This window comes from Bufo gargarizans, chromosome 9, assembly GCF_014858855.1.
Source record: "Bufo gargarizans isolate SCDJY-AF-19 chromosome 9, ASM1485885v1, whole genome shotgun sequence".
Classification (NCBI taxonomy): Eukaryota; Metazoa; Chordata; class Amphibia; order Anura; family Bufonidae; genus Bufo; species Bufo gargarizans.
Genome location: NC_058088.1, coordinates 27,703,154 through 27,775,242, shown reverse-complemented (window position 1 = coordinate 27,775,242; position 72,089 = coordinate 27,703,154). Strand labels below are relative to the sequence as shown.

The 72,089-nt window shown below is 47.4% G+C and overlaps 2 protein-coding genes across 2 annotated transcripts; both read left to right on the top strand.

The window, feature by feature from the left end:
- The first annotated feature begins 19,670 nt into the window (after window positions 1-19,670).
- On the top strand, window positions 19,671-20,315 carry LOC122919745 (nanos homolog 1-like). The gene has a single exon (XM_044268929.1). The coding sequence runs from the start codon at window positions 19,671-19,673 to the stop codon at window positions 20,313-20,315; it is 645 nt and encodes a 214-aa protein (XP_044124864.1).
- Window positions 20,316-44,621: 24,306 nt separating this feature from the next.
- On the top strand, window positions 44,622-70,301 carry CCDC61 (coiled-coil domain containing 61). Its single transcript, XM_044306030.1, has 14 exons — window positions 44,622-44,707; window positions 46,961-47,117; window positions 48,750-48,832; window positions 48,919-49,079; window positions 49,396-49,548; window positions 49,655-49,865; window positions 52,407-52,489; window positions 52,568-52,761; window positions 55,877-55,955; window positions 61,025-61,083; window positions 65,079-65,154; window positions 65,280-65,349; window positions 65,441-65,513; window positions 67,585-70,301. The coding sequence occupies exons 2-14, from the start codon at window positions 46,970-46,972 to the stop codon at window positions 67,677-67,679; spliced, it is 1,485 nt and encodes a 494-aa protein (XP_044161965.1). The 5' UTR covers window positions 44,622-44,707; window positions 46,961-46,969; the 3' UTR covers window positions 67,680-70,301.
- Window positions 70,302-72,089: the final 1,788 nt, after the last annotated feature.

Below are 72,089 nucleotides of genomic sequence, written 5' to 3'. Positions count from 1 at the left end.
GCATGAACACGGAAACTCACGGAAAGGCTTTTGTGTGTTTCTGTGTCCGTGCCTCTGTTCCACAAAAGATAGGACATATCATAGGTACGGTGGCCCTACGGTCATGTGAATGGGGCGTGAACAGAAGGGTACCAACAATTTTGTCCACATGTGTACAAACTTGCCACAACCCCTTCAAAGCCCAGTTATCTCTGCCACCTTCATGGTACAGCATCAAAATCCACAGATTTACTGCAGATTTAACCCTATGTTAAATCACCAAAGCGTGAAATTAACATGCTGTGGATATAATACTCGCAGGGGCGGATTGGCCATAGACCCTACAGGGAAATTTCCCGGTGGGCCGATGCCTAGGAGGGCCACTCAAGCCCTCCTCACAGCCGCAAGCTGGGTACATAATGATCTGATTCTCTCCTATGCACCTGGCCAGCAGCTGCAGGTGCCCTCCTGAATTCAACTGTATTGAGATCTTCAGGGCAGCAGTACAGTTCAATACTGTGGCACAGGTGGCGGTATTTTGTGCTGCACTGTGGTATTTGGTTCAGCTGGGGCAGTATATTAATCTGCACTATGATATTGCTGGCCTGACTAATTATGTTGCCTTGCCTTCTGTCAATTTGGACCCACCTGCAACATAGGGCCACTTCTATTTTTTTTCCAGGGCCACTTTTAGTTTCCAATCCGCCTCTTAATACTCGCACTAAAGGTCAATACACACTAAGGCCTCATGCACACTAACGGATTTTCATTCCGTGTCCGTTCCGTTTCTTTTGCGGACCGTATATGGAACCAATCATTTCAATGGGTCCGAAAAAAAACTGAAGCTACTCCGTGTGTTTTCCGTTTCCATATGTCCGTATTTCCGTTCCGCAAACAAAATAGAACATGTCCTATTATTGTTCGCATTACGGACAAGGATAGGACTGTTCTATTAGTGGCCAGCTGTTCTATTCTGCAAAATACGGAATGCACACGGATGTCATCCGTATTTTTTTGCGGACCGCAAAATACATACGGTCATGTGCATGAGCCCTAATGATTATTTTCACAGCAGGCAGATAAGATATGTTTACAGGGCTATTCAAGGGTTTCATTATTGATGACCTAAGGAGGGTGCGGTGCGGTGCTCCATTTAAGGCCTAGTTCACACGACCGTATGGCTTTTATTGTTTTTTGCGGTCCGTTTTTCACGGATCCGTTGTTCCGTTTTTGAGTTCCGTTGTGTTTCCTCTTCCTTTCCGTTTTTCCGTATGCCATGTACAGTATACAGTAATTACATAGAAAAAATTGGGCTGGCCATAACATTTTCAATAGATGGTTCAGAAAAAAACGGAACGGAAACGGAAGACATACGGATGCATTTCCGTATGTGTTCCGTTTTTTTTGCGGACCCATTGACTTGAATGGAGCCATGACACGTGATTTACGGCCAAATATAGGACAAGCTCTATCTTTCAATGGAACGGAAATACGGAAACGGAATGCATACGGAACACATTCCGTTTTTTTTGCGAAACCATTGAAATGAATGGTTCCGTATACGGAACACAAAAAAACGGCCCGTACACTCGCAAAAAAAAAACGTTCGTGTGAACTAGGCCTAATCCCGCAGAGTCTTCCTAGGCCAGTGACATAACTTTCATCGGTCACAAGGCCTAAGAGCTGCTCAGTCCCAGTCAAGTGAATGGGGCTGAGCTGCGATACCCAGCACAGCCGCTTTCCAATGGACGGCGCTGTGCTTGGTGAAATGCGAGGGGGTCGCTGCCTCTTCAGACAGCTGATCAGCTGGGTAACCGGGAGTCGGACATCCACCGATCAGATACTGATGACCTATTCTGAAAATAGGTCCTTAGCATAATAACCCTGAAAAATCCCTCTAGGCTTTATTCACATTTCCGTGTCTGTTTCACATCCGTGAAAAAAATCAGTCTGTGTTACATCTGTAAAGCATGCGTGTTTGGTCTGCATGTCCGATTTTTGTACTCCATGTGTCATCCGTTTTCTACGGTCAATGCTCAGCTGAAAGTTCATTTCCAGATCATCTCCCATTAGTGGTCAGTGAAAAACAGACGCAACACAGATGCCACACGGATAGCATAGGAGATTCTATGGAAAATAATGTTCAGCAGAGCAACGTCTGTGAATTACGGATGACACACGGATGGTAAAAATGGACACATAGACCAACCACGAATCTTTCAAGGACATCTTCACAGATTAAACTTTTTTCCCGGATATTGCACTCACACAGAAATGTGGACGAGGCCTTATAGTCGTGAAAATCACGGATGGCGTACGTCTTGCATCTGTTTTTCACTGACGACTAATAGGAGATGCTCTGGAAATTAACTTTCAGCTGACCAGTGACCGTGGAAAACGGATGACCCTCGGAGTGCAAAAAACGGACACACGGACCAAACAAGGATACTTCACGGATGTATCATGAACTGATTTTTCTACGTGAAATGGACACGGAAATGTGAACGAAGCCTTAAAGGTACGTCCATACCTGACTGAAATGCTGTGGATTTGCTGTTGCAGATTTCCAGCAGAAGCTTGTACAGTACCTGCAAAGTGTTTGATCTTTTAGCAATTCTCACCCACACGCTGCGGAAACAAGTGCCTTTTGGTTCAGATTTTAAATCTGCAGCATGCCAAGTTCTGCTGTGGATTTCCATTGCCAGTCAGTGGCATAGCGTGGGGGGGCCGCTAAATTTCAGGGGGCGCCAGCAGGGCCGCACCGTCAATTAGGCAAAGTGAGGCGATCGCCCCAGGCAGCGCGGCCCTGGTGACAAGTGGGGGGCGGCGGCAGGGTACAGGGAGATGAGCACTTCCATTGTGGAAGCACTCATCTCCATAGTCATCTGTACACCAATACAGATGGATGCTGCGGGGCAGGGGAGAGGCGTCTCCCTTCCCCGTTCCTATGATAGGCTGTAGGCCAATGCAGGCGGCGCAATGACGTCATTGCACCGCCTGAGCCATACAGTGCGGGACACAGGCCAGAAGAGTCCTGCATAGCATTGCTGCCAGCCTGATGGAGGTAAGTATAAGTGTTTAATTTTGTATATGGTACAATACTTGTTACTGGCACATGATTGGGGGGCACTTGTTACTGGCACATGATTGGGGGGGGCATCTATGAGGGCACTTCTTACTTGCACATGATTGGGGGGCCTCTATGGGGGCACATTTTACTGGCACATTATTAGGTGGCACTGTGGGGGCATCTATGGGGGCACTTCTTACTGGCACATTATTGGGGGCACTATGGGGGAATCTACTGAGACCACAAAGAAGGGGTATTTTATATAGGGGGCACTATGGGGGAAGGGGGTAGAGGAACACTATGGGGGCTTCTACTGAGGCAACAAAGAAGGGATATTTTATATGGGGGGGCTCTGTATAGGGGCATTTTATACTGGGACACATTATGGTGGGTACTATGGGCTCATCTATGGGGGGCACTGAGAAGGGGTATTTTATACTTGCAAATTATGGGGGACACTGAGGGCATCTACTGGGGCACTATACATGGGGCATTTTATACTGGTACATTATGGGGGCACTAGGAGGAAGGGAGAGAGGAGCACTATGGGGCATTTACTGGGGGCACTATATAGGGGTATTTTATACTGGCACATTAGGGGGGCACTATGGGGACATTAGCTCAACTGGGGGCATTAAAAGGGTATATTTTTTTGCACTGGCACACATTATAAGGGGGCATTTTTTTACTGTCACATTATAAGGAGAATTATTACTACTGGAGGGCATTATGATGGGCTTTATTACTACTGGGGGTCTATGGGGAACATGATTACTAGTATGGGCACTATGCGAGCATTATTACTTCTGGGGCACAGTGGGGACATGTTGGGGGCACTGTAGAAGCACTATTACTACCATGTGTGCTCTAGCAGAGAATTATTACTATTGGCAGGACTTTTGGGAGCACTATTACTGTGGGGGCACCTTGGCACAGTATCAGCTTACCACAATTATTTTTGGGGGACGTTATGTTTACACTATTAGTGTCAGGGGCAGTATTTGCTGGGTGCAGTGATTTTAGGGTACTGTGTGCCAATAATTATTGAAAGGCACTATCTGCATGGTACTACTATTATCAGGGGGTTTATCTGTTTCTGCAGCATAGTATTGGGGAGCACAGCAGCACAGTATTGGGGTTGGTAGGATGATGGAAAAGTAGTAAACTAAGATTTTTTTTTTGTCTAACTGCAGAGACGAGAAATGGCTGAAAAATGGTGGTCTGGTCTGGTCTGAAGGAGAAGATGAGGAAAGAGAACATCTACATGAAGGAGACGTCACTGGATGTATTACCCTGTATGTTCTGTAGTGATGGGAGGGTGGATGAGAATTTGGCCCATACTGCCTCAGCCCGGCCCCAGACTTCAGGTCACACTGTGCATGTTCTGAATTCTGGGGCCTCACACCCATCTACTACATTATCTGTACTCAGAGTTATCACTGTGTTATCTGTGGTGTTACATAGGACTGCAAGTATCTACTACATTATCTGTAAAAAGGGACATGGCCACAGGTTCACGCCAATGCTGTGAATTACAGAAATCTGCTACAAAAATACAAACAGAAATGCTGAAGATTTTCTGCTATAAAAGTCACGTGTGGACAACCCCTTAAAGGAAATCTGTAACCGAGATTCAAGACTAATAACTACAGTAATACGTGAGTGGCACTGCAGATAAAGAGTCCAGAATACTATTTTTTATTTTCCTACTGCAAATTGCGGAACGCACACGGGCGGCATCCGAGTTTTGCGGATCCGCAATTTGCAGACTGGTCATGTGCAAGAGCCCTTATGCAGAGATGGTCATTATAGCAAACAACAAGCTGATTTCAAGATATTTTAGGATGTTTTCTCTGCAAAACACTTTCCATGTGCCTCCTCCCCCAAACAAAAATCTAATATGTAACAACTGGACAAAGGCAGACGTCTGGCTACTGCACACCTGTGGCTCTTGCCCAAAACCCCCACCTCCATAGTCCCCAAAACCAATGCTAAACTGCAATAAATCTCACCATGCTTCTAATGATCAAATTCTTGGTCACCTAGAGAAAGATCACAGATATGTTGATGCACGTAGAACTATAGAGTGAATAAAAGGGGTTGTTTTTAGAAATTTTTTAGCAAATCACCTGCGCCACCCCTGTCCGCAGGTTGTGTGTGGTATTGCAGCGCGGTCTGATGCACTTGAATAGAGACAAGCCGAAGTACCAGACACAACGCATGGACAGGTGTCGCACTGTTTCTGAAAGATAGAAGCCATAACTTTGTGGGTGAAATTTATCAAAACTGGTGTAAGGGCAAACTGACTTAGGGCTCATTCAGTTTTTTTTACAGATCCGTATGCGGAATCATTCACTTAAATGGAGTTAAAAAAAAAACAAAAACGGAAATTACTCCGTGTGCATTCCAAGTCCATATGTCCATTCCACAAAAAAAATAGAACATGTCCTATTCCTGTCAGTTTTGCGGACAAGGACAGGCATTGTTACAATGGATCTGCGAATCAGTGTTTTGTCAACCGCAAAATACATACGACCGTGTGCATGAGCCCTTAGGCTAGGGCTATATGACGACATTTTGTCGCACCCGTGTCGGGCAACAATTTTTATAATGATAGTCTATGGTGTCGCACTGCGTAGTGCTTCCGTAGTGTTCCGTTTCGTGGTTCCGCATCGCACCGTTCCGCATCTCCGGATTTGCGGACCTATTGAAATGAATGGGTCCGCATCCGTGATGCGGAATGCCCACGGAACGCGACCCGTGTATTGCAGATCCGCAAATGCGGCCGGCAATACGGGCACAGGCTTCACATGGTCGTGTGAATAAGCCCTTAGGGAGAGTTCACATCTCAGAAGAACGGAAAATGAAACAGTGATGTGAACCCAGCCTAACCCATCAATGGCGTTTAACTTATATACAATCACGATACTCCACTAACACACAGAACTCCCCCGTTATCATCAGTGGGGCTTCCAGCGGCTGTCCCCTCACCCAATATATATATTTTTTGGCATGGCCGGAAAAAAACTGAAATTTAAACCCCCCACCAATCCCAAGAAACGGGGTCCCAAGTGCCGCCGAACTGCTCCATTCTCTTCCTGTGATAGCTGGGGGTCCCAGTGAATGTTTCTTGTAGACGAACAAGTCCTTCAGATGTAAATGCAGTGTGAATGGAGCCTTAAACTTGCCAAACATAGATTAATACGGTGTAGAACTGCCCCTTTCATATTAAAGTCAGGGAGAATGTTAAAACAGCGACAGAATTTATACTCCCTGGTTCAAACCTCCTTTGCTCCAGCGCCACTGCTCTGATCCTCCCTGCCGCTGCCGATACACGTGACTACTGCAGGCAATCACTCACCTGAGAGGGATACGCCACTGCAGAGGCCAGTGATCGGCTGGTGCAGTCACCTGTAGTATATACACAAAACACTGCTGCAGCCATGTAAAGAAAGCCTGGTCAGTAGAATCGGCACAGCAGTGCTGGAGTGGAGAGGGGTCTGAACCTATTTTTTTGCAGAACGGCCATGCGGACGTACGGAAACGGAATGCACACTGAGTCATTTCCATTTTTTTGCAGATCCATTGAAGTGAATGATTCAGCCAGATCCCTATACCTAGTGCGCACGCGCGGGATCTGGCTGAAGCGAGCGGACGTTAGAGAGGCGGCGATGAACTGAGGTCGGCGGATCTAATGAAAGGGAGGGCGGCGATTTCACTTCAGAAGGCGGCGCTGGGCACCTAAACGAAATGGCTGCAGCCGGGCACCCTTCACCATGAGACGTCCCCTTGGACACATTTTGAAGTGAGCGACAGGTGATATAAACCTGTTTTTTATGATTATAGAGCCACAGGCGCATTTGATAAAGTCACTTTAGGATTCAGTGTATTACTAGGGACATCGCCATATGTTTAGGTTATAGGCCTCATTTCTGATGACAGAATCCCTTTAAAGGCCAGATGGGGTATAGCTATGCAGAGCTGGGCACATATCCTGTGCATAGACAGACTGTGCCCCTCTTCAATTGAAGTCTATGCCACCAGCTCAAGGCACCCGACTGCAACCCTGTTCCAATTAGCAAAAGGAGGCAAATACTGTGAGCTCTATTAATGCAGCCCATAGGACCCCCAAACAGGGACATTTTAGCATTTCTATAAGGAGGTGGGGCTTCTGCACTTCATATAATGTCCCAAGAACTGAGGCATTAGATAGGAAGCTGGTCACAAATGCTAAGTGCAGAAATCCATTGGGAGCCGATGATGATGGGTTTTGACACATCAGTGAAGGCTAGCTATAAGGGACAGCACTACACATGGCTGCCTGAACAAGGCTAGCTACAGCAAAGGTAAGAGATAAAGACATACTATAGCAGGGGTCGGCAACCTCCGGCACTCCGGGTGTTGTGAAACTACATCTCCCATCATGCTCACTTGCTTGGCTGTTCTCTGAACGCCCACAGAAGTGAAAGGAGCATGCTAGGAGTTGTAGTTTCACAACAGCTGGAGTGCCGAAGGTTGCTGATCCCTGTACTATAGGAAGATGTGCATCTATAGATATAATATATATATACCCTTTGGGCTTTTAGTCTTTGTAATTTACTATAAGAACTCATAGAAGGTTCAGTCACAATGCATTTGAATTAAAAGCGAAGGCTAAGGGTACGGCCAGACGGTCAGGTAACCAAAATCAAGAGAGGATCCTAAAAGGAGACAAAGTCCAAAGGACAGATACGACGGCGCCTCTTTTTTTAATTCACTCCTAGCTTTGGCTTCCAAAACTGCATCAAGAAATCTGACCGCGTGGCCGTGCCTTAATATTGTGTCTCATGTCCTGTTGTAAGGTTTGGCATGGCAGGTGCAGTCAACCATATGACGTCTAGTATCAGCAGAAGTACTGCAGGCAGAGGTGATGTGTGGACATGGACAACTTACCGATACAAGACCATCTCCTGGGTCTGGGCAGCCTTCCACATGTCCTGCAGAGCCTCCGGGTTCTCCTACTAGGATTAGGTGCCTGAGTTGTTTGACTCCTAGGACACATCTTTCAGCAACTGTCTGAAATACAAAGAAAATTTATCCATACTGTTGTAGAATGCATGTATTTAGGAGTCATTAAAATGGTGCAAATTGCTTGGCGTTTTAGACTTTTCTCTTACTCTTGCCACCTATGCCAGGCATCTACAGACTAAGGCCGAATGCACACGGCCGTTTTTCTGTTTTTCGGCTGTGAAAAAACGGCCGTGTGCATTCGGCCTAAGGCTACATGCACACGAACGTTGTTTGTTTCCATGTCCGTTCCGTTTTTTTGGCAGATAGGATGCGGACCCATTAATTTCAATGGATCCGCAAAAAACGCAGACAGCACACCATGTGCTGTCCGCATCCGTATGTCCGTTCCATTGCCCCGCAAAAAAAAAATTGGGCTTGTCCTATATTTTTTTAGTTTGCGGACAAGGATAGTCATTATTACAATGGATCCGCAAAAAAAAAAAATTTGCAAAATAAACTGATGCCATACGGAATGTCATCAGTTTTTGGGCGGATCCGCTATTTGCAGACCGCAAAACACATACGGTCGTGTGCATGTAGCCTAAATAACATGAGTGGCATGCTCCAATATTCCATAAAAAAATGGCAGTGGGTCACTCCAGCTACAACTAGGCATATCTCAGCCATATATATTAAATATATGTGCCCTCTTCATGAATGCATCAGATGATAGACCTATATATCAGCATAACACTTGCCAGTATCAATAACTAGGTCCCAGTAAACCAAGATAAGGCTTCCATTATGCTAATACAATCGGCTGCACCTGTTCTCATCGTATCTGGTTGTATGATCTCTAAAATAGCCAAGACAGATCCGGCACTAAAACCACTGTAAGGCCCCTTGCAGACAAGCGTGTCTGGATTAGGTCCGGATGCGTTGCGGATGCGTTCAGTGAAATTCCATTCAGTTTAGGCCTCCTGCGGTCCGCAAAAACCGGAAGCCGCCCGTGTGCCTTCCGCAATTTGCCGAACGAAACGGGCGGCCCATTGTAGGAATGCCTATTCTTGTCCGCAAAACGGACAAGAATAGGACAGGTTATATTTTTTTTTGCAGCGCTACGGAGTGCTGTCCGCATCTTTTGGGGCCCATTGAAGTGAAAGGGTCCGCACCCGAACTGCCAAAACTGCGGCTCGGATGCGGACCCGAACAACGGTCGTGTGCATCAGGCCTTTGTTTGCGATCGCGTTCAGTTGTTCAGTTTTTATCGAGCGGGTGCAATGTGATTTAATATGTTTTGCCCGTGCGTGATAAAAAACAGAATGTTTACAAACAACATCTCTTAGCAACCATCCGTGAAAATGCATCGCATCCGCACTTGCTTGCGGATGCGATTTTCACGCAGCCCCATTCACTTCTATGGGGCCAGTGTTGCGTGAAAATTGCAAAATATAGAAATATTTTCACACAACGCACAAGTGATGCGTGAAAACCAAAGCTCATGTGCACAGCCCCATTGAAATGAACGGGTCCGGATTCCGTGCGGGAGCAGTGTGTTCGCATCACTCACTTGTGTGAAAGGGGCCTAAGTCAATGGGCGCGGGATCCGTTTTCTTTTGTGTCCAAGAAAACGTATCTGGCACCGTGGACTTACATTGTGTTTCATGCCGGATCCGTCTTGCTCCACATCCCTTGATGCACTCAAAAACGCTGTTTGCAGGGTTTTTCTGTCAGGCCTGGGAATACAACTAAGCAAAACGAAACGCATTCTGGTGCACTCTGTTCTGTTCAGTTTTGTCCCCATTAACAATGAATGGGGGCAAAACTGAAGCGTTTTCCTCCGGTGCTGAGATCCCATGACGGATCTTTTTACTACAAAATCACAGTGAAATAAAGTTGTCACCGTGATTTTGTAGTAAAAAGGTCACAGAGAGGTACAGAGCATTATCAATCATGTTAATGCTCCGTGTCTCTGCTGTCCGGAGCGGGGCTTGGCACTCTTTCACGCAGCGGACTAGCCGCACGGCACCCGCTCTTGTGGAAGAGCCCTAATCCTTCAGTGTTTCTTCACACGGGTGAAAAACACATACAATCCGGACGGAGAAAAACACACGCACTCTACGCAATCGCTGATTCAACTTGCCTGCAAAACCATCAGTTTTTCCCTGAACAGATCCTGACAAAGGGCTCATGCACACGACCAATGTATTTTATGGTCCGCAAAATACGGATCCACAGAAAAAACGGATGACATCCGTGTGACATCTGTGTTACATCCATTTATTTATTGTTTTGCAGATCCATTGTAACAATTCCTGTCCTTGTCCGCAAAACGGACAAGAATAGGACATGTTCTATTTTTTGGCAGAACAGACTTGCAGACATACGGATACGGAGTCATTTTGCAGCCCCATTGAAATGAACTGTTCCGCATATGGGCCACAAAAAAAGAAAAAGACAGACAAAAAATAAGTTAATGTGCATGAGCCCAAAAATATGTACCACTGATGTGAACGAGGCCTTAAGGCCTCATGGACACGAAGGTATTTTCTTTCCGCGTCCATCCCGTTTTTTTTCTCATTAAATATTTTTTTTAAGTTTTCATTATAACAGATGTAATTCAAGCTCTGTGGTACATACATAAAGTCGAGTATCAGGAGGGCATACCCGATGCACTAAGCATAAAACATAGTGGTCCACACAACCTCGTGGAACCAAACATTAAATACAATAAGAACAAAATAAAAAGTTAGAAGAAAAAGAAAAAAAAAAGGAGCATGAAAAGAGAAAAGAGGAGGGGAGGAAAGGATTGAGGGAGGGGAAGAGTAGGGAAGGACTTGCACCTGGAGGATGTGGAGTTTACAATTGTGTGTTTCAGAAGGTTTCCGAGGAATGAAACATGTCCCACGGGTCCCAGGTCTTCAGGTATAGGGAGACGTCGAAGGGTGTCACGCTTATAAGGTCTTCCATTCTCTGGTATTGAGCAATCTCTTCAACCCATTTCTCCAGAGTGGGAGGAGAGGTGGATTTCCAATGTCGTGGAATTACCGCCTTCGCCGCCTGAATCATGTACTTCAGAAGGGAGTTCTTGTAGGCAGGGATGTTCAGGTCAAGCACTAATAATGAAAGAGCTTCAGGGGCATTCTGGATGGGAAAGCCCGTTACAGCCCCAATTATCCTGTGTACAAGGTTCCAGAAGGGGCGTAATAAGGAGCAATGCCTCCAAATATGAATCATCATGCCCTCCTCCGTCTGACACCTCCAGCATTGATCCAAAACTGTGGGGAACCATTTATGGAGCAATGTAGGTACTCTGTGCCACCAGGATAGGACGTTATAGCTCGTTTCTTGAACCTTAGTGGAGATCAGTGCTTTGTGTGATAGAAGGAAAAATCTATTCCATTGGGAAGAGGCGAGTTGGATATCCAAGTCCTGTTCCCAGGTCCGGCAGAACGGAGATGGGCAGGAAGAGCGTCGGCTCACCAGTAGTTTGTATATAGTGGATATGTTCCTGAAGACTGCCGAGGGGGAGATGCACATTTGTTCGAACGCAGACAGGGTTCGGGATAGTGTGTGGGTTTTACACAAGGAGGAATGGAAATGCTTGAGTTGTATATACCCCCCCCCCCCCTATCCTTGGAACGGGTCAGCATTTCCCATTTAATTTGTGGCTTACCCAGTGCCCACACAAATTGCGTGAAACATCGGCGTATATGGGCCCAGAATGTGGACAGGATACGGAACCATTCACTTCAATGGGTCCGCAACGTGTGCATTCCGTTTCCGTATTTCTGTTCCGCAAAATAATAGAACATGTCCTATTATTATCCGCATTAAGGACAAGGATAGTACTGTTCTATGAAGGGCCAGCTGTTCCTTTCTGCAAAATACGGAATGCACACGGATGTCATCCATATTTTTTGCGGATCCGTTTTTTGCAGACCGCAAAATACATACGGTCGTGTGCATGGGGCCTAAAGGTGAGTGACTTTAAATAGGAGATTTCATATTATGGTAACAGTGAACTGCAAAGAGCTGTCCATATTGTGAGAATCGAACTGACCAGTATGGATATTCTTAAAATAAATTTCTGGTGAAAAATGAAAATTTCCCACTGTAATTATTTTTGGGAAATTCTGTTAGAATACGGGTATATGTAGCAGAAAATCAGCAGCAGATGTGGCCAAAATCCTCCAACACCCAAAATGGGCTGATTACATTGGAATTGCAGCAGGTCTTTAGCTGCTTTCAGCCATTGCATTGCAAAGCTTCAAAGCCGAGGGTAAAACTCACTGCATAAACTGACACGCTGCAGTCAGTTTATGATGCAGTTTTCTTCCTGCAGCATGTGGATGAGATTTAAAAATTCTCATCCACTTTGCTGGTTCCACATGCATTTCTCAGCATCATTTATGCCACATGTGGCCATACCCTTAGGCCTCATGCACACAAACGTATTTTCTTTCTGTGTCTGTTCCGTTTTTTTTTTGCGGACTGAATGCGAAACCATTTATTTCAATGGGTCCGCCCAAAAAAAAGGGAAGGTACTCTGTGTGCATTCCGTTTCCATATGTCCGTATTTCCGTTCCAGAAAAAAATAGAACATGTCCTATTATTTTCTGCATTACAGACAAGGATAGTACTAATCTATTAGGGGCCAGCTGTTCCATTCCGTAAAACACGGAATGCACACGGACGTCATCCATATTTTGGTCGTATGCATGAGGCCTAAAGCTGCTGACAAAGCATAATTTCAGGGTATGGTAACAATGCTGAATCTCAATCTTCTCACATAGGTCCAGCAGTGTCACAACTATGGTGATGAGGCAAGCAACTATGGCATTTCAAGTAGAACAACAATGCAATTGTGGCCTTTCAAAGGGCATGTGGGCAGGGAAAGGTACACAGGCAGAGGGAATTTGTCAAGTCCTGCACCCTAGAATTCTGTCTTCGAAATTTTATAAAATATGGCTTTTCCACTTTTTGGGTTAATTTGAGCAAACATTTTACAACATTTTACATTACACCACTCACTTCACTTCTGAAAAATGAGTGGGAAAGCAGACATGTTTGGACTGCCAAGCTTATTTAAGCTAGATTTATCAACTGGCTTTCAAAAAAAAAAGTTGCATAAAATATCGTAATCTTATTCCTGTAAAGAGGTGTCCCAGAAAGTGGAGTAACATCTCAAGAAGGAGGTGTTAGATCTAAAGATGCACCCACTTTATCAAACACTGTGCTGTGGCACACATCACAGCATTGCAAGGTCCCGGAAAACAGACTCTAAAAATTCCACAAAAAAATATATCTACCCCTTTGCGGGTTTTTTTTGCCAAGAAAAATAATCTACGGATGTGATAATCTGGTAAAACTGCTTCCAGTCTCTACATAAAACCTTACCAGTGTAAGGTCCCTTTCACACGAGCGTGATTTCCGCGCGGGTGCAGTGCGTGACGTGAACGCATAGCACCCGCACTGAATCCTGACCCATTCATTTCAATGGGGCTGTGTACATGAGCGTTTTTTTCCCCGCATCACTTCTGCAATGCTTTGAAATCGCAGCATGTTCTATATTCTGCGTTTGTAACGCAGGACAGGCCCCATAGAAGTGAATGGGGCTGCGTGAAAAACGCATTGCATCCGCAAGCAAGTGCGATGCGTTTTTCACTGATGGTTGCTAAGAGACGTTGTTTGTAAACATTCCGTTTTTTTATCACGCGCGTGAAAAACGCATCAAAACGCATTGCACCCGCGCGGAAAAAACTGAACAACTAAACGCAATTGCAGACAAAACTGACTTGTTTTAGTGCCAAAATCGCAGCATTTTCACTGAACGCACCCTGAACGCATCCGGATCAAATCCGTCACGCCCGTGTGAAACCAGCCTACGGCCTCATGCACACGACCGTTGTTTTGCGGCTCAGGTGCGGACCCTTTTACTTCAATGGGGCCGCAAAAGATGTGGACAACACTCCATGTGCTGTCCGCATCCGTTGCTCTGTTACGTAGCCCCGGAAAAGAAATATAACATGTCCTATTCTTGTCCGTTTGGCGGACAAGAATAGGTAGTTATATTAATGGGTGTCCGCGCCGTTCCACAAATTGCAGAACGCACACGGATGCCATCCGTGTTTTTCTAGATCCGTAATTTGCGGACCGCAAAACACACGGTCGTGTGCATGAGGCCTAACTCACTACATAAAACTATAGAAGACAGGGCCTCACCTGGATGACCCGAGAGACCTGAAGTTGGCTACAATATTGGCTTTGGTCTAGACAGCAGCAAAGTTGTGAGAAGTCTAGACAAAACAAACACAGTATCTTCTTGGTGTATTAGATCCAGACGAGGTGACACGGTGGGTCATTTCCATCCTCCTAAGGGTCTGTTCACATGACATTTTGGTCCTATGTAAAAGACAAAAAAAAAGAACAAAAAAAGTCAGGTAAACGATTTTTGACAAGGAAAGTCTATTAGCGCCATTGCAACCCACTGGCCCCTTTCAGACGATCGAGTTCCACGCATCGAACTCGTAGTGTGAGTAAGCGCAGCTCCCGTCCTGACCTCTTAGCACTGACAGGGTCGCATAGCATTATATTGATTTATGATGCTATGTAACCCTTTAGGGCTCACGCACACGGTTCACTTGAATGGGTCCACAAACTACGGAGTGCTTCCGTGGTGTTCCTCTCTGTGCCTCCGCAGCACAAAAAAATAGAACATGCTCTATTTTTTTGCGCTGCGGACGGATCAGGGACCTATTCAAGTTGAATAGGTCTGGATCCGTCTGCGGAATCTGCACGGATGTAGCCCATGCATTGGCAACCGCAAACTGTGGTCCCCAATGCACGGAACGGCCGACCAACGGCCGCATGCATGAGCCCTTACAGTTCTGTAATGTATTGGATAACACTGGCAGCATTTGTGTCAGTGTTATACAATCCATTACGGACCTCTATGGGTTACATAGCATCATAAATCAATATAACGCTACGTAACCCCGTCAGTGCTGGGAGGTCAGAATGGGAGCTACCGCATACTCACAATTCGAGTCCGATGCGTGGAACTCCCTTGCGTTTATCTGTACACAACCCCTGCTGTTGGGGACATGGGTTACTAAAGGTGTTGGCCACTTTGTTACATGTTATGCTTACTTACATATATTCTGTGGCTGCTTCTGTTATCCTGTGGCGTTTAGCATCCCTGTCTTTTATTTGGCCTTTTTTTTGGCCGGGGCTGCTGCTCCTGTATATAGTGTCTGTGCACTGTTTTGTCAGCGCTGGCCCATCTTATAGACATCATTAAAAATGGTTCCTGTCCTAACCTCACGGCTATGTGCGCTCCGCTTATATGCTCTAAGGCGCAGACTCCATGTCCGGAGTGCTGCACCTGCGCTGTTGAAGTTTTTCATGCTGCAGATGTCCCCCTACTATCTAACTATCTTGCCCGGTTTCAGACAGGAGTGCACACACTGGCATTCGGTGCTTCAGTATAGGCCATATAGACTTAATGGAATGGAGTCCACCTCTATTAGCAGGACATGAGAGCCACTAGTATAAGGCCACTCTTGCTCTGGCTGACTCGACTCTGGCCATTTATCAATATTAATACCACATTTCCCCAACGACAGGGGTAGTGTACAGATAGACGCAAGGTCTCTTGGTAATGTAAGCAAGGAGTACAGAGGCTCGATGCGTAAAGTTGGTCATACACATTCAATAGGTGTCGGGCGAACACTTATCTCTCCCGTCTGCCCCATACACATACATGTTCGGCCGAATGTGTCCTTGTAGGTTATGGGGAGAACACTGCTGCCAAACTATTAATTTTGCTTGATCCTTGTCTCCTCTGACATCATGTCGAGGGAGACTTGTAAGCTCCCCACACTTAAGTGTGTCGACAGCACCTGCCATTCTCGGTGTGTTCATCAGGCAAATAGTATAGCGAGCTTAACATTCAACTGGTCTTATTTGGGGTTATCTTGATGCAACCTGATCTCTACTGTTTCATGGGTGTACACACACCACATAGCAATTTAGATGGACAGTTTTCAGGTCTTATCCTGGACACTTGTTGGCACTGGAGAGTTGTATAATTTCTGATTTTAGAGGGCGAATTTTCATAGTGGCCAACAGTCCTTGGAAAGGGCAGGGCCAATCACAAAGGGGACGGGGTTTATTGCAAATCCAAAATGGGCTGTTTATGAGAGTTTCTTGGATGGTTTGGGGTGGGCATGGGGTGTGGCTGGGGAGTCCAGGGTTGGGCAGTCCCGGGATCAGGGTTTAAATGTCCTGAGATATGCTGGCAACTACACATTTCTTTTAGCATTATAACCACTGCATATACTGCACATTGCTGGCCTCTGCTGTGCTTACCAGACCTCTTATCAGATGGGGTTGGGGTTATGGATCAAAAAGATGAACCAGGTAAGAAAATCTTCAGATCAGGTTTTGAACAAGGGTGGGGTGAGTGAGTGAGATGACAGCAGGTCTGGCATGGTTATGTGGCTGGTTCTTATAAGGGGGCTGACCCAATATCAGTTGGGTGCTGGTGTGGCCTGGCAGGCGAAGTGTGAGAGGATGATGGTGCAATTTAGGCCAAGCTCCTCGAATTGTATGTCTTTTTATGAGGTACAAAATAAAATGGGTCGTATTGGCCACATTGTTTTTGCCAAACCATATGTGTAAGGCTAGTTTCACACTAGCGTTCGGCTATCCGCTCGTGAGCTCCGTTTGAAGGGGCTCACGAGCGGACCCGAACGCTTCCGTCCAGCCCTGATGCAGTCTGAATGGATGCGGATCCGCTCAGACTGCATCAGTCTGGCGGCGTTCAGCCTCCGCTCCGCTCAGCAGGCGGACACCTGAACGCTGCTTGCAGCGTTCCGGTGTCCGCCTGGCCGTGCGGAGGCGTGCGGATCCGTCCAGACTTACAATGTAAGTCAATGGGGACGGATCCGTTTGAAGATGCCACAATATGGCTCAATCTTCAAGCGGATCCGTCCCCCATTGACTTTCAATGTAAAAGTCTGGACGGATCCGCTCAGGCTAATTTCACACTTAGCTTTTTTTTGCCAATATATTGCAGATGGATCCGTTCTGAACGGAGCCTCCGTCTGCATTAATATGAGCGGATCCGTTCAGAACGGATCCGATCGAACGCTAGTGTGAAAGTAGCCTTACTGTATGTTATTTTCTGAGGGGCTTGGTTAAGCATGTGTGCTCCTTCTTGGAAGTTTCATCTTTCCAAACAGCAGATAATGGGAACGATGCAAAAAGAACATTGGATAGATGATTTGTGTACACTTACATAATGGATGTGCAATATTCGCAGAGTAATATGATTAATTTCTGGTGTAAAAAGGTGAAGAGAGGACAGGACGTGGAATGTGAGACATGTCTCAGCCTCGTAAAGGCAAAACACTGTACTGCATAAGCAAACTCTTTGGCAATCCCTGGTGTGCTTCATCTGTTAGATAAAACGCTAGATACTTTGACTTGACATCGGCAAAGAGGATATTTCTGATCAGAATAATCTGAGAATTCATGCACGCAATCATGAAATGTCAGACATTTTTCATCACATTTTAGGGACCATCTACAGATCACTGCAAAACTGGCAAGCTTATCCAGATGTTATGTAACATGTAGGGCCAGCTTAATGCCAGTTTTTTTTATATGAAGCCAGGGCAGTTTTCGAGTCTGTGTCCTGTGTTAATTGGTACCTAGAAATTAACAGCAGATCCATTAAGTCCTGTAGATTGTAAGGTGCAGCCTCCGTTCATGGGTCTTGTTTTTTCAGCATATTCCAAGTAAACTCAATCAGATTAAGATCTGGGGAATTTAAAGGCAAGATCCACACCTTTACAATGCACCTCAAACAACTCGTGAACAATTTTTGCACCATGGCCAGGCAATATCCTGCTGAAAGAGGCCACTACCATTAAGCAATACTGCTGTTATGATGGGTGTTTTTGCTCTGTAACTATGTTTAGGTAGTTGGTAGATGTCAAAATACGCAGACGAGACACATTATTATGACCACCAGCTAATATCCATAGTAACCACTGTATGCAACGAGGACAGCAGCTAGGTGGGCAGGGAAGTGTCTCAACAAGATCCTGGTAGACTATCACAGGTATCTGGAGCCATGCTGACTGCATCCCACAGATTCTGGAAGGTGCGTGGAGAAGGATCCACAGAGTGAACACAATGATTAAGGTGGTCCCACATGTGTTCAATTGGGCTCAAGCCTGGGGAATTAGGGGGCCAGGGAAGTACTTGGAAGTTTTGTTCATGCTCTTCCAAGCAATGTTGGACATTTCTAGAAGTGTCTTATTGTCTTGCTCGGAGATCCCATACACCCCAGGGAAGACAATCAGCATGCCTGGGTATATGTAATATGCAAGGATGGATTGCCTTCCACATGGATAAGTGGGCCCAGAGAATGCCATGAAAACATTCCCCAAACCATATCGCTGCCCCCACCAGCTTTTGTTCTACCAGCAATGGTTCAGGGTGTTTGTGATGTTTCTCGCCTGACACGCCAACGTCCATCCGTTTGATGAATCACAAAATGTGACTCGTCAGAGAAGACAACCCTTTGCCAATCACCAGAGGTCCAATTCCAATATGGCATTGAAAAATTGAAGCCTTTTCTGCCGATGCAACTTTGTTAGCAGAGGTACAGTGGCCGTCCGTCTGCTCCGGAGCCTCATACACAGTAGGGTTTGCTGAACTGTTGTTTTAAACACAAGTCTGGTAGCACCCTGTTCATTTTGGTGGTGAGTGATCCACTGCAGCATGTCGGTCTTCCCTTGTACACCTTCGCAGTCGAAGTTCACCTCTCACACCAAAGGCACATGGTGCTCCACAGTTTCCACGTCGCTTATTCACAATGGTACCATTCGTCCACTTACGATACACTTTCACTACAGCAGCACGAGAACAGTTCACAAACTAAGCAGTGTCATAAATACTGCCACCCTTAGCCGGAAAGCCAATAATAATCCCTTTTAGCAACTCTGATAAATTGCCCCTTCTACCCAAGACAGCAACAAGGGATACGTGTGTAAACAGCCTATCACACCTTATATACCCACCAAGCCAGCTCACGACATGTGACTTTCTTCATGAGCTACAAGCTGCCGACGTCGAAAGTGGCCATAATAATGTCACTAGACTGTGTGATATCCGTATGAAGTCCGGGACACAAGGGTTCCCAGCTAAGCATTGCCCAGGGCATCACACTGCCTCCGCTAGCTTGTCTTTTTCCCACAGTGCATCCCGGTGCCATCTCTTCTTCAGGCAAGCAACGCACCACACTGTGCTGTCCACATGAAGTAAAAGAATATGTGGTTTATCAGACCAGGCCACCTGTTTTGTTTCTCCTGGTTCCTTTCTCATGCTCACATGTCCATTGTACATGCCTTTGGCACGTACGACCGGTCTGTGGCTATGCTGCCCCATATGCAGTCAGTTGCGATGCACTGTATAGTGCGATACCTTTCTATCATAGCCAACATTAACTTTTTTCCTACAAGACCTAGGAATACTTTGGGTAGGAAGAGGTTTATGCTTGGGTGGGGACTTATGCTGAATCCCACCCACTAAACCCTGGGAGATATATATAGCTGAGATGCATCATGACACAAACCTGTACATGAGCATCACCATGGAGTTTAATCCTTGGAGAGACTACTTTCAGCTGGCCTCACTTGTCCAAAAGATGGCACGCATGGAAATTGCCAAACCACCGCCTGTTGAAGCGCTCCTGATAAACTCTCCTAAAGAAGGCCAGGCTAACGGGGAAGACTCTCTAACTTGCCTGATACCTATTAAGGATGAACATACAGACATCTTTAAGCTGCCTGACTCCTTCTCTAAAGATGGACTTAACTCATTGCACAACTTAAAATTGAACAAGCATCTTGCCTATCAATACCAAGCCAAAACTCTTGATGACATCTTTCAGACTGAAATACGCAAGCCAATCAAACCCTCCCAAGTTCCTGTCTTATCATCCGCTAAACGTCAAGCTCGTTCACGTGTGAGTGCCATGTGTCATTTCTGTAAACACAACGGGGAGTCACGCCATGTTTACTGTGGCCACAACCTGAAGGATGAGCAGGGTAAAATCATCTGCCCCATTCTCAGAATGTATACCTGTTCACTGTGTGGGGCAACTGGAGAATCCTCCCACACCAGGAAGTACTGCCCCATCAACAAGAAAAAGAAAATCTCCCCACAAACGCTGAACGCAACTCTGCTGGGCACCGGATGAAACGCTAAGTTGAAGAACAAGCAATTGGCAATCCTTATGTTTTAAAGAAGCCAGAGTTCTGCTTTTTACCTCTACGGACAGTTTTTCGAAGACAGAGATTTGTAAACAGGACAGACTTTCATTTCATTTTTTTGTACAGGAGATACCTATTGTTTTATTTCATCAGTGTGGTGTATAACGAGAAAAACCTTAAAATCTGAGTTGACTGTACCTGGACCATGAAGAGAAGTCATCTTTATGTTTATAGAAACGGACTTAGATTTGTGAGGGTTGCATGTTCTGGAATTTGGGAAACAAAAGAGTAAAATGTAAAAGTTCTATAAGTTATACTGGCTTCTTTTGTTGGTTTTTGGAAAACCAGATCAATAAAAGCAATTTCTTTACAAATGTTTTTCTTTTTCTTTGTAGTTTTAAGTACAAGTCATATATAAGTACTATTCACAGTCATATATATATAACTATTTAGGGTAAAGCAAATCCAAGTAGCCAGGGAGACAATGGTGAAGATTTATCAAAACTGGTGTAAAGGAAAACTGGTTTAGCCCCTTTGAAAAATGAAATGTGGAATTGGATAACTTTCTAGGGGCAACTAAGCCGGTTCTACTTTACACCAGTTTTGATAAATCTCCCCCAAAGTGCCTCGAAATTCCTTTTGGGCTCCTAAATTTATAGGCTTTTTTTCTATTGATATCTATGAGAAGCTTCTTGTTCCAGTGTCACAAAAAAAAAATTCAAGTGTGCTCCAGGTGGTCTAACTGGGTTCAATGGTATAACTGGCATTATCATATTATTATATAACAAGTATAGAATTAAATCAAACAGTGGAATCTTTTATATACTATATATTAATAAGGTGTTATCTAATCCCTAAGGATTGGATTGGATTGGTGTTATCCAATCCCTACAATGACCCCCAGAATGCCCGGGTCCCTCCTCTATCTTGGCCTAATACTGACCGCTCCCCCCGTCGCCGGATGTTTTGAGATGTTTTGTTTCAGATGCAGCGGCGGCCGTGCAGGTATCTGGAGGGACGCCAGTGCCGGGGAGCAGGTAAGTATGCTCCGGAGGAGGGTCCCGGGCATTCCAGGGGACACTATAGGGATTGCATAACTGGTGTCAAATAATAATTATAATAAACTTTATTTATATAGCTCCAACATATAGTGCTTTACAATCAGGGGGTTTATGTACAAACATAGCAACAAACAAGTCAACAATTAAAGCAAGAGGAGTGGGGGCCCTGCTAGCAAGAGCTTACAATCTAAGAGGAGAGCAGGTGACACAAAAGGAGATTTTTGTATAACTTACCAGTAAAATCTCTTTCTTGCTCTTCATTGGGGGACACAGAAACCGTGGGTATAGCTATGTCCTCTAGGAGGCGTTGACACTAGTAAAAGCTGTTAGCTCCTCCCCTGGTAGCTATACCCTCTCCAGCCTGGAGAGAGAGCTTCAGTTTGTGAGAAGCAGTAGGAGAAGCAAGCCAACAAAGAAAAAACATGGAACACCAACCATGCCAAAAGACCCAAAGGGGTTCTAACCAGCAACCGCCACAACTGTGGCCGAACAACAATACTGGGTGGGTGCTGTGTCCCCCAATGAAGAGCGAGAAAGATATTTTACTGGTAAGTTATACCGTTGCATAAGAATGCACCTATAAAAATTTTGTGAATGTGTGTAAGGAGGACCGGTAGCCGCGTTACACAACCGCGCAGCCGAAGCGCGATGCCTCAAAGCCCAAGAAGCGCCCCCCGCTCAGTGGAGCGACCCGAGACACCTAAGGGCGGAACCCCGCACCGGGTGCGGAATGGTACAGCATTTGCAGACCGAATCCAACGTGCAATTGCCACCTTAAGGCCGCCAATCCTTTGCGTGGAACCTCCGGATGACAAAGAAAAAGGGGATTCCGTACGCCGGAAGGGACTGGAGGCTGCCAATAATGATCAGAGCCCTGACGTCAATGACGTAACTCCCTTCCCTAGGGAGTGAAGGAGAGGTACAGTGAAGAAAGGACAATTTCTACATTGATGTGGAAGCCAGAGACCAGGACCACCCTCAGGAGAAAAAAAAAAGGGATGGACTGGAGAACCGCCTTATCCTTGTGAAGACCCAGGAAAGGTTCTCTGCAAGAGAGCACCCCCAACTCGAACACCCGTCTGATGGATGTGAGAGCCACAAGAAAAAACTACCTTCTAGGACAGGAGCCGGAGCGATATCTCCCCAAGGGCTCAAAAGGGAGAAGACTGGAACGCTGAGAGAACTATATTCAGATCCCAAGGCGATAAAGGACGGTACGGAGGAACCACATGTGCCACTCCCTGAAGGAACGTTTCCATGGGCACCAGGGGAACCAGAGGACGCTGGAAGCTGCCCCAGGATGAAAGCGCCAACACCTGACCCATCAAGAAAACTAAGAGCTAAACGAAAGTCCAACCCTGATTGTAGAAAGGATAGGACCGTGGAGAGAGAAAAATAAACTGAGTGATGGAATGTCCCGGCTTTCACAGAAGCCCAGGATCACAGAAGCCCACAGAAGACCGCCAGATCCTATAATAGATCCTGGGCGGTGCAGGCTTCCAAGCCTGAATCATCGTGCGGATGACGTCCGCCGAAAAAAACTTCCTCCACCTTAGGAAGACAGTTTTAATAGCAAGACCGGACCATGAAATAAGGTCGTCTCTGAGGGCAGTGACAAGGGACATCTCCTAGAAGGAGAACAAGATCGACGTACCACGCGCGACAGGGCCAACCCGGAGCGACTAGGATTTGTCAGAATGCCAGGGGAACAATAGGCTAGGTCCAAGCCCATTTTCAATCTGAGACTGGTGCTATACAGAAGTAGCCAAGGATTTCAGTTTTAGAAGAGTCCATCAACTGACGAAAAACTGAACAGACAGAACCCAAGCATGTAGTGGTACGCAATACCGCTCCCACAGTAGTAGCCAGCGCTCGCCCTGTCAGCGCAAAAAACAGAGGGAAGCCTGACTATCCGTAGAAGCCAGGTACCATACTGCCCCAGTTTAAGTAGAGCAACCTTAAAGACTCTACCTGGAACGACGCTGAAAGGAGCAACTGCAGCGACCACGAACTCGAGCATTAGAGAAAGTCTGCACCTGTGGAGGAGAACACGCCGTAGCTGCTACCAGAGTGCCAGCATAACCACTTTCCCAGAGAAGGAGTGGTGGATAGAGAATACAGTCAGTAAAGCACTTGACTTGCTGGATCGTACACACCATATATGTGTAATGGTGTACGCACTACTACTGATGCGGACAATATCATGACCGACTGGAACAAGGAAGACCCATGGAGATGGGAGTCTCTAGGATACAAGTGATGCTAGTAAACCCCCTGTGCCGTATCTGAAGATATTCAGTTATTCCCCCGCTAATGGATTACTTGCGAAAGGGGGTAAGGCAGGCAGGTAGCCTATGGGAGGATAGCGCGATAGTCGGACCGTATCCAATGGTGGTGCAATTACCCTACCTATGGAAGGTGGAATGCGTACAGAGTACTTAAGCCAGTGGTAGGGAAAATACCCCACCTAAGAAGAGGGGTTAATGCCCACGGCGAGAACTAGTGCATATGGCGAGTCCTGTATCCTGTGGTAGTGCAATTAGCACCTAAATAAGGGGGTAATGCATACAGCACACCTTGTAACCAGTGATAATGTCATCCCGCCACCTGTGGAAGGAGCTAATGAATATGGCAGGTACTGAACCCAATGGAGATGCAATTCCGCAACCTACAGAAGGGGGAATGTATACGTCCGGCACTGAAATCAGTGTTATTGCACCTAGTCCACCCATGACAGGGGACAATGTATAAGGTCAGTACTGTATCCTAAAGTAGTGCAATTACTCTGCCTAAGGAAGGGGGTAATGCCTACGACAAGTGCTGCTGGCCACCGTAGACGCAATCTTAGGGGATTGCTTCGGATTCATGTCAGGGTCTGAATCACTGATTTCCCCCCCCCCCCCCCCCCCCTCGGACGGACCCGCTCCTGTGAGAGAGGTGAGAGAGGGTGCGCCTGAGCAAGAACTGTGGAGGAAGAGAGTGGGTGTGGAGATATTCGAGGAGAAGATGACCTGCTGTGGTCCGCTAGCATGCAGGTCTGCCCTTCAGAACCTCACCCCTGGCAGATGCGGACTGCGCAGGTGGGGGCTTAGCAACCAAACTACCCAGGGGGTGGAATGGGAACAGAGGTCCTGTATAAAATTGCGCCGGCTAAGAATCATCAACCAAACGACCCGGAAAGATGGATTGGGAACAGGGGTCCTGTATAAAATTGCGCCGGCGGAGAATTATCAACCAAACGACCCCAAAGGGCGGATTGGGAAGTTCCAGTTGTCTCCCACTGGAATTGCGCAGGTGGGGAATTATTAACCAAACGACCCAGGAGGGTGGACTGGGAATGTCAGAGGTCCCTTATTGAAAACGCTGGTGGAGAATTATCAACCAAACGACCCCGGAGGGTGGATTGGGACCAGAGGTTCTCCGCTGTATTGAGCAGGTGGCGAATTATCAACCAAACGGACCCGGAGGACGGATTGGGATTCGGCAGTGGTCCGTCACTGGATTGCACGCATTGGGAACTATGTGAGGTCCCCCTTTACCCGAGATAGGGCACGGGCCCAGTGTGGGACCACACAGAACGGGTGGCCCTGCGTCTGAGGAGGGGGACCCGTATGGACACACATTTCCTTTATTATTATTATTATTATTATTTTATTTTTTATATATATTTTTTTTAAATAGGAAGACGGCAGGAAGGGGTTAAATCCTCCACTCATGTACCGTGTACCTAGGGGAAGAACCCCAGATAATCATGCCGGTAGGTGATCATGAAGGGTTAAAACAGTCTCAACTTCTCAAGACCGGCCAGCAGTTGACTGGGGGAGGGGGAGAAGGGCGGGAAGAAATTTGCGCCCCCCCCCCTGGACGAAGGCTGCAATCCAAGCAAGCCACCGCACGGCTTTTCAGAAAGTGCTGAAAGTATGAGGCGTCCGCGATTGTTTTTCTCTCATTAACCCTGACGGGGTCGGAATATGGAGCTGGGGGAGCGGTGGCTGAGAGTTGCAGCCCCGATTTCTCCATATTAACCCCCTATTAGCGCCCCGATTCCTCCTTCATATTAACCCCCTATTAGCCGTCCACCGGCCTAGGGGGCAGTGAGCGGGACTGTCATAGGGGTCTTAAGAGATAATAAGGGCCCCTGGCAGCTTGTGCCTGCTGTGTCCCCCTAGTTAACCCTGAGGGCAGGAGAACACTATGCCGAGAGGGAGACGGGTGAAGGGCACTAGGGGAGAACCATACCAAGAGGGAGGGAGGGGGAAGGGGTTAATACTTACCTAGTCCCGTGTACTCACCTCATCTTCTGTCCAGCCTCCATCTGCACCCCTCCTCTGGTCCAGCAGGGTCACCCCTTCAGCTACTGGCACCGTAGTGGCAGGATGCTGGAAAGGGGGGCTTGGATGGGTGACCCCTTGGCCGGCGGGATGCAGGGGAGCGAGGCTGCCCTGGTCCACCTTGTCTTCTGTGGGGGAGTCAGCAGTGCGGGTGACCGGCACTGGTGCAACTCGACCCCGGGAGAACAGGGAGGCGAGGCGTCCACTGTTGTCCCATCTGAAAAAGAAGGAAAAAAATTAACTAAAATAAAAAATCTTCAGGGAGGTCTTATTGACACTAGAAAAAACTGAAGCTCTCTCTCCAGGCTGGAGGGGGTATAGCTGCCAGGGGAGGAGCTAATAGCTTTTACTAGTGTCAACGCCTCCTAGAGGACATAGCTATACCCACGGTTTCTGTGTCCCCCAATGAATATGGGCGAGAAAAGGTAACAAGTGTCATGAACCAGAGGGTGTGAACCTACTGTGTCACGTGTCCTACCTCCTCTAAGGGCGTTGTCTAAGTGAACCACTCGATCTTCACAGTACCCCTGATTGTGGGGATAGACTTTCCAGAGGGGAACACCAGGTCGCTACCTCTTGAGGAGGATTGGCACACGAGGCAGCTGATCCAGGTGGACCAGGAGGTACCTGGGCAAGGTACCAGAGGTACAGGTGTTGTCAGCAGGCTGAGTCGTAATCAAGAGCAACAGTGCAGGACCGAAGGATGAGACAGAGGCGAAGTCAAACAGGCAACAGGTCAGGGCAGGCGGCACAGGTACAAGTCAGGCAATCCATGTCGGCAACAGGAGAGTCAAGGCAAGCAGGCAGGGATCAAACAAGTAGCAAAGTCCAGGAATACAAGTACGAGTCAGGAACACAGGAATGCAAGCAGATATCAGGAACCTTAACAAGACACAAGGACCTTGACACTGAGGAATCTGGGAAAGGGGCTGAGCCACTTATATATGTGCAGGAGGGCTAGGATTGGTCAGCGAAGTCACATGATCCAACCCATAAAGCACAGGAAGTGACGTGTGCCGGCCCTTAGGGAAATGCTGCAGAAAACAAGCAGCAAGCATGCTGTGGCCAGGGCTGAAAGGAAACACTGGCAGCAGATCACCGCTGAACGCGGCGCCCAGGACCGAGGCGGTAAGCAAGGGCACATCGGCGCACAGCAGCCGCTGTTACGACAAGTGCTTGATTTGGGCAATGGTCCGGCCATCTCGACACAATAGGGGAGTAGATATAAAGCTGCATGAGCCCATCACCAGCAAATATCTGCAGTGCCTCTGAGTCTATGAGGTGTGGTGGATAGTGTTTAATGAAGGATCACGTTCAGAAGAATGATGTTGAAGGGGGTGAATGAAAGTTAGGGGATGTGGGATGTTATAGGTCAGCCTAAAAAGATGTGTTTTTAGAAAGCTCCTAAAATGGTGGAGGTTGTGAATCAACCTAATTACTTGTGGTAGAGCATTCCAGAGAACTGGTGCAGCTCGGGAGAATTCTTGGAGACAGGACTGAGTTTCGGATTATGGTGTGTGTTAATGATAAATCACTTGTAGAATGTAGAGCAGAGGTACGGTGGTAGAAAGAATAAGGGAAGAGATGTAGAGGATGCAGTACTGTAATAAGGAAAGGGGGAGTTTAGTAAAGGGAATACCGATTAGAAATGAGTTTTAGTAATCAAGTCAAGAATGGTTTAGGGCAACAATGAAAGTTTTTTTTGTTTCCAGAGTAAGATTCTAGGGGCAGATTCTAGAGATGTTTTTGAGGTACAGGCAACATGAGTGGGCAAGCAACTGAATAAAGAGGGTGAAGGAAGGATCAGGGTCAAACATAACTTCCGAGACAGCGGGCGTGCTGCCCAGGAGTTATGATACTACCACACGCTGAGAGGGAGATATCAGGTTTAGGTAGGTTAGTAGATGGTGAAAACACATGAAGTTCAGTTTTTGAAAGATTCAGTTGCAGATAGAGAGAGGACATGATGTTGGAGACTGCAGATAAACAGTCACTGGTGATCTGTAGTAATGCAGGAGTGATGTCACGGAATGAAGTGTATAATTGGGTGTCATCATCATAGAGAAGATATTGAAGCATTGACACTGCTTATCTGTTTAATTGGGCTGTGTAGAGAGAAATGAGGCGAGGTGGTACAATTGGTCTGGCGCCTAGAAGAGCAGATTGGCATCCATGAGAGCTGACAAAGGATTACTCTTGCACCTAGAAGAGTTGAGGAGGGATTGTTTTGGCGCCTAGGAAACCAGATGTAGAAGTGGACTGGCTCTCATAAGAGCTGAGGAAAGAATGCTCTGGCACCTAGGAGAGCTGATGAAGAATTTATCAAGCATTAGGTGCTAAGTAAGGATTGGTCTGGCACCCACTATAGTTCATGAAGGATGGATTGGGCACCCAGTAAAGCTAATGATGGACTGGTTTGCCACCTAGGCAAATGATCAGGAACCTTATGAATTATTTATTCAGCATCTAGGAGAGATGAAGAATGAGATGTCAGACTACTAGGAGAGCAGGTGAAGGAGCGGACAGGCACCCATGAGAGCTGTGAACGATTATTCTGGCACCTAGTGTCACGGAAGGTGTACAGAAAACTAGAAGACACAAAATGAAGATCCGACTGACTGGATCCGAAACTAAGGAACCAGAGGGTAAGCCCTGTAACAGACCTGGCTCACTCCCTTACTGCTCAGCCTATGCAAAAATCTCTATGGTAGATGATTGCATACCCTCGTTCCTCGACTGTATGACACCTGAACACCCTATAATAGTGAGGGGACACGACCACCGGCTCCCTACACTTAATACGGAGGGAGTCAGGGTCACCTAGGATCCAGCAAACAGGAAAACACAAATGAATGAACAAACTTATCTGTAGAAGACTCAATAGTAGCATCCAGCATGCACACACTCCAGGAAGTTGTATAAACCGCAATGTGATGCAGTATGGGAAGGGATTTAAAGGGATGCAATCAGTGCAACTACATGACAGCTGAGAGAGGCTAACGAGATGAGAAAACGAAAGCAAAACAAAAGGAACCTCAAGCAGGAGGTTCTGAAGAACGTCTGTCAGCGCTTATCAGATGTCTGGTGGTGACAGTACCTCTCCTTCTACGAGTGGACTCCGGACACTCAGAGCCCACCTTCTCAGGATGGGACCTATGGAAAGCCCTGATGAGACGAGTGGCCTTAATGTCCGTCACTGGGACCCACATCCTCTCCTCAGGACCATAACCCTCCTAATGAACGAGGTACTGGAGAGAACCGCTGACAACACGAGAATCCACAATCTTAGAGACTTGAAATTCAAGATTACCATCAACCACAATCGGAGGAGGAGGCAAAGACGAGGGTACAATGGGTTGGACATAAGGTTTTAATAAGGACTTACGAAAAACATTATGGATCTTCCAAGTCTGAGGAAGATCAAGACGGTAGGCAAAAGGATTGATGATGGACAAGATTTTGTAAGGCCCAATAAACGTAGGACCCAACTTCCAGGAGGGAACCTTCAATTTTTATATTCTTAGTAGACAACCACACCAGATCACCAACATTCAGGTCCGGACCAGACACACGTCTCTTATCCGCCACACGCTTATATCTCTCACTCATGCTCTTTAGATTATCCTGAATCTTTTGCCAAATAGATGACAAAGACGAGGAGAATCTGTCCTCATCAGGTAAACCAGAAGACTCCTCTCCAGAGAATGTCCCAAACTGTGGATGAAACCCATATGCACCAAAAAATGGTGACTTATCAGAGGACTCCTGACGACGATTATTTAAAGCAAACTCAGCAAGGGACAAAAAAGAACACCAATCCTCCTGATTCTCCGCCACAAAACAGCGCAGATAGGTCTCCAGATTCTGATTGACGCGCTCTGTCTGGCCATTCGACTGCGGGTGGAAAGCAGAAGAGAATGACAACCGAACCCCCAAGCGAGAACAGAAAGCCTTCCAGAATCTGGAAACAAACTGCGTGCCCCTATCAGAGACTATGTCTGAAGGAATACCATGCAATTTGACAATGTGATCAATAAATGCCTGCGCTAGTGTCTTAGCATTGGGCAAGCCAGGAAAAGGAATGAAATGCACCATTTTGCTAAAACGGTCCACCACCACCAGAATCACAGTCTTCCCAGAGGAACGAGGCAGGTCCGTAATGAAGTCCATGGACAGATGCGTCCAAGGACGGGAAGGAATGGGTAACGGAAGGAGAGGACCTGGTGGCCGTGAATGAGGGACTTTGGCACGAGCGCAGGTCTCGCAGGCCTCCACAAAACCCTCAACCGACTTACGAAGCGCCGGCCACCAGAATCTCCGAGCGATGAGATCCACTGTGGCTCTTGCCCCCGGGTGCCCAGCAAAGACAGTATCGTGGTGCTCCTTAAAAAGCGAGAGGCACAAACAACCTCCCAGGAGGACAAAGATCAGGAGCCTCTGACTGGGCTACCTGAACCTCTGCCTCCAATTCAGGATAAAGAGCAGAGACCACCACACCTTCAGCCAAAATGGGATCCGGGTCTTCAAAGTTCCCACCTCCCGGAAAACAACGTGACAGGGCATCCGCCTTCACATTCTTAACCCCAGGGCGGAACGTGACAACAAAATTAAACCTTGAAAAGAACAAAGACCATCTGGCCTGTCTCGGGTTCAGACGCTTGGCTGACTCCACGTAGGCCAGATTCTTATGGTCGGTAAACACAGTAATAGGGTGTCTGGCTCCCTCTAGCCAATGGCGCCATTCCTCAAAAGCTAACTTGATGGCCAACAACTCCCTATCTCCCACATCGTAATTTCTCTCTGCGGAGGAGAGTTTCTTCGAGAAAAAGGCACACGGTCGCCATTTGGCAGGAGAGGGACCCTGAGACAAGACCGCACCCACACCCACCTCAGAAGTGTCCACCTCAACTATGAAGGACAGAGAAATATCAGGTTGTACCATGGGCGCGGAAGCAAAACTCTCCTTGATACTAGAAAAGGCCTTACGCGCCTCTACCGACCAGGAGGAAAAATCTACCCCCTTTCTAGTCATATCAGTGAGTGGTTTAACAACAGATGAATAATTCAAAATAAACTTCCTATAATTATTGGAAAAACCCAAAAAACGCATCAGCGCCTTCTGATTCTCAGGAAGCTCCCACTCAAGCACAGCGCGGACCTTCTCGGGGTCCATGCGAAAACCAGAAGCGGAGAGAAGAAACCCCAGAAATTGAATTTCTGGAACCACAAACACACATTTTTCCAGTTTAGCGTACAATTTATTCTCCCGCAGGATGAGCAAGACCTGACGTAGGTGGTCCTTATGAGTTTTGAAATCAGTATCAAAAATCGAAATGCTGTTCACAAAATGCTGAAAGACGGCTGGAGCATTCATCAAACCAAAAGGCATAACCAAATTCTCAAAATGGCCCTCAGGGGTATTGAAGGCCGTCTTCCATTCGTCTCCTTCTCTGACCCTGACCAGGTTGTATGCCCCTCTTAGATCCAACTTGGAAAAAACTTTAGCCCCAACAATCTGTTTCAACAGGTCCGGGATCAGAGGAAGCGGATAAGGGTCACGAATTGTGATACTGTTCAGCTCCCTGAAATCCAGACATGGTCTTAAAGAACCATCTTTTTTCTTAACAAAGAAAAAACCAGCGGCAACAGGTGACTTCGAGGGTCGTATGTGTCCCTTTCTCAGACTCTCAGAGATATAAGCACGCATAGCGACCCTTTCAGTTTGGGAGAGATTGTATAAACGAGATTTAGGCAGCTTGGCGCCTGGGGTGAGATTAATAGGGCAATCGTACTCCCTGTGAGGGGGCAAGTCCTGAACACCACTCTCAGAAAACACATCCGAAAATTTAGAGAGAAAAGATGGTACAGTCTAAGGCTACTTTCACACTTGCGTTCGGAGCGGATCCGTCTGGTTTCTGCACAGACGGATCCGCTCCTATAATGCAAACGCTTAGATCCGTTCAGAACGGATCCGTTTGCACTACCATGAACAAAAAAAAAAAAAAAAAAAATTTTTTATTTTTTTTGTTCATGATAGTGCTAACGGATCCGTTTTGACTTTACATTGAAAGTCAATGGGGGACGGATCCGTTTGAAAATTGAGCCATACTGTGTCAACTTCAAACGGATCCGTCCCCATTGACTTACATTGTAACTCTGGACGGATCCGTTTGCCTCCGCACGGCCAGGCGGACACCCGAACGGTGCAAGCAGCGTTCAGGTGTCCGCCTGCTGAGCGGAGCGGAGGACAAACGCTGCCAGACTGATGCATTCTGAGCGGATCCCTATCCACTCAGAATGCATTAGGGCTGGACGGATCCGTTCAGGGCCGCTTGTGAGAGCCTTCAAACGGAACTCACAAGCGGAGCCCCGAACGCAAGTGTGAAAGTAGCCTTAGGCTACTTTCACACTTGCGTTCGGGGCTCCGCTTGTGAGTTCCGTTTGAAGGCTCTCACAAGCGGCCCTGAACGGATCCGTCCAGCCCTAATGCATTCTGAGTGGATAGGGATCCGCTCAGAATGCATCAGTCTGGCAGCGTTTGTCCTCCGCTCCGCTCAGCAGGCGGACACCTGAACGCTGCTTGCACCGTTCGGGTGTCCGCCTGGCCGTGCGGAGGCAAACGGATCCGTCCAGAGTTACAATGTAAGTCAATGGGGACGGATCCGTTTGAAGTTGACACAGTATGGCTCAATTTTCAAACGGATCCGTCCCCCATTGACTTTCAATGTAAAGTCAAAACGGATCCGTTTGCACTATCATGAACAAAAAAAATAAAAAATTTTTTTTTTTTTTTTTTTTGTTCATGGTAGTGCAAACGGATCCGTTCTGAACGGATCTAAGCGTTTGCATTATAGGAGCGGATCCGTCTGTGCAGAAACCAGACGGATCCGCTCCGAACGCAAGTGTGAAAGTAGCCTTAGTAGAAACCTCAGAAACAGATGTCGTGAGGCAATTCTGTCTGCAAAAGTCACTCCAACCATTTATTTGCCTCGCTTGCCAATCAATGGTGGGGTTATGTTTAGTGAGCCAGGGTAGCCCCAACACTGGAGGAGTAGGCAACCCGCTTAAGAACGAAACATGACACATCCTCAACATGAGTATCACTCACAATCAAACGGATATTGTGAACTATGCCCTTTAACGATTTCTGAGAAAGTGGAACGGAATCAATAGCAAAAACAGGTATATCCTTTCCCAAAGTGCATACCTGGAAACCATGTGTTATAGCAAATTAATTATCAATGAGATTGACAGCTGCTCCACTATCTACAAAAATCTCACAAAAAATGTTCTTGCTCTCTAGCGCCACCCTGGCAGGTAGGACAAAACGGGAACTACAAGCAAACGGAAAACCTTCAATTTCCGCATCAATCTTGCCAATAGTAACAGATGGAACGTTTTTAGAGGATTTTTTTCTTTTTGTTTCTTTATTACTCTAAAAAAACTGCCTGAATCTCCTAGAGGGACAAACATTTGCCAAATGATTTATACCTCCACCCGGCTCCCTACACTTAATACGGAGGGAGTCAGGGTTACCTAGGATCCAGCAAACAGGAAAACACAAATGAATGAACAAACTTATCTGTAGAAGACTCAGTAGTAGCATCCAGCATGCACACACTCCAGGAAGTTGTATAAACCGCAAAGTGATGCAGTATGGGAAGGGATTTAAAGGGATGCAATCAGTGCAACTACATGACAGCTGAGAGAGGCTAACGAGATGAGAAAACGAAAGCAAAACAAAAGGAACCTCAAGCAGGAGGTTCTGAAGAATGTCTGTCAGAGCTTCTCAGATGTCTGGTGGTGACACCTAGGAGAAATGAGGAATAATTGGTCTGGTGCCTAAGATAGCTGATGTCTGGAAAGCTGTGGAATGGTTACTCTGGAACCTAGCGGAGCTGAGGAAGGACTGGTAACGCACCTACAAGACCTGAGGAAGGACTAGTCCGGCACCTAGTAGAGCTGAGGTGGCCTTGGCACCCAACACATCTTTGGAGGCATTGGTCTCCTGCAAAAGAGAGGTAAGGACGGATATGTCTGGCGCCTAGGTTAGCTAAGAAAGGATTGGTCTGACACTTCAGAGAGCTGAGTAAGAATTGGTTTGGCACCTGGGAATGCAGATGCAAGAGTGAGAGGCATAATATGGCACTGTGACATGCATTAAGTTGTAAATGGACACTTGCTGGTTGATTTTACTTATATTACCTTCCTTACACAAATTCCATATTAATTAGAGCAGTTCTGCTTTTATTATTTCATTCAACTATACTGCTGAGAGCCAATGTTGTGGTTGCCACACAAGATTCCACAGCGCCCACAACCCGCGCTGTTCTCATCTTCCCTAATTTCACAGGTGGTTGGCTTTTTATTTGCAGGCTACATCCTGACAATAGCACAATTTGCTGATGCAAAACGGTTCTACCACAATGATTGACTTACTTCCTTTCCCTGAACTGGAGCTAGCTTGACTTGATGTTACGGCTTTTTTTTATCACATCTCGGGAAAGATTCCTGAAGAAGCAGAAAATAGAAGAAAAAATATTGAAAAGCATGACCTGCCCATAGTAGTGGGCAGCTATAAACAGAAGCAAAGTGTACTTAAAGCAACAAATAATAAAATTCTACCTGCACAGACATGAGAGCTGCATGGTACACTGGCACCATCCCGCAGATATAGTATACAGGTGACCACGGTGAGCTAACCACAGGCTTATGCAGGGTTTCTCATCAGTTGGGGGCTGTACAAAAGGCTGTACGACAAGGTACCCGCTCAGGCAGACTTGGGCAGCCATGAAGATTTGGAGGAACCACTCTAAATGAGCAGGCGCTGCTGGCTCTTTGTGGGAGGGCAGCCAAAGCAGACATGTTCGGGGGGCAGGTGTGCCTTAGCACAATGTTTGAGGTGCCACAATCTGTGGAGAGAAAAACTGTATATCTGAATGGTCAGTATGACGTGGTTTCTCCACATATTTCTTCACAATGGTTCTTCTCAGACACGTTCTGTAGCATCATTTTCTAAAAAGACAGTGTAAAGTAACAAACCAGTTACTCACTTACCTGCCCAAGCTTCCCACAAGCAAACCGTCCTACACCTATTCTATATTCCTATTCACTAAAATGCCCCCCTCTATTGTTCTTTGTCCCACCCCTCTAAATATTTACCTGCTCCAAGACATGTGGACGGCATCCTCCTCCTTGACTGATCACCAGTATTTAGTTAGGACCTTTCTTATAACTCCACACAAGGATTCACCACACTAGTCGCATATAGTGCTCGTTTCAGGTGGTCTCTTTCATTTTAAAGGGGATTTCTAATGGGTCTTCTCACCCACATGGCTGCATTCAGGTGATGATTGCATTGGTCGAGCATGAACTTTGCTGTTTCATTCAAAGTATATGGCACTGCAGCATGGGATTGTACTGCAAAACATTTAAGGCATTCTGCCACAGAGGAGCCCTGGCTTAGATGGTGTATAGGACGAAATACAGAAAAAACGCCTCCTCATAAAGACCAAATCTTGCTGTGACTGAAAAGTATTTACATTATAGTCCAGTGCAATGGCCCACTTTAAAAAGGCCACCTTTCATTCTGACCAGAGACCAGACTGAAATTCAGTGTGGAACCAGCAAGGCCTACCAGAGGATAGGAGGTTATGCTAGTGATTGAAGAAGGGAAAGCCATGCTACGGAATGAAAAGAGGGAAGTCAAGCTGGAGACTGGGGAGATGAGAGTCATGCTGGGGACTGAGGAGACGGACACCATGCTGGGGACTGAGGAGGTGGAAGTCATGCTGGGGACTGAAGGGATGAAAGCCATGGTGGAGACTAAAGGGATGAAAGCCATGCTGGGGACTGAGGAGGTGGACCTATGCTGGGGACTGAGGAGACGGAAGCCATGCTGGGGACTGAGGAGATGGAAGCCACGCTGGAGACTGAGGAGATGGAAACCATGCTGGGGACTGAGGAGATGGAAGCCACGCTGGAGACTGAGGAGATGGAAACCATGCTGGGGACTGAGGAGATAGACGCCATGCTGGGGACTGAGGAGATGGAAGCCATGCTGGGGGCTGAGAAGATGGAAGCCATGCTTGGGACTGAGGAGATGGAAGCCATGCTGGGAACTGAGGAGGTGGAAGTCATGCTGGGGACTGAAAGGATGAAAGCCATGGTGGGGACTGAGGAGATGGAAGCCATGCTTGGGACTGAGGAGATGGAAGCCATGCTGGGTACTGAGGAGATGGAAGCCATGCTGGGGACTGAGGAGATAGAAGCCATGCTGGGGACTGAGGAGATGGAAGCCATGCTGGGGACTGAGGAGACGGAAGCCATGCTGGGGACTGAGGATATGGAAGCCATGCTGGGGACTGAGGAGATGGAAGCCATGCTGGGGACTGAGGAGATGGAAGCCATGCTGGGGACTGAGGAGACGGAAGCCACGCTGGGTACAGTGTTGGGTACAGTCCACCTCTCTCATCTATGGGGATTTTGGCAATCCCGCCCACTTATAAGGATTTGGATGACTTCTCGTTTGAGGTCTTCCAGCCCTAATATCTCCCAGATGCCACTAAAGCCTGTCTTGTTAACCAAATGAGTCCTCTTAGTCTATAATCACCAGGGACCCTGCACATGCAACATAGCTCTGGGGGTCCGCAGCCGATCTGCACTACCGATCACAGTGCTGGATCTCAGTGATCTGTCATGCTGAACAATTTCTTCTCCGGCAGTGGATCCTGGATGTTCTTATGCTCCAGAGTGGTGACCAGCCACACCCAATTTGGCAGCAGGAACTGCCGGTGTCTTCACTCCCTCCGCCATATACACTGTCAGCATCACACACTACCACAAACACACGACTTTAAGATGTCCACCTGTTCCTGTACTTCCCGCCGATGCCATTACAGACGAGTCCTGAGCCTGAATAGTTGCACCTGGGAACGGACAGAAGGGCAGGAATGAGGAAGGTTAGAATATGGAGCACAGGGAAATTTGATGACTTTTTTGGGAGTCCACCCCTTTTTTTGGTGGTGTCTCTCAGACATTCAGAGAGAGTTGTCAATTCTGAGGTGTTTAATACTTTTATGTGGTTATTCACATGCTTGTGCAAGTTTTACGGGGTCCAAATGGTCAAAAGCAGGAAAGGCAGATTTGTCCCTATGACACTGGCTGACCTGTTCCATGTGCGCTTAGCAGCTGAGGACATCTGTGTTGGTCCCATGTTCATATGTGCCCGCATTGCAGAGAAAAAACAAGATTTTTGTGAACTCACCTGTAAAATCTCTTTCTCGCTAAGGCTACTTTCACACTAGCGTTGTTTTAATCCGGCGTTCAATTCCGACACCGGAACTGCCCGCCGGATCCGGAAAAACAGATTACATTTGAATCCTGATCAGGATTTTGATCACAATGAAAAAATGCATTGGAAAAAACGGATCCGCCATTTATGGACTTTAACTTTTTTTTCACATTTTTCGGGTTTAACATGCAAAAGCCGGATCCGTTTTGACTGAACACACAGCGCCGGATCCGGCGTTAATGCAAGTCAATGGGAAAAAAGCCTGATCAGGCGTTCAGTCAAAGTGTTCAGGCTTTTTGGCCGGAGGTAAAAATACTGCATGCTACGTTTTTCTGAAAAGCCTGATCAGTCAAAAAGACTGAACTGAAGACATCCTGATGCATCCTGAAGGACTGACTCTCCATTCAGAATGCATTAGAATAAAACTGATCAGTTCTTTTCCGGATTTGAGCCCCTAGGACGGAACTCAGTGCCGGAAAAGAAAAACGCTAGTGTGAAAGTACCCTTAGTTAATTGGGGGACACAGGACAGTGGGCATAGCTGCTGCTGCCACTAGGAGGCGACACTAGGCTAAAAAGTGTTAGCTCCTCCTCTGCCGGCTATACCCCCTCCAGCCAGGAGAGAGCATATCAGTTTGTGCCCAAGCAGTAGGAAAAAGAAACATACATAAAAGCAACCAGAAAAAAACAGTAATGCCTAAAGGGCCGAACCGAACTAAGGACCCCACTGGCAAACAAACCGCTATTAACTGCGGCCATAATGGAAAATAATGGGTGGATGCTGGGTTCCCTCAATGAACTAAGCAAGAAAGAGATTTTACAGGTGAGTTCCCAAAAATCTAGTTTTCTCGCTCGTATTATTCGGGGACACAGGACCGTGGGACGTTCCAAAGCAGTCCACGGGGGGGGGGAAACACACCCCCATGGAAACAGTCTCGCGCAAGCTCAAGACACCGCTGCCTGGAAGATTTTGCGACCCAGCGCACCGTCCGCAGACACAAAAGTATGCACCTGGTAAAACTTGGTGAACGTGTGCAAGGATGACCACGTCGCTGCCTTGCACAGCTGTGAAGCTAAAGCTTGGTGGAAGCAAGCCCAAGACGCACCCACCGCTCTGGTCGAGTGGGCAGTTATAACCATAGGTGGTGCCTTGCCCCGGGAGCGATATGCATCTGCAATTGTCAAACGGATCCACCTGGCAATCGTCACCTTGGAGGCCGGCAAACCTTGGTGCGGACCTCCCAGGATAACGAACAGAGAGTCCGTACGGCGGAATGTTCTCAAGACAGATAAGTAGATCCTTAGAGCTCTAACCACGTCCAGTTGGTGGAGAGCCCGCTCCCTAGGATGCGAAGGAGAGGAGCAGAACGACGGAAGAACAATGTCTTTGTTGACATGGAAGTCAGAGACTACCTTCGGCTGAAAAGAAGGTATCGGTCGGAGCACTGCCTTGTCTTGGTGCAGAATAAGAAAGGGTTCCTTACAGGACAGCGCTACCAACTCCAAAACGCGCCTGATGGAAGTGATAGCCACCAGGAATGCCACCTTCCAGGAGAGAATATGGAGGGGAACTGTGTCTAAAGGTTCAAATGGAGCTGACTGGAGAGAACCCAGCACCAGGTTCAAGTCCCAAAAAGGCAAGGGGGGACGATAAGGAGAGACGGTGTGGGCCACCCCTTGCAGGAATGTCTTAACCAGAGCCTGTAGTGCCAGAGGGCGCTGGGAAAAAATTGAAAGCGCTGATACCTGCCCCTTCAAGGAACTCAGGGCAAGGCCCAAATCCAGCCCCGATTGCAGAAAGGAAAGGAGGACAGGGAGATGAAAGCATAGCGGGGGAAGGCTACGTTTCTCACAGAAACGCAAAAAGGAATTCCAGGTACTGTAATAAATCCTGGACGACACCGGCTTCCTGGTCTTAATCATGGTGAGGATGACCCTGTCAGAGAAACCTCGTTGCTTCAGAATGGCAGTTTCAACAGCCACGCTGTCAAACATAGCGACTCTAAATGCTGGTGCACAGGACCCTGAGAGAGAAGATCGGGCCTGAGTGGAAGGCGCCACAGAGTGTGTACCACGTGCGACGAGGCCAATCCGGAGCAACGAAGATCGTCTGGATGCCCTCCATCTTGATCCGGCGTAAGACATGGGGCAGGAGAAGGAGAGGCGGAAACACATACACTAGGGAGAACCCGTCCCATGGTGCCACCAGTGCATCTACCGCGTGTGCCCTTGGATCTCTTGTTCAAGAGAAGAAGACGGGGAGATTGTGATTGAGTCTGGAAGCCATCAGGTCCACCTCTGGCTGACCCCACCGGAGACAGATCGCTTGAAACACCTCCAGGTGTAGAGAACATTCTCCGGGTCGTCCGACTGACGAAATCCACCGTACAGTTTTCCACTCCCGGAATGTAGACCGCCGAAAGAGCTGGCACATGGGTCCACCGCAGGATCTTGCCTGACTCCGCTATCACTGCTTGACTGCAAGCCACTCCCTGATGGTTGATATAGGCCACAGCCGTGGCATTGTCTGACTGTACCCTGATTGGCCGGCCCTGGAGGAGAGGGGTCCAATGTAGAAGGGACTGGTGAATAGCCCGGAGCTCCAGTATGTTGATGGGTAGCTTGGACTCTGACCGAGACCATACACCTTGGACAGTCCTGGGCGGGAAGACTCCACCCCAACCTTGGAGACTGGCGTCGGTGGTGATGACCGTCCATGAGATTGGGAGAAAGGATTTCCCCGACTCCAGGGTTGGGGTCGAAAGCCACCACCTGAGTGCCGACCGCACCTTTGGGGGGTAGGACGATGTGACGGTCCAAGACTTTCACTCAGAACCCGAAAGAAAGGGTCCCTGCGCTGGAGGAGCAGACGGATTGACCGACGAAGGGCCAGCCGCTTGTCCAGAGGGAGGCGCACCACCGCTGCAGCAGTGTCGAGGATCATACCTAAAAAAGGTATGATCCGTCTGGCAGGATGCAGTGATGACTTTTAAAAGTTCACCAACCACCCAAACCGCGCCATGGTATCCAGAGTGATACACAGGCTGTCCTCGTTCTGTCCAAAGGTCGCCGCTTTGACTAGGATGTAGTCCAGATAGAGGATCAGGGTGATGCCCCTGGTTTAAAGAAGCGCCATGAGAGGAGCGAGTACCTTTGTAAAAACTTGCTGCGCAGTCGCCAGGCCAAAGAGCATGGCGAGGAACTGATAGTGGTGGTGCCCCACTGCAAAGCGGAGTAATCGCTTATGTTCTGGGGCAATTGGGAAGTGTAAGTGCACGTCCGGAATGTCTGTTGAAGAAAGGAACTCTCCTCGGTCTAGTGAAGCAATAACGGAGCGAAGGGACTCATTCTGAAGTGTTGAACCCGGGGGAACCGGTTCAGCAACTTGAGGTCCAGAACCGGGCGAACTGACCCTTTTTTGAGGGGGACGACAAACAGGTTGGAATAGAAACCCAAAAATTGCTCTGCCAGAGGAACCGGGGAAATCACACTTCGCGCGAGGAGAGACTCGATCGCCTGGAGAAAGGCTGCCGCCCGACACGAATCCCTGGGTGGTTAGGAGGAGAAGAAACGTTGCGGAGGAGGGGACGCAAACTCGATCTTGTAACCCGAGGTTACGATTTTGAGCGCCCACACATCGGAGATGTGGGCCAGCCACACTTCCTGAAAAAGGAGTAGGCGACCCCCTACCTGAGAGGACTGCTTGCCGGACGAAGGACGGATGAAGGACGGTCCGGCCGTGTCCGCGGATGCCAGGCAGGTTGAGGCCTGAAGAATGGCTTTTTCCGCTGGTCCTGCATGGAGGATCTGGGGGGAACTGCTGCTGCCGGAGGTGTGCCGGAGAAGTGACAAAAGGACTGCGCGAGACCGAGACATGCGTCTGGATTTGCCCTCTAGGAGGAGGGTACTCTTACCGCCCGTAGCTTCGGAGATAATTTCGTCTAACCGGGCCCCAAACAACCGGGAGCCGGCAAACGGAAAACTGGTAAGGTAACGCTTTGACGAGGTGTCCGCTGCCCAAACTTTTCAGCCAGAGCTCGCATCTCAAGGTAACCACGAGAGCTGATGAGCGGGCGATAAGAGAAACGCTTCGCAGAGGTACTTCCCCGCCTGTGAGATCTGTAAAACCAAGGACTGGAGCTCAGCGAGTGGAATATCCGCTGCAAAGTCCTGGTTTAACCGGAGTGCCCACTCCTAGACCGCCTTAGCCATCCAAGCGGAGGCGAAAATGGGTCGGAGCGCTGCGCTACTAGCTGCGAAAGATGGACTTCGCCCAAGATTCCATGCGGTGATCCACTGGGTCCTGAAGGGCTGAGCCATCAACCACGGGAATGGCGGTGTGTTTGGCCAGGCGTGCTACTGGAGGATCCACCTTAGGTGGTGAAGACCATTAGGCACCCAGTCTGCAGGAAAGGGATAAAGCTGATCAAGCCGCTTAGACGTGCTAAAGCGACGATCCGGATAGTCCCATGCCTTAGCCACGACAACTGAAAAGTCGTCATGCAAGGGGAAGGCTTTAGGAGTTTGCCTAGTACGGAGAAAGGACACTCCCTGGTGACTAGTGGAGGGGGAGTCATCCTGCACCTGAAAGGTGTCATGGATAGCCGAAATTAAGCTGTCCACCATGGAAGCAACCTTGGAATAATTTACCAATACAGGTGGCTGGAAATCGCTTACATTTACAACCTTGGAAGATTGTTCCGGATCCATATCCGAGTCTGAATGCCCAATTTCCCCATCTGACAAAACTTCCCCTGGTAGGGAGGACGCGTCCGAGCGTGACCCATGGGGAGGAGGGGATGCTAATGCGTCAGAGGAGGAATGACGTCCTGCTCTGGGCCGTTTGTGTGAAGGTCTGCCCCTAAGGCGCTCTGCAGAAGAGGGCACGGACTGTGCAGGTGGGGATTTATCAACTAAGCGACCCATGAGAGTGAGGGTGGATTGGGATATCTTAGAGCGGTCCTCCACTGCCCGGGATAAGGCACAGTCCGGCTCCGCCAGATCTGGGTGGTCAAGCATCTGCATAGTTTGAGGAGGCAGAACCAGAGCGGGTGCACAGCATGCGGAGCAAACAGAGTCGAGCTGGCCGCGAGGGAACTTAATCTTGCATTTCACACATGCATAATAAGTGGTGGCCGTTGGGATACGGGGGTCACTAGTGGGTTCGGACATGGCTGCACTACTACTGTCTCAGGCTGGAGAAAGGTTACTGTCCTATCAGTCAGCAGGGGATCCCAAGTCCTGTGGTCCCAGAAGACACGTGCTGCAGGGAGAAGCCGAGTTCGCGTGTTGCAGCCGTGGTCCTGAGCCCTCCGAGCCGCGGCGGGAAGCTTGGATCCGCCCCCTAGCATCACCGAGGGCGGGGCCGAGATGCAGCCTACCGGCCTCAGAAGCCAGGGACTAAATTAACACACGCGGCCGACCGGAAGTCACTTCCAGCCGGCCACGGAACATAGAAAACCAGAGCGGGTCCGGGCGGCACCAGCTTGCGCACACCGGCCGCGGGTGCCCACCCTGCGGTCCGGAAAGCGGAGCGGGCCGGGACCCGAAAAATGGGTAGGCCTGAAAGGAAGCCGGGGCCTAAAGTTGGCACCCCGGCCGGGAGGATAGAAATATGTCCCGCCCCCAGAGGGAACAAACCCAAGGCTCCTGGGAGTCCCTAGGCTGAAGTCCCTTTACAAAAACTGCCCCCACCTCTAACTGACCCAGTACCCCTGGCACAAGCCCTGGACGCGGGAACTGAGTCAGTGGCAGGAGACTGGAATGGCGGGGGGGGGGTCTTACCGGATTCAGGTGACCCTTAGGCTGACGGGAAGCAGGGGAGCTGAGCTGCCCTGGTCCACTTTGTCTTCTTGGGGAGGTCGAGCGGTGAGAGAATCCGACACCGGCCTTGCTCCCGGGGTAGACAGAGGGGCTAAGCGACTCTGTTTCCCCTACCTAAAAATTGAAAAAGATTAAATAAAAAAGGAAAAATAACAAAAGGAAGCTGCCCTGCAAGGTCTGCCTCCTATGACACTAAGCTAAAAAACTGATATGCTCTCTCCAGGCTGGAGGGGGTATAGCCGGCAGAGGAGGAGCTAATACTTTTTAGCCTAGTGTCGCCTCCTAGTGGCAGCAGCAGCTATACCCACGTTCCTGTGTCCCCCAATTAACTAAACGAGAAAGAGATTTTACAGGTGAGTTCACAAAAATCTTGTTATTTCTCTGCAGTGTGGACACATATGAACAATGGACCAACACAGATGTCTTCAGCTGCCAAGCGCACATGTAACAGGTCAGCCAGTGTCATAGGTACAAACCTGCTGACAGATGTGCTTTAAAATAAGTTATACTGACGGTTGAAACCCCCTCTGCTTTTGCAGTTACAATCCTCTCCGCACGTGACTGCAGCTGCCAACAGTATACAGTCCGTGACCACTGTGCCCAGTGATTGGCTGCAGCGGTCACATGAGGTGTACAGGCGGGTCACTCCTGCAGTCATTAAAGCAGGGAGGACTGGTGGGGAGACGCTGGAGCAGAGCATCTTATAGGGGGTAATGGGCTAGGATCTGAAAACATCCGTGGCACAAGCCCACTGTGCCCCGGGGTGTTCTGGTTTACGCACATGAAGTGCAGACTGCAGACATTATATAATACAACATTCGGTAACTTTCCAATATCTGTTATGTTTCATTTTCTCACCACTGCAGAAATCTTTGCTTGGGCCCTTTAATATTGATGGCTGTGGACCCTGGGCTACCCCACCGATCACCCCCCCCACCCCCCTTGTACTTGTGCCACTGATCAGCTACTTGCGGGCTGCGCGGGCATGAGTTCAGTCACTTCAGTGCGCAATCCCAACCTGCGGCGCGTGATCCCGCGACCTCCCACAGCGGGTCTCACGGGATTACGCGCCGCAGGACGGAATTGCGCACCGAAGTGACTGAACTCCTGCCCGCGCAGCTCGCAAGTAGCGGATCAGAAGAACAAGTACAAGGGGGGGGGGGGGATTGCCCAGGTCCAAACAATATTAAAGGGCCCTGGAATAGCCAAATAAATAAAAAAATGCTACCAGGCCAGCATAACGTTCGGGGCACTGGACATCTGGGGCTCAAGCCCCGAATCTTCTGACCTAACGACGCCCCTGGGGGGTATCTACTATTTTAACGCTTTGTGTGCCTTTTGATTATATATATAATGTGTGTGCACTTTTAGGTGGTTCACACTATAACAGCACACACCAGCTTTTGTGCCAGCAGTTCTACATGAAACAGTCATGGCTACAGCCTGAACACAGCTAATAACCCCTCCAGCCCTGCCCTGAGGAAAAGCTCGCGCTCCCAGGAAGCCATTTCCGTACAATTGACAAGGCCCCATGGGAGATGTAGTTTATCAACAAAACGCTCCCTGTACCGCATCTCTCCGCCTGTGGGGATTGGTCACGTGATTCGGAGGGGAGGTTGGCATAGCAACACTTCCGACACCTGATCAACGTGCGGACGTTCCTAATGGCTGCTGCAGCAGAGCAGATGACACCGACTTTCGACCAATGGGAACGCAGCGACGAGGAAAAGGCGGGATCACCGCTGACGTACGCCGGGAAGGACCAATAGGGACGCGCGTGGCGCTTGTGGGAGCTAATGGGAGTGAGGGGCGGTGTTGTTGGGGGAGACCGGCGGTTTAACTGACCGAGGGGTAACTGCTGAAGGAAGGAAGGTGAGTGCGGGGGTATGTGTGTCTGCTGCCGGCTCTGGAGACATTAATGCTCTTCTCTCGTCGATCTGTGATACGTGCGTGTTGTTGCTTTATCCTGTCCGTCCGTGTAATCCTATTACAATGTTATGGCTTAAAGGGGTTTTCCACATTTGACTTAATCTTTAAATAACACCCCCTCCCCAACTGCCCTGTCAAAGGGGAACACACTTACCTGCTCCCTGCAGATTCTCGTTGGCACCATGGGCCCCCAAATGTGAGGCATGGGCAGCGTCTGGTGCGCCACTGCAGCCAGTGACTGGTCTCAGCAGCGACGTGTCCACCAAACAGCACATGACTGCTGGGTTCTGTGCCGTCTGGGGACACATAACCGCTGCGGTGGCGCACGTGACCCTGTCCATGCTGGAAGATTACCAACGGATACGGAAGCGAGCTGCAGGGAGCAGGTAAGTACGTTTCCCTTCACAGGTCTGGCAGGGAGGGGGTGGAATAAGAAAAATAAGTCAATTCTGGAATACCCCTTTAAGGGTCCATTCACACGTCCATAACGTGTTTTGCGGGTCCGTAACGTGTTTTGCGGATCCGCAAAACACTGACACGGCAATGTGCGTTCTGCATTTTGCGGACAGCACGTCGTCAGCACTAATAGAATATGCCTATTCTTGTCCGCAATTGCGGACAAGAATAGGACATGTTCTATATTTTTCGGGAACTTAAGTGCGGGTCCGCAATTCCGGATCCGGGCAGCACATCGTGCAGCCCCAAAGAAATGAATGGCTACCCAATTCCGTTCCGCAAGATGCGGGATGAAATTGCGTACGTGTGAATGGGGCCTAACGTTGGGTTCACACCTAAGCATTCGTGATGGTGCGCTCTGTATGCGCGATTGTACGGGCGTTTGCAATCGCGCATACAGAGACAAGCGAACGGCCATTGTCGCGCGTTCCCAACGGTCTATGTACGGGAACGCGCGACAAGACGCCCCGAAGAAGCTCATGTACTTCTTGGGGCGTTGGGCGTTTTACAGCGCGATCGTACGTGCTGTAAATTGCTCAGGTGAGAACCATTCCCATAGGGAATCATTGGTTTCTCCTTGTTGAACGTTTTTACAGCGCGTAGGAACGCGATGTAAAACGCTCAGGTGTGAACCCAGCCTGAAGGGGCTGTCAGCCCAGGACTAGTGTTGAGCGAACTTGTGTTTTAAGTTCGGCATCTAAAGTTCGTGTTCGGATGATCGAAGAATCGCGTTATGTATTCCGCTACCACGGACCATAACGGAATTTATAAGCCATAACGCGATTCTTCAATAACCCGAACTTTAGATGCCGAACTTAAAACACAAGTTCGCTCAACACTACCTAGGACTAGAGATGAGCGAACTTCTGTTTTAAGTTCGGCGTCTAAAGTTCGGGTTTGGATTAGCGGAGAATCCCGATCTGGAACCGGATATGGATTCCGACTTCCGTTGTGGTCCGTGGTAGTGGAATCAATAATCGGCCATTATTGATTCCGCTACCACGGACCACAACGGAAGTCGGAATCCATATCCGGTTCCAGATCGGGATTCAACGCTAATCCAAACCCGAACTTTAGACGCCGAACTTAAAACAGAAGTTCGCTCATCTCTACCCAGGACCCTTTAGTGAAGCAGGTTGAGTCCTCAGTGACGGTGATCTGACCTGTGGCAATTCATATCTTGCCAAACTACAACTCCCAGCATGCTCTGACATGACTGATCTGCTACCTGGAGCTTTGCAACAGTTGGAGAGCCGCACGGGGGGAGAATTTGTCATTTATCAAGCAGTTGTACCGCTACTAACATTTATCCCGTGTCCACAGGACAGTGGATAAGTATCTCATCACTGGGGGTCTGACTGCTGGGACCCCCAGCGATCACGAGAAAGGGGGTCTCCAAGTGTCGTTGGGCTGCCCCATGAGATTGGAGCTATGGTGTTCATGTGTGACCACTGCCTGCAGCAGTCTCATAGAAATGAATGGAGCGGTGGACACATATGCGCGCCACCACTCCATCTACGCATGCGCAGTTGCGCACCACCACTCCAATCTCAGTGGGCAGTTTAGCACTTGTGGATCCGCGTTCTCTAAATGCCGGGGGTTCCAGCACAGGGGGGAGTTACTGCTATAATCGTCCTGACGGTCCCTTGGATTTTCCTGCGTGGTACGTACGTGTCAGTCTCCTGTGCATTCGGCACCTGATCATTTCTCTTCTTGTCTTGACCCCGTTTATTCTCTCAGGATCCCGTTATGGACGACACGGAGGTAGCCGAAGCCCGTTGCGTCTTCAGAGGCATAGAACACATTCTACGTGTCCGTAACACAGGGGATCGGCTGGAAGTGGAGGTGGAGGATGCTCTGACTACGGACCAGTGGAGGGGGGAGTTTGATGCTGAATGTGAGTATTAGGGATCGACCGATTATAGATTTATTTTTTTTAGGGCCGATACCGATAATTTGTGAACTTTCAGGCCGATAGCCGATAATTTAAACCGATATTCTGGGAATTTTCATTTTTGAAAAAAAAAAAAAATTCCTACACAAATCTGCTGAAAATTAATGTTTGTTGTTAATGCGTATTTTTATTTCTTTTTTTGTAAATCTTTCTTTTTCATTTATACTTAATATTTTGGTGTTGTGTGTGTTTTTTACTTTTTTTTTTTACTAACTTTTAGCCCCCTTAGGGACTAGAACCCTTGTCCTATTCACCCTGATAGAGCTCCATTATGGTGAATAGGACCTCACACTGTCCCTGCTGCTCTGTGCTTTGTGCACACAGCAGCAGGGAGCTTACTATGGCAGCCAGGGCTTCACTAGCGTCCCGGCTGCCATGGTAACCGATCGGAGGAGCAGGGGAGAGGGGATCCTGATTAATACTGGTGGGGGGGGGCGCACTGCACCACCAATGTTTTTTAATACTGGGATGGGGGGCGCACTGCGCAACCAATGATTAATACTGGGGGGCTTGGGGGGGGGGGGGGTGCACTGCGCCACCAATAAAGATAAATCTCTAATTTATTCATACACAGGAGGCGGGAGCTGCAGAATCGCATAGCCGGCTCCTGACCTCTATGAGCGGTAGCTGCAATCCGCGGCACCTGAGGGGTTAACTACCGCAGATCACAGCTATTGCTCATAGAGGTCGGGAGCCGGCTATGTGATTCTGCAGCTCCCGCCTCCTGTATATGAATAAATGAGAGAGGTATCTTCATTGGTGACGCAGTGACCACAGCCCCGCCCCTTCTCTTGTCCTCCCTCCTCTCATTGGCGGCATTCCTGGCATTATGCCAGGAATGCCCAACTTGTGGCCCTGCATCTGTTTCAAAACTAAAACTCCTGAAAGCCGCATGCTGGGAGTTGTAGTTTTGCAACATCTAGAGGGCCGCAGGTTGGGCATGCCTGACTTAGGCCATCGAGATCAGATCGGTGGGGGTCCAACTCTCAGCACCTCCATTTATCCACAGATGGACAGGACTGCTGCATTCTAGCCACTTGCAAGCACCATGTCTTTCACTCTACCAGGCACAGCGCTTACCTTGGTGGTATTGCATCTCGCTTTTGTTCACTTGAGGCGATCAGATCTGCAGCATGCGATCCCTATGTGTTTCAGAAAGGGCGCAAATTCCATTCAGTTCTATGCAAACAGTGAAACATGTGGATATTTCCGCAGCACATTCTGCACATAACCCGTGTGGATTGTGAGGCTGGTGTAGTTAAAGATCAGTGGAGGTCTCGCACCGTGAACCCACACCAATCAGCTGATTTAGGCTGGAAGCAGAAGGCTCCGTGTACTGGACGTGCCAGCGAGCAGTATTTCAGGTGAGTGGGGGCTGAGCTGCGAATGACCGCACAGCCACTACGCAGTGGACGCAGCCTTCTGATTCCAGTCCTGCGCAGTTTTATTTCCTGCGCCGGTGGCCGGCGTAGTAAACTGATCCGTTGGAGTGCCGAGTTTCAGACCCTGTGATCTGATGTTGATGACTTGATCTGGGTTATGTCTAATGTTATTTTGGCCTCTATCTGTTGCCAGTTGTAGAAGACCTCACTCACAAGACGGGAAACTTTAAGCAGTACGCCATCTTTTGCAACATGCTGCAGTCCGCTCTTACTCAGGTAACTTCTCTGCAAACAAAAGCAACTCCTGACAAGATGATGGTGAATGTTGTACTTATCTGAGGCATGTCACATCTTCTCCCTAGAGCAGCGAATCTGTAACACTAGACCTTTTGACGTATGCGGATCTGGAGTTGCTTCGCCACAGGAAAGCTGGAGGAGCGCAACGTTCAGCTCCCCCCGCCAGAAGCTCTTCTCTTACATCCAAGCGATACTTGATACTTATCTACTCAGTAGAATTTGACAGGTGAGCCTCATTGGCATCTCTGACTTGGGTCCTATTCACACAACCGCATACTTGTGTCCGCATCCCTTCTGCAATTTTGTGGAGCGGATGCGGACCCATTCCATAAAAGATGTGGACAGCACATTGTCTGCTGTCCGCATCGGTACTTCCGTTCTATGGCCACGCAAAAAAGATAGAACATGTCCTATTCTTGTCCGCACACGGCTGGTATCCACGTTTGGCAGATCTGCAATTTGTGGACCGCAAGAACGGATACGGTCGTCTGAATGAGCCCTTATACATCTTTACTTGCTCATGTAAATAATATTTTTTTCAGGATACATTATCCCCTTCCACTTCCCTACGTTGGGAAACCAGACCCTGTCTACTTAAGACAAGTGATTCGAGGATTGAAGGACGAGCTTGCTGCCCTGAAACTAGCACCAAGTGAGGAGAGCCGGGAGACGGAGATCCGGCGACTGCGAGAAGAGTACGTATAAAAGCAATTCCTGGTTTCTGTTGGGCAGCTCTTGCTTTTCTATGACCTCTTTCCATTTCTCCCCTCACAAATTAAAATTTTTGTTCGGTATTACCAGGCTCCAGCGGGTGACGCAGGAAAAACAAGAGGCAGATTTTGCGTTCCAGAGGCTGCAGGACCTTGAAATTCCTAATGGTAAAGAAGCCAGTCACATGCGTATCCTGAAGCGAGCGGTGCAGACGTTAGAGGTAGAGCTGCAGAAAGAGAGGAGCAGGAGTCAGCGGCTCGCAAGCAAGAGGAAGGAGGAATGCGGGCAGTTAACAGAGCAGGTAAAACAAATGCAGGAGAGAATAAGTTTCAGGATTCATGCACCCGGCCGTGCCCGTATTGCGGCCCACAAACAGCGAGTCCTCAATATGCGGGCAGCGGCCTTGTGCTTGCTGCATCACAGATGCGGACCCATTCACTTTGGATGGGTCTGCAATCTGGAAGGTGCGTTGTGGATGGATCAGTGACCCATACAATCTTCAATGTGTCTGCGGCAGCCGCACGGATGGTGCCTATGCATTGGGGACCGCAAAATTGCAGTCCCCAATGCACGGAATGGGCGTGTGCATGAGGCCTTATGGGATTAAACATTGAGAAAATATGTCATTATTATGATGCCTTAGGGCCACATCTTCTGACACCTGTGAATGTCAAAGTACCAAACACAACTCATTTCTTGAAGGTTTCCAGTTCTTTTCCTAGTAGACCCAGGACTGGTGTAAGCCGATAGCTGATTCATTAGCAGGACATTAAAGGGATTCTGTCACCAGATTTAACCCTATCAAGCTAGCTGACATTAGCGATGTGCTAATGTCAGCTGAACCTAACTAGCCTATTCCTACTTTTATCTATGCCCCGTTACGCCAGAATTCTAACTTTTTTTTATAATATGCTAATTCGTCTCTAGGCGCGGGGGGGGGGGGGGGGGGGGAGTTATTCCTGCTCCTAGAAGCTCCGTTCTCCCACCTTTGTAGCCTCCCTCCTAAGTTCTGATTGACAGGGCCAGGCAGCGCTCGCAACCGTCTGCCAGCCCTGTGCTCTGGTGAAATCTCACGCCGTTGAGCATTCGGCGCATGTGCGGTGAGGAAGTGTCTTTCCCTCACCGCGTCTGCGCCGAATACTGATTTCACCAGAGCACAGAGCTGGCAGACACATGCAAGCGCTGCCTGGCCCTGTCAATCAGGACTTGGAGGGAGGCGACAAAGGATGGAGAACGGAGCCTCTAGGAGCAGGAACAACGCTCCTAGAGGCTAATTAGCATATTATAAAAGATTTCTGGCGTAACGGGGGCATAGATAAAAGTAGGAATAGGCTAGTCAGGTTTAGCTGACATTAGCACATTGCTGAGGCTTCCCAAAATATTTTTGTTCCCATTTGGTCAAAAGACCATTTGTGAGTTCAGGCACTGCTGTTGGTTGGGAAGGTCTGGTTTATAATTGATATGTGACATTTAGGGCAGGGCTCTGTGCAGGCCACTCATATTCCCCCCCCCCCCCCCACACCAAACTGGTCACCCACATGTCTTTATGGACCTTGCTCTGGGCTCAGGGACGGAGTCGGGCTGGAACAGGAAGGGGCCTTTAACAAAATTTTGCCACAAAGTTTTTTTGAAGCATACGAGTGTCTAAAATGTCTGTGTAACACCACCCTTTACTGGAAGTGAGAGGCCAAACCCTGGAAAACCGCTCCAATCATCCCTTCTGCACTAAATTGTATAGCGAGAACTATTCATTTCAGGAGGTGGTGTTCTCTGGGCATTTGCCAAACCCAGGGTCATCCATCAAGATGTCAGATAGTGAATTCCTCACTCGGGGAACGTGTGCTTTCCACCATTCCAGCCAGTGCTTGGCATTGCACATGGTGTGCAGCTGCCCATTTCTGCCTGATGCTGTTCTTGAGCTGGTGTCATTGCCAGGGGCCATTTATTTGGAATGCCGTAGTGGGTGATATAACGGAGGGTAAGTGATTGTTATGAGGTCACACTACAGCACCCAGTGACTGAACTGTGTGTCTGCATGACCTGCCACTTTGTGGCCGAGCTGTTTTTAGTTCTAGACGCTTCCACTTCTCAAAAATAATAGTGACCAGGGCAGATCTAGAAAACCAGAACGTTAAGTGGCTCTCAGGAATGGTGGCATCCTTCTGGTTACAAAAAACTATCAACTATCCACTGTATGGCGGATATCTGTAAGGTCCATTAGGACCCCACCGATGATGCGATATGTCCCCCATATGAATAGAGGGGCAGTCGAGCTTTCAAGCTGTTGCTCCATTCGGACTCTACAGGACCGCCAGAATGCTGTAGTTGGCTGCCTCCTGCAGTCCTATAGGTATCAGTGGAATGGAGTTCCATAAACTGCTGAGCACATGGCTGTTTTCGGACCTACTTTTGTGGTGGATGGAGGACTTGCTCTCTCCGTTCACTTGTGGATCTCTTTCTGGAGAGAGTCTCATAGTGATTAATGGACTTGTGCGGCTTCTTCTCAATCAACTGCTATGGGGCTTCCGGAAAATAAGCGCGTGCGTTGGCTCGGTTGTTTTTGGAAGCCCCATTTCATTGAATGGAGAGGATGCCGCACCTGCGTAGTGTGCTCCCCATTCACTTCTAGGGCCATATTCTAGAGATAGGGGTGGGTCCCACCTCTGGGGACTGTCTGATATTTCAGGCTTATCCTAACAATATGCAATAAATATCCCAGATGGAATAACCCCTTTAATACGCTGATTCCAGAAAAAACCCTCTGATCTGTAGGAAATATGTGATAGTAGGAGGATCTCGTCTAAAATCTCTTATTCACCCTACTTCATTTATTTTAATAAAGCTGGAAGAATTGCGAGCAGTGGAGAGAACCCTTCGTCTGAAAGTAAAAAGTCTAAGCACAGAACTGGCTATGTATAAAAGAGGGTGAGTTGGGCGATGATGAAAGGTCTGTTACTTGTACCATGTACATTTTAAATAGTTGCCATTTGTTCCTCTTTCCAGACGTGTGACCCCTTCAGGCCCGTCCCCACAGAGTCGCTCCAGTTCTGCTGGTCGGGGGCCTATTCATCGTAGTTCATCGAGGGGAGAGACTGTTACAAGAAGAGAGAGGTCCACCTCTCGGGAAAGAAGTGGCGTTAGCTCCCGAGAGGGTAGGAGCCTCACTAGGCAGCCAAGGTTATCACCCTCGCCTGTGGGTAAGTGGCATCTCTTGACGTATGATACACATGGGATATCACCTCTGGAACACTGACTTGTCATGGCGCTGCGATCTTCATAGTAACCCCTGTTGAACTGACTTCACACCTTCAATAGCTGTTTGGCCGACAGCCATTCCTCCCAACCCCAATTCTTTCATAAACCTGATGCTACATGCGTGTCAGTGCAGGAGTAGAAAGAAGTCCTCGTCAAGGGTGCTAGCCCCTGTGGACAGTAGAGACAGACTGACGTTTGCAGTACCTTCTGGATTTATTTCAATGTAGACATAAATGATAGCATTATACAGTTGTGAAATGCCTGGGTCAAGTAAAACCGCGTCGTGCTCATGCCTATCTTCAAATCCATTCTGAAGGTATTGCAAGTGACACGTGAGTGCCAGTTGGGAGACCCCCCCTTCCCCCATACACATTAGATGGTGAGCTAGTCCTGCCTAACTTGGACCATTTGTCCAACGTACTTTTAGTATGGATGGTGAGCTTTAGCAATCGGCACCCAGCTCCTCCTATAACTTAAATACCTCTCCATTGAATTCTATGGAAAACACAGGCTGCCTTGAATCCCATTCACACAATAGGTATTTTTATTTTTCTGCCCTACTTCAGCTTCTATGCTTCATTTCTGGTGCAGATGGTCTGGGTGGCGGCATCTGTGCAAAAAGAGAAAAAGGTTGTTGTTGTGTTTTTGTTTTTTTTGTTTTTATATGTGGGAAGGTTGTATTTCTATTCAGACACTGCACATCTGTTTTAGGATGACTTGTTAAAAGGAATCTGTCGCCCCGATTTTGGACCATTTTCTACAGTAATACATGAGTACTACTACTGCAGATATGGAGTCCAGTTTACAAGTTTTTTTTTGTTTTTTTTCTCCTCCCCCTACCGGTTTCCCCACTGTCGGCACTTAAAGCTGCACTGAAACATACAGTCCAGACGATGTGTTTCAAAGCTGCTCTGAGAGCTGACAGCAAGGGAACAGTAGGAAAATAAAAGTAGTGATCTGGACTCCACGGTACTACTCATATATTACTGTAGATAATGGCCCTAAATCTGGTGACAGAATCCCTTTAAAGGGGTTTCTGGGATTTTAATATTTAATGACCTATCCTCAGAAGTGAATGGGACGGCGTATCGTAGTTACACCTGCTCGCCGCTGCGATGTCGACGACAAGCAGATAAACGATGAAGGGGAAAGTTGTGGTGTCACGGAGCGCGGCCTTCTCTTCAAAGATATGATTTACAGGGGTGGTGGGTGTCAGACCCCCTCAGATCTGATATAGATGGGTTCTCCTGAGGATTCGTCATCCATATTAAAATCCCAGAAAACCCCTTTAAGGAAGCAGACTGTTGAATGGTTATGTATGTTGTTTTTGTCCTTTCCTATCCAACCCCCCCCCCCCCCTTTTTTTTTTTTTTCTTTCTCCACCATTTCCCGCTCTACTAGACAGATTAAGTCAGACTCTATCACAGGACGTTGCGATACATTGCCTTTTATTGTGTTTGTAATAAGCCCCTGCGCTGGCGGTGGATCCTTCAAAGTTATGCAGGGGCTGGCGCCTGTCTAAATGTAAGCCAGCTTCCTTGCTGTCTTAAATTTAGACCATTTTCTGCACCTGACACGGGTGTAGAAAATGATGAATGAGACAGGCGTGCCGTCCCGTCCCCTTCCCCACACACTCCCACTTTTTTAGATCGGGCATTGGTGTGGAAAAGTCTGATTGCAGCGCATACAATCTTTGTGCCGCAATCTGCACCAGAAAGATGCCTAATATAGGCAAATTTCTGATTGTAAATGACCCCCCTATATTTTTACCAGAAATGAAATTTAGTATGTGTGTGCGCTATGTATAAAGGATAAAGGACCTAGCAACCAGTTGGATGTTTGCCTTACACTAATCGGAGCCATAATGCCCGCTTTGTTTTCAGACACATTATGACTGTATTTGAGCTGACAGGAAAAACAGACTCCGGACTTAAAGGAGCCCGTATGAACACAATGGACTTCTTATAGATGGTCACAAGATCTTTGTCCGCAGCCGAGATTAATATAGAACTGTACTCCATTTTAAAAACAAAAACTACTTTTCTGCACAATTTGATTCCCAGTAGCAAACCAAGCGGGTCATTGTTGGAGTCTGAGTGCTGAGACCCCCACCAGTTTCTAGAACGAGGAGAATTGTACACGTATCTCGCTCTTTCCAGTAGACAGTCTATGGGCTTGTCCTAATTCAGTCTCCTGCAGCGAAGAGAGAGCGTGCTATGTGAGCGATTTTCTCTCTCTTTGATCTAGGGACCAGTGGGGGTCTCAGCACTACACCCCCTACAGATCACACAATTGATATGTCGCTATGACATATCGAAATATTTTTTTTTTTTTTTTTAAGTTCACTGACACTTTAACAAAAGATGATTGATGTTTTTGGGAATGTTATTGTATAAATTAAAGGGGTATTCCATTCTGGGACACTTATGACCGATCGCTGGGATAAGCCATTTATGTCGGATAAGTAAGGCACCCACTCCTGTCTCCACAACTGAAGTGAATGGGAAGCACTAGGGCATGCACGGCCACCCCCTGTTAACTGCTATGGGAGTTCTGAAAATAGATGAGCACAGGCTTCTTGTGAACCTGCCAGTTACTTAAAAGGGATTTCCGAGATTTATATACTGATGACCTATCGGTGGGGGTCTGACGCCCGAGACCCCCGCCGATTAGCTGTTGGAGAGAGCTCCTGTGAGCGCTGCAGCAGCAGCGCTGTACATTGTATAGTGGCTGTGCTTTGTATTGCAGTTCAGCTCCATTCACTTCAATGGGGCTCAGCTGCTCCTAGGCCATGTGACCAATGAATGTCACTTGACCTAGGAAAAGCTGAGAGAAAGCCACCTCGCTTACAGGAATGCCAGTGTCTTCTTAAACAGCTGACTGGCATTCAGAACCCCTACAGATCAGATACTGATGACCTATCCAGAGGAAATAGGTCATCAGTATAAAAATCTCTGAAAACCCCCTTTAAAAAAAAAAAAAAAAAAAAAAAGGGGCATGGTTATAAATTGCTTGTAGTGCAAATTTTTCACTTCTGTCTAAATTGTTTCCTTGTAGCCATCCGACCTCCTCGGTTTGATCCAACCGCCTATGTTAAAGACAAGGCGCGTAGGCAGAAAGAAGTGGACACTAAAAAGTAAGTATATACTACAGATCTATTAGGGTGAATACACTCCCTTCTGAGCTGTGCCTTACACACAGATTAGCAGAAAGCTGACATGACAGGACCTGGGAAGCTTCAGCAGCGCCCATGCTGTGGTTACCGCTGTGGGGGCTCAGACTGGAAGGCAGAAGGAGATGCCTGCTCTTGAATGCGCATCTGAGGGGGTTAATTGACCAGTTTTGGCATGATCACCATTCCCCGTCAGTGTGGCCAGGTGCCTGCAGTATGATATAGCTGGCACCCACTGCTTAAGGAGTAGGATCACTGCAGCAGCCTGCTCCATACAGTTCCCATAATGCTGTACATGCGTTTTAACACTGGGTCAATGGGAGGCACATACATTAATGGTAAGTGAAATCATCTTTAACCCCATGTAGCCCATTATATGAGGAAAATGGTTGCACTAAAGTAATAAGATCATGTGTCTCGCATTAAACCCCTGAAATAACCCCCCCCCCCCCCCCCCCATATGCCCAGGCCCCTCACACACAATGTACTTGCCTCGCCCCTCGACACCATGTCTCTTCTTAGGCCCTCACAGAAGCTACTGCATCTCCTCATCGCGCAGATGAAAACATCTGTCATTGGGGGTGACGCAGCCAATAGCAGGGGGTGATGGGGACAAGCCTCCCTAGCATTGTGGGTGACGCTAGGGAGGCTCGTTCCCGTTGCAGACTGCTATTGACTGGGGGGACATTTCAGGGTTTGGATAACCCCTTTAATACAGGCACATGCCTAAAAAAAACACAGGACACCCCCCTGCAGTAAGATCTTACTGGATGCTGATGAGTAAAAGGACCTTTAATGATGTCATGACCAGTAACAAGTGTATGTTATTGGTCACATAGCAATGACATCATCAATGGTCCTTTAAGGAGGACCTGTCACCGCTCCTGACATGTCTGTTTTAATAGTTTCATGCATTCCCCATGTAATAACAATTCTGGAGCATCTATTCTTATGGCTCTATGTTGTGCCATTCCTTTATTATTTCTGCTAGACGTTATTAATGACTTGCTAGCAGTCTGCAGTAAGGGTACAGAGGGGAGGTAACCTGTTGGGGATGTGCCCTCCTGTTCTCCCTGACACTTCCCCATCGGGCCACTAAGTGTATTCGTTGGTGGCAGTAGCCGGTCGCGTCACACAGAGGAAGGGACACTCTAACTCCTTCTTCACTGTGCAGCCAATGCGGAGAATACGCAATAGCGCAGCTTAGTATCTTAAAAATGCCAATCCCGATATGATATCAAACCGGGTATCAAAGTATCAAAAAAAGTATTGAGACTTCTATACTGAATGCAACCCTATGAAAACCACCACAACAAATTAGAACTTTGCCATTACATGTGTAAGAAAAAGAAATAGAAGCACCTGACGTTGGCTGCTGCTTTATCTATTACACGACTTTTTTTTACTTTTTGATTGTAAATCCTCTTTTATACAATAGGTTAATACTTGGTCTTGTAATTATTTAATATAATGATAACCCTTTATTCTGGGTTCTAATAATCCTGAAAGGGGATCGGTCACCAGTTTTAGGCTACTTTCACACTGTTTCCGGTATTGAGATCCGTCCTAGGGTCTCAATACTGGGAAAAAAACGCTTCAGTTTTGTCCCCTTTTATTGTCAATGGGGACAAAACGTAACTGAACAGAACGGAGTGCTCCAAAATGCATTCCATTCTCACACAGGAGAGCAAATCGCTGCATGCTGCGGTTTTCTTTCCGTCCTGGGATGCGGAGCAAAACAGATTTGTCATGAGCCACAATGCAAGTCAATGGGACGGATCTGTGTTATCCGAGACAATAGAAAACTGATTTGTCCTCCATTTTCATTGGAGTTCATGACTGATTGGTGTTGGCCATGTTAAAGATAATAGAACCGGATCAGTTCATAACAGATGCAGATGGTTGTATTATCAGTAACAGAAGCATTTACGTTGAACCCTTTCTGAGGGCAGCCGTAACTGGTGACAGGGACCCTGATTACAATGCAAGGTTGCTTCTTTTTTTTTTTTTTCTTATTTATTTATAACCAGAAGTGCTGGAGCTGCCCTCCCAGAGATGATTGACGGCTTTCTTTCTATGCAATGTGTAGGCAGAAAGCTGACAATCAGCGGTAGGGGATTGTAAGGCAGGGAGCTGATGAATACGAGGGCTCTGGAGGCTGTAGAGTACAGTGAGAGCACTGCAGTGCTCGGGACCTGAGGAAGCTGCTTGTCAGTGAATTTCTGAAATTGAATAGTCCAATTTTTTTTTTTTTTTTTTTTTGAAATACTGCAATCCCACTGAAGCGTTTCCACATATTTTGTCTTTGTTGGATCTTTTTGGGCAAATTGTCCCAGTTTTAAAATAAACTATAGTGAACTAAGTCCGACTGTCTGAACATTACATTACATTATTGCTCTGCAATTCTCAGCTTCCTTTGCTTGGCCCACATACATAACCTATTTGGGGGTAAAGGGCATCTGTCACTGGCTGACCTGTTACATGTGCGCTTGGCTCCCATGTTCATATGTGCCTGCATTGCTGAGAAAAATGTTTTACTATATGCAAATGAGGCTCTGGGAGCAACGGGGGTGTTGCCATTACACCTAGAGGCTCAGCTCTCTTTATAACTGCTGCGCCCTCCTCAATTTTATTGACTGGGCCAGGTGTGATGACCTTTTCACTGCCAGACCCTGTTAATAAAAGGAGAGGGTGCGGCAGTTGCAGAGAGAGCTGAGCCCTCTAGGAGTAACGGCAACGCCCCCGTTGCTCCGAGAGGCTCAATTGCATATAATAATACATCATTTTTCCCAACTACTTCCCAAGCCCCTACACTTGCCCGGACCTGTAAAGGAAAAGTGGCTTACCTGGTACTAGGCGCCGACTCCCTGCTGCCTGACATCGCTGCAACCCATAGCTGCAGTGAATTAACTTGCATCATGCCAAATGGTCACATGATGCAAGGGGATCTGGTCTCTGCTGCAAACATCGAGGGAGCCCAATGGAGCATCGCAGGCCTGGAGGTGAAGAAGCAGGAAGCTGGCGCCAGGAAGCAGGTAAGGCATCTGTCCTTTACAGGTCCAGACCATTTTGGAGGTGGGGGAGGGGTTGCCAAAAAAAAAAAAAAAACACGCACGTTCTTCCAAATGCCCTTTAAGTAGCAGTAATCTTTGCTGAAGTTATAGGTTTGATTTCTCATATATGGTGGACATGTGGAAGCATCCAGGGCTTTTGGACGGAATTGGAGGATTGCATATTTCAGATTTCCCAGAAAAACCAAAGAAGTTCTCCAGTACATCTAAAATGACATGGATAATAAAATGACGCTTACTCGTTTAGAACTATGAAATCGGTATCCTTAGCCATAGCAAAGGTCTTCTTATCAAAGTGCAGTTAATATAGACCCCCCTCCTTCCCCACACTGGTGAATCAAGTCGGTTATCCTCACCAGATTTATCTGCTTGAGGAACTGACCGTGTGGAAACCTTGGGTTTCTTTCAAACACTGTATATTCTCTGGTAGTCCTCCTTCATCTATCCCGAACACCTTTTCCGGCCCATAGTTGGAGTTGCTGTTGCTCTCTGCTCCTTTCTTGTTTTGATGCCCACTTCAGAGTTCCTTTTTTGCCTTCTGTACTATTAGGCTACATATTCTCTGGTTTCATATCTAGCTTTTCTCTGTATTGCATGCTCTGATATATGTGTGTTACTGTATTTTTTTCGCCCTCTAAGACTCACCTGCCCATAAGATGCACCTAGGTTTTAGATATACAAACTGAAAAGAATGGCGTGGTATTAGCAGGAGGTGCTCAAACCCACGTGCAGTCGTGTGTGTGTGTATGTGTGTGTGTGTGTATGTGTGTGTGTGTGTATATAAATATATATATATATATATATCAAATCCTGCACTTGTGGTCCGCTGCTAATGACGATCCCCACCACCTGGTCCGCTGCAGGTGGAGGATGCCTGCAGCGGACCACAAGTACCACAATAGACATCCTACACAAGATAGCGATTATGTGGATGTGATAATCAATCTAACAATATAACAAAATAATAGCAAAGACAGGTGCACTCTGCGGTCTTACTAAACCCTCAAACTGATTTTAAAATTGAGAGATTAGCCAACATGTCCTACAGTGTAGGACATGTCTGAGCCCGGGCACCACGCCAAGGTTTCTCAAGTAGCTCGGGGACCTAACAATCTCCTACCTGTGCCATATGGGCGATACCAGGAGCCAGTGGGCAAATTACAGGAGCATGAGACCGACTCACAAACAGCTCACCAGTTACCTCCAGCATGTAACCATGCTTGCAATGGGAGGAGGGAGGAGTCTGTGAGTCCCACTCAAGACTGACTGGTATGGCCCAGGCCTCACAGGTGCACCTAAATGTGGCCTGTAGATGGAAAACAGGCACATTTAAATTGGAGTTTATACACCTCCAAGAATCTCTATATATACAAACTAAATAGAATGGTGTGGTATTAGCAGGAGGTGCTCAAACCCATGTGCAGTTGCATGCTTGAGAAAGACTGCAATGAGCAGTTGAAACGTTGCACAGGGGAAATAAAGCGGGTCGTTTCATCTTATCCTGGAGTGCTGCCTCTTCTTTGATTGATATATATATATATATATATATATATATATCTAATTATTTTGTTATACCTAGGTTTTAGAGGAGGAAAAAAAAGAAAAAAATATTTAGCATCAGACGTCAGCTCAGAGCCTCGAGTCAGACCGCCAATGTTAAGCGTTCATAATGGAAGCGCTCATTAGTATTCGCCCCGCAGGACACACTGACATTTTCCCACCACTTTGTGTGTCTGATGGGGTGGAAAATACGGTAGTTCTTTATTGCACTGATTTTTCACTTCTGAAATTTTAATAAACAAATATTTGACTGAAAATTAGTAGGGCAGCATAAAAATGGAGATGATTCCCTCGAAAGTTGAAATACCTAGCACTTGTTTGTAACGCAGAACTGCAGTACAATCTGGAAATTGACATGACTAGAAGTGTCCTCTGCTTTTTTTTAATATATATTTATTTTAGATGTCGACGGGTTTCCAGTTCCCCTTCCAGTGTGAGAGGCCAGAGACGCAGCTCATCAGGTAAGCACATGTTTGCATACAACCCCTGTATATGGGTGAGGACTTTTCCTAAACAAGCCCCTTGGGCTCCTTTCAGACGAGCGAGTGTCACGCTCCGGACTTGCAGCGCAGCACCCGTCCTGACCTCCCAGCACTGCCAGGGTCGCATAGCATCATATTGATTTAGGTTGCTATGTAACCCTTAGAGGGCTGGCACGTATTGGATAACACTCACAGCATTATGTCAGTGCTATCCAATACATCCCAGAATCATTATAATGCTATGCGACCCCAGCAGTGCTGGAAGTTCAGGCCGGGAGCTGCGCTGCGAGTCCGCAGCATGACACTCGCTCGTTTAAAAGGGGTCTTAGGCCCCTTTCAGACCCACCAGTTCCACACATCGGACTTGCAGCGTGAGTATGCGGCAGCTCCCGTCCTGACCTCCCAGCACTGACGGGTCGCATAGCGTTATATTAATGCTATGTAACCCTGTATTGTACAACACTGACGGCATTGATCACACAAAGAAACCTATAAAAAAATATTAAACAATATTGTGACTTTGTTAATTATGTTTGAGATAAAATAACAAGGTAATTGCATTCCTGTTCAGTCCATTGGCGCTCCAGAGCAGATGCTCCTGAGGTTCCCCGCCAGTGTTTGTTTACAAGCCGCTAGCGATCTGTCACATGATGGCTGAAGCCAATCAGTGTTCTCGGTCAGGTGACGTTATACTGGCAGCTTGTAAATAGGGAAGCTGGAGACTGCCAGAGCATATGGGTTGCAATGGCAGGAAAGTGGTAAACTGAACAGTGTTTTTAATTTTATTTTATTTTTTATTTTATTTTTTTGTATGTTATAAAATGTGCAGCTGTCTTTACTTTTAAGAAACAGAAAACCGATTTAATAGAAAAAAAAACACAGACCCGATTTAACATCGATTTCATCCGTGCATCAATCTGTTATATCCATCGTGGATCCTGAAGTTTTTGTTTTTCTTGTAGCCTACATCAGGGTTCGGCAACCTCCATCCCTCCAGCTGTTGTGGAACTACAACTCCCAGCATGCACTCTTGCTCTTCTCATAACTCCCATAGAAATGAATTGAGCATGCTGGGAATTGTAGTTTCACAACAGCTGGAGCGCTGCAGGTTGCTGACCCCTGGCACACATATTCCTCAGTGCTCTGCAGAGATTGGGGTCTCACAATCCCCATCTCAAACACACACTGTGGGGTTCATTTCTTACAAAGCCAGTTAACTGAGGAGTATGTTTTTGGATTGTTTTGGAATAAAGTGAAGAATCCCAAGGAAACCCACAGAAAGGGAGAACCTATGACATATCCTTTCTCTATAGCAGGGCATACATGTCTTAGGCTCCTTTATCTGGTAGCCAGCGCTCTAGAAATAACATCCTATAACTCTGACTTCTGTACTGGATACGGGATCCTAGGAGAAGGAGAAGTCCGCAGCATGGACTGCGACTGGTCTATGCTGCTATTAAGACACTGAGTCTTTGAAGAAACCATTAGGGTCCATTCACACGTCCGCAACTGTTTTGCGGTCCGCATGTTCCGGATCCGCAAAACGCGGACGCTGCACATGGCCTGCACTATAATAAAAATGCCTTTTCTTGTCTGTCTGCGGAGAAGAATAGGACATGCTCTATATTTTTTTTTTTTTTTTTTTGTGGGGCCGCTGAATGGAAGTGCGGATGCAGACATTGAAAATGAATGGGTCCGCACCAGTTCCGCAAAATTGTGGAACGAATGCGGACCCATTTTGCGGACATGTGAATTATTGTGCCCAGTCCTACACTAGAATCATTATCCTCTATAACTGGGGCGACACTTCAAATTAAGTTATTGATGACAGATAGGAGATAGTGGTTAGGTGTATCCAGTATCTGAATCAATATCAAGCCAAATGTGCCCGGGGCAGGTGTCGCTTTCCTCCTCGCTCTCCCTTTAGTAGGTTGTGCATCATCCAGGAGACAATGAGCAGAAAAAGAAAACCATGACTACTCTTTTTCCAATAAATATCTCCACGTGTCCACATATTGTCTGGTATTGTAGCTTGGATTCTTTTAGAGTTAGGCTACTTTCACACTTGCGTTCAGAACGGATCCGTCTGCATTATATTGTTAAAAAATTTTCTAAGTGTGAAAGTAGCCTGAACGGATCCGTCCAGACTTTACATTGAAAGTCAATGGCGGACGGATCCGTTTGAAGATTGAGCCAAACGGATCCGTCCCCATTGACTTACATTGTAAGTCTGGACGGATCCGCACGGCCAGGCGGACACCCGAACGCTGCAAGCAGCGTTCAGGTGTCCGCCTGCTGAGCGGAGCGGAGGCTGAACGCTGCCAGACTGATGCATTCTGAGCGGATCCGCATCCACTCTGAATGCATTAGGGCAGTACGGATGCGTTCGGGGCCGCTTGTGAGCCCCTTCAAACGGAACTCACAAGCGGACACCCGAACGCTAGTGTGAAAGTAGCCTTAAAAGGGTTGTCCCACAAAAATATTGTACAGTTTTCAAAACAGCACCTGGATTTGAATACTTTTGTAATTGCATGTAATAAAAAATTTAGCATAGCCACTGAGTAATTCAGCTGAAATCTATCTGTATAGCGCCACCTGCTGGTTATTTTTTTCCTTATTTCTTTGACCTGCTTACTGAGAAGGCCGCACATGCCCTGTTTCATCCTTCAACTGCCTTCTGAGCTGTGATAGGCAGAGCATGGACACGCCCCTTAGCTGCGGCAGAAAAGACACCCCCCTTGAGCTGTCAGCTTGATATAAATCTAGCAGAGCACTGGATGAGGAGATCTCTGGATCCATGTGAGGTACAGGGCAGGTTCTAGCTTTGTTAGAGATTGTCATGTCCTATATCGGTGATGGCGAACCTATGGCACGGGTGCCAGAGGCGGCACTCGGAGCCCTCTCTGTGGGCACTCGCACCCTGGAGAAAGTCTATGGTGTATCAATATGCCTTAGGGCTCTTTCACACTTGCATTGTTCTGTTCCGGCATAGAGTTCCGTCGTCGGGGCTCTATGCCGGAAGAATCCTGATCAGGATTATCCCCATGCATTCTGAATAGAGAGAAATCCGTTCAGGATGCATCAGGATGTCTTCAGTTCCGGACCGGAAAGTTTTTTGGCCGGAGAAAATACCGCAGCATGCTGCGCTTTTTGCTCCGGACAAAAATCCTGAACACTTGCCGCAAGGCCGGATCCGGAATTAATGCCCATTGAAAGGCATTAATCCGGATCCGGCCTTAAGCTAAACGTTGTTTCGGCGCATTACCGGATCCGACGTTTAGCTTTTTCTGAATGGTTACCATGGCTGCCAGGACGCTAAAGTCCTGTTTGCCATGGTAAAGTGTAGTGTGGAGCGGGGGGGCAGTATACTTGCCGTCCGTGCGGCTCCCAGGGCGCTTCAGAGTGACGTCAGGGCGCCCCACGCGCATGGATGAGGTGATTGCATGGATACGTCATCCATGCGCATGGGGCGCTCTGACGTCATTCTGGAGCGCCCCGGGAGCCGCACGGACGGTAAGTATACTGCTCCCCCGCTCCCCTCTACTACTATGGCAACCAGGACTTTAATAGCGTCCTGGCTGCCATAGTAACACTGGACGCATTTTGAAGACTGATCCGTCACCAATCAGATACTGATGACCTATCCAGAGGATGGGTCATCTTAAAAAAAAAAAAAAAAAAAAAAAAACAGGCAGAAAAACCCCTTTAATGTAACTGGGGAGGAATCCTATCTTGTGCTCCTCCTCTCCAGTGTTAACCCCTTTGCACAACCTACAAAAAGGAGCGCGTGCGGAGGGAAGTGAAAGTGCTCTTTCAGATGTTGGATAGACAGACCTAACTACGGACCACTAGAACAATCCCCCCCTCCTTAGACAAGAGTGTGGAACTCAACAAATGAGCACAACTCATTGGAAGTACTGTGTAACTTGTTGGTTTCTATTCTCACATAGTGACTTGTATTCATTCTGTAACAGTTGAAAGTAATGGAAGTCACCGATCGTATCAAAGCTCTGGGGATGAAATGGACTATCCTGAAGCTCTGCGCAGCAGGTAATAGAGGCTCGCACCACATTTCTTTACTCCTGGGTCTGCCTTGTCTGATTTGACAGGCCTCACTACTAGGCGTGTATGGCAGGTTTCCATGTTATTCATTGTCTGCCCCAACCATGTTACAGGGGTGAAAGAAAACCGGCAGCACAGGGACGGCAGCCCTTCACGCGTTCATCCTGGAACAGCAGAAGTAACGTAAGGTTTCAGAATACTACAACTTGTAGCTTAGTAATCTGAGGTGTCCTCTTAGGGTTTCAGAGTAATATTTGGACATTTTTCTCTACAGGGGAAGAAAGATCGATTACCTGTAAAGAAGAGGCTTTCCAGCACTCCAACTTATGACCGAAAGATTGAGAAAGGTATGTGTCGGAAATTGCTGAAAGGGCAAGTGGTAAAGGAAAACACTTCACTACTTTATTACTCGGATTCCTCGCTTCGTTGTTGCCTCCTTGAATGTCTTTGATAACAGTTGGGCAGAAGATTAAGCTTTAAAGTTGTCCAAGGATATCCAAAAACGGACGGTGAAATGCTGGTGTAGCCGATGACTATGCTGCTCGACTTTTCCGTAAACCTACAAGTTTAGATTGGTGGTAGCCTAAGATAAGAACTGAGCTATAATGAGATAAGGAGCCCGTCTGCTCCCCAACTGACAGAAAAGAGAAAATCTACAGGCTGCTTCTAGAGCATCTCCGTTATGTACAGAAAAAAGGACTCCGTATTTCTAATAACGATCAATTGAAAAGATTTTGAGCTCAAAATTAGTACTAGGGTTGCACCGGGTATCGAAATATCGATACCCAAGCAATACTTTTGTACCGGTATCGATTTTTCCTTTTACGGATACTAGACTGCACTACTGCGCAGCCTAGTATCTTGAGAACCTGGAGCGCGCTGGTCTCAGCGTGCGCCATGTTCCCTCAGCAGCACAGGGAAGAAGGAAGCAGTCTCTCCCTCCCGCCTGTGCTGCTGCCGCCAATAAGGAGAGAGGGGCGAAGGAGGGGAGGGACTGTGGCACTGTGCCACCATTGATGATTAACGTTTAATACAGATACAGGAGGTGGGTGCCGGCACCCAACCTCTATGACAGGGAGTTGCGATCAGCGGCAGTTAACCCCTCAGGTGCGGCACCAGTTTCCTGTATCTGTATTAAACGTTGTTATATGATTGGTGGCACAGTGCCACAGTCCCACACTTTTTTGGCGTGTTTTTTTTTTTTTTTTTTTTTTTTTTTTTGATGTGTGGAATCGAGTATCGCAATACTTTTTTATGGTATTGAAATCAAATTAAAATTTTGGTATCGTGACAACCCTAATGAGTACAATACGATAATGAAAAAAATTGCCCCCAAAGGTGTACATAGCCCTTAGGCTGGGTTCACACCTGAGCGTTTTACAGCGCGTTCCTACACGCTGTAAAACGCACAACAGGCAAGAACCAATGATTCCCTATGGGAATGGTTCACACCTGGGCGTTTTACAGCGCGTACGATCGCGCTGTAAAACGCCCGCCGCTCAAACAAGTACAGGAGCTTTTTTTGGCGCGTTTGGGCCATAGACTCTTTGGACAACACTGCTGTCAATCACCCAAACGCGCGTTTACTATTACAAAAAACGCGCATAAAAACGTGCGACAAAATCGCGCATAAAAACGCGCGTTTGCGCAACGCTCAGGTGTGAACCCAGCCTTAAGGATAGAATTTAGCTGTGCCACTAAGGGGTTAAAAATGCACTTGTGTCCCTGAGTTGTGCACCAACTAGACTTAACTTTGGGGTTGGGTTTTTCCAATTTAAATGTGACTTGAGGGGTTGAAGTAGTTGTGATCCTCATCACCGCAGGTCCAGCCTCAGAAGCCACCCTGCACTGGGGGACGCTGCAGCCGGCTGTACGTTTCCATGGAAGCAGTTAAAGGGGTATTCTGTTTAGGTTAAGGACCCCCACCAATCTATTAGTTATCCCCTATCTAACCGGAATACCCCTTTAATAGAGGTGAAATGTAGTATCGCGTGTGGTCATTCACATGGGTTTGTTAGTGGCTCTGTCTGGTGTCCGATGAAACAAGTTGGCATACGGAACCGATAAAGATGCTGTGTCCGGTGGTCCTAATTGACGGTGTTACACATTGGGTCTGTGCTTTGTAAGCGTGCAGGACTTGCTTCAGTTAAAGCTGTGGTCTGAGTTCTGGAAAGGGCATCAATATTGGATTGATTGGGGGAGGGCGACCAGAAATATAGCTCCATTCCCTCTGTAGTGGCCGTGCCAGGTTACTGCAGCTCGGCTCAGTGAGGAAGGACCCCACATATCTATATATTATATATTCATCTGAAACTGTTGCATTTTGTTTAATATGGATGTAAAAGTTGCAGTAAGCAGTGTGAAGCCTCTTATACGGTTATAACTGACCACACATTTCATCTCTCTCCCCATATCCAGAAAACCGCTTTGACCCACTTTCTGACCTTTCGGACATTGACTCTCGACTGCAAGCGTTGCAGGATTACATGAGAAATCTGGATACACGCACCTAAGATGGCAACTCCGGAGTGGCGATGAATTTGGACAATCTGCCGGCTTCCGAGTTTTAAGACGCAGTGAAACTGGCAACTGATTTCAGAAACGAAATGCATTATAAGTGTGGATTTTTACTCTGCTAAATTATATATAATCAGGGGAAAAAGAGAAAAGCTTTATCGGAGGCTTTTCCTTCGTGTTTCATCATTGCTGAACTGCGTCAGTGAGTGCGCAAAAGTATCCTGCAATGAGCTGTCACGTGGATGCAGTAAGGTCTCAATGATAATAGACGTAAAAACGGACATTGCAGCTCCTGTTCTATAGAAGTCTTTGTGTATATGTATTTATGTGTGAAAGGCATTCCTGAGTTGTTCGTACCCCTAATGCATCAGTTGAACGTTAAGGGTACGTGCACACAGTGCAGATTTGTGTGCAGAAAATCTGCAAGAAAGCTGCACATAACTGCGCACTACTAATGGTGGTTTTAGTGCGGTCTTTGGTGCGGATTCTCTGCTTCTGTTAACAACTCCATTGAAGTCTATGGGGAAAACCACTCTACAGAAGGTGCGGGATCACAGACAATTGAGGTGGGGACTTTAAAATCTGCACGGCAGGTCAATTTCCGCACAGAAGAAAAAAAAAAAAGCAAAGTTTACAGGAGAATTGTCAGATCTCGTTCACTTTGCTGGTACTGTATCCGTGGAGAGAAAACGCACGTTATCCGTGTTCTGTTCACATTTGCAGCACTGCTTCCATTTATATCCGAGCCCTGACCGTTAAGCCGGGTCCGTTCTTAAACGGATATCCGTGAACCCCCAGCAGCACCCATTTGCTTGTTATATTTTTGATGACCAGAATAGCGTTGCAGACTGCACTACTGTTGCTATAAAAGCTGACGACCACCACGACAGCGGCTCTCAATGCAAATGTGAACAGCACCTAACCTACATCTGTGTAATCCAGTTAAACCGAGTAGGTAAACTGGACCAGTGTTCAGCTGAGACCAGTTCAAAACTGAGCATGCACATAGCCCAAAAAAGGGGATCTTAAAGGGGGTATCCAATCCCTATAGTGACCCCTAGAATGCCCGTGCCCCTCCTCTAGAGTATACTTCTCCCCGGCACCCGCGTCCCTCTGGGTCCCTGCACGGCCGCCGCATCTCCCCATCACTGGATGTTTTGATGCAGAGGCAGCCATGCAGGGATCCGGAGGGACGCGGGTGCCGGGTAAGTATGCCCTAGAGGAGGGGCCTGGGGGTCATTATAGGGATTGGATAACCCCTTTTAAAGGGGTTGTACTGAATTACAAAAGAATCCCTGCTTTCTTCCAAAAAGGTTTAATCCTGTCGACAGGATTTGTGTGGCATTGCAGCTCAACCCCATTTCCTTTAGAGCTCGTGCACACAAACGTGTTTTTCTTCTTTTTTTTTTTTTTTTTTTTTTTTGCAGATGGTACACTGACCTCTTCTTTCCTTTTGGGGCCATGCACACATCCACATTTTTGTGCGAATCTGTGTGGCCGCTCCACAGATGATAGAACATGTCCTATTCTGGTCCATTTTGAGGACAAGAATAGGATGTCTATTGATGGGAGTGAGAAGAATGCAAAATGCACAGAGAAGGAAACCCAATTTTCCGGATCCGTGGATTACGGACCAAATTCCGGTCACGTGCAGGAGACCTTAATGGGGTTGAGCTATAATACTGCGCACAACCATGGACAGGTGTAGGGCTGTTTACAGAAGACGTCTGCCATGCTTTTGACATCCCGTACAACCTCTTAAATAAGTGACTTGTATAATGGGAGATGCAGAGACCACCAACAATGTTGAGCTCCTTTCCATCTTTTTATGGTCACTTTCTAATCCATGAGATTTTAGTAAATAGGGGGCGGCACAGTATTGTTGAGGTTCTAGCTGCCATACAATTAAGGCCTCATGCACACAACTGTATTTTTGGTCCGCATCCGATATGCATTTTTTGCGGGTTGGATGCGGACCCATGCATTTCAATGGGGCCACACAAAATGCTGTCCACTTCCATTTGTCTGTGCCGTAGTCCCGCGAAAAAGAGAAAATGTCTAATACCTGTTTGTTTTGCAGACCAGGATAGGGCATTTCTATTGAAGGGGAAACGGAAATGGTGGCATACACATGGGCAGTAGTATTCCGTGTTTTACCTAAAAAAACAACAACAACAAAAAACACACACATGGTCGTGTGCATGAGGCCTAACATTGAAACCTCCATTGTAAATCTAGGACCTCTTAGTAGAGTTTCTATTATAGTCCATTGATTTGGTCATGATCGGGTTATTCCGGCACTACACACATTGCCGTCTTGTTGCTTGCTCGTCATTGCTGCGGATACCAGTGAGGTGAATTGTACGGTGATATCTGCGGCATTGCAAATATTTGCTTATGTCACCTGATTTATTTTCTTCCCCTGCCTGAAACTGATTAGTCGTACAGCCTAGATAAAACGAGAGAGTGCTAGGAGGGGCTTCTCTGCTGATCATCCTGGGTTTTATGTTTTGGTGGGTGGACGGGAATTTTTTATTTAGATTTTTTTTATAATGTGAGATTTTATTTATTTGACTTGAATTTTCATGTTCTGAATGTGAGTTGAAATATTTGGTTTTAAAAATATATTTGTATATAATCCAAAGTACTATGTTGTCTTCATTTTTATTTTTTTTTCATAGGGCCATCTGCAAAGGGGTGGCACATTTTCAAACAGAGTTTCCACACTGATTTTTGCTCAGGTTTCTTTCCGCAACACACACACCCCCTTGTGTTACTTGTGGGTTTTGATGCAAATTTGCCCGCACTAAAAATCGATAGGCTGCAGATTTCAAAACCCGCACGGGCAGGTCAATCTCCGCATGGAAAATATATGTCAGATCTCATTCACTTTGCTGGTACTGCATTAGGCTGCAGTTTTCAGTGCGGAAAAAACACCTGTAATACGCAGCGTGTGCGGGTAGCCTAAGGCCTCTTTGACACAAACAATATGGATTGTGTCAGGAACTGTTCGGTGAAAAACGGATGCTTTTGCACGCAAGTTCAGTGTGTGTGTGAAAAAAAAATGAAGAATAACAATCTGCATCTCCTGCGACCCTTTGGTGAAAAACACTAAGAGACATTTATCAAGGCCTTTACACCACAATTGTTTCATAAAGTGGCACCTTACGGCGCATGGCATGTGTGCACCATAATTTGCAACTTTTTGAGGTTCTCGTAATTTTTTTTAAGTGCAGAGAAAAAGGGTGTGTGACTTAGCGGAAGGGGGCACCGCCGCCGCTGCATTTACTATAACTTCCGCCTGGCGAAAGTTATAGTTTGAAGTCTACACCAGCCTGTAGCAAGGATGCGCCTGATTTGTTAAGGGGCTTCTGCCTCTTAAAGGGGTTTTCCAGGCTTCTAATACTGATGACCTATCCTGGAGGATAAGTCATCACTATCAGGTCGGCTGTATGAAGGGAAGGCGTGTGCGGTGTGCATGTGCCGTCTACCGTCTCTCTTACTCCACGCTGTCACTATGGCAAAGACTATCTGATATTGATGACCTATCCTGAGCCTAGAGAACCACTTTAACAAATCAGGCGCATCTCGTGCCAGCGCAGGGAGATCAAGACTGATTGGGTCTTGATATATCTCCCCCATTGTATCTGGATGCATTCCGTTTTGCATGCAAGTTCCATTAATTTCTATGGAGCCAGGGCTGCATGAAAAACACGCAATGTAGAACATGCGTTTTTTTTTTTTTTTTTTTTTTCCCTGAACCCAAAGATGGTACATGAAAAAGGTGTACAAACATTAAAATGAACGCATCAGGATTCAGTCTGGATGCTCTGCGTTTTCCACACGCATCGCATTCAGAGGGAAAAATCTCTCGTGGGAAAGAGGTCGAAGCGTCTCTTCACTGTCATCAAATTTTACCTGCAGTTTTTAGAGGGTTTTTTTTTTCCCCCCTTTATTTTTGAGTAAAGGGTGTTTGGTAATATCACCGTGTCAGGATTGATGACCCATATCTTTGAGCGTGGCATAAGAAGTGTCTAATGGGGTACAAACCACTATGGGAATGAAGTGGCATCACCGATAATTCCTCTTCGCCAGCCGCGCAGACTTGTGTTTCTCCATAGTTACATCCTGACCATACACAAAACGATAGCTTTGCAAAGTTGCTTGAATTTTTTATTAATTTTTAGCTGCAATCAGTCGGTTCTAGAAGAGTTGAGGTTTACAAACCCCTTTACAGTTTTTCTTATATGTTCAAGATCCAACCTGCAGCACCGGCTTTCCGTGAACCGATGACAGATTTGTTACGCTATCTCGTTCTGGCATCAGACAATTAAATGCAGATTTCTCTCTGTTGAAACCACAGCGAGAGAACAGGTGAACGTTCTGCAGGAGTCGGGCGGATACTC

Coding starts and splice junctions, on each gene's coding strand:
- LOC122919745 (XM_044268929.1), top strand. CDS start 19,671: ATGCATCATGACACAAACCTGTACATGAGCATCACCATGGAGTTTAAT.
- CCDC61 (XM_044306030.1), top strand. CDS start 46,970: ATGGACGACACGGAGGTAGCCGAAGCCCGTTGCGTCTTCAGAGGCATA. Junction 48,833..48,918: donor TGCAGTCCGCTCTTACTCAG/GTAACTTCTCTG, acceptor TCTTCTCCCTAG/AGCAGCGAATCTGTAACACT. Junction 61,084..65,078: donor CCAGAGACGCAGCTCATCAG/GTAAGCACATGT, acceptor ATTCTGTAACAG/TTGAAAGTAATGGAAGTCAC.